The 72,089-nt window shown below is 39.8% G+C and overlaps 3 protein-coding genes and 1 pseudogene across 6 annotated transcripts in view; 1 reads left to right on the top strand and 3 right to left on the bottom strand.

Annotated features, from left to right (window-relative positions):
• The window catches only part of Znf599 (zinc finger protein 599), a 17,501-nt gene extending 11,435 nt beyond the window's left edge, over positions 1-6,066 (top strand). Inside the window, exon 4 of the mRNA XM_047527941.1 lies at positions 3,564-6,066. Within this exon, the coding sequence (XP_047383897.1) occupies positions 3,564-5,089 (1,526 nt within the window). The 3' untranslated portion in view covers positions 5,090-6,066. The remainder of the gene's footprint in view (positions 1-3,563) is intronic.
• A 14,717-nt stretch (positions 6,067-20,783) lies between these two features.
• Znf181 (zinc finger protein 181) lies at positions 20,784-27,300 on the bottom strand. Of its 4 annotated transcripts, none has more exons than XM_047527942.1 (5): positions 27,235-27,300; positions 26,434-26,505; positions 23,945-24,065; positions 23,607-23,693; positions 20,784-22,518 (listed from the first exon to the last, which is right to left on the bottom strand). In XM_047527942.1, the coding sequence occupies exons 2-5, from the start codon at positions 26,440-26,442 to the stop codon at positions 21,032-21,034; spliced, it is 1,704 nt and encodes a 567-aa protein (XP_047383898.1). In that variant the 5' UTR covers positions 26,443-26,505; positions 27,235-27,300; the 3' UTR covers positions 20,784-21,031. The 4 variants fall into 4 exon arrangements, with proteins under 4 accessions (XP_047383898.1, XP_047383900.1, XP_047383899.1 ...); XM_047527944.1 differs by having other exon boundaries at positions 23,607-23,690; XM_047527943.1 differs by lacking the exon at positions 27,235-27,300 and adding an exon at positions 27,163-27,205.
• Positions 27,301-44,166: 16,866 nt separating this feature from the next.
• On the bottom strand, positions 44,167-53,183 carry LOC124966573 (zinc finger protein 501-like). Its single transcript, XM_047527946.1, has 5 exons — positions 53,094-53,183; positions 51,493-51,528; positions 49,342-49,468; positions 48,741-48,863; positions 44,167-46,307 (listed from the first exon to the last, which is right to left on the bottom strand). The coding sequence occupies exons 2-5, from the start codon at positions 51,520-51,522 to the stop codon at positions 45,019-45,021; spliced, it is 1,569 nt and encodes a 522-aa protein (XP_047383902.1). The 5' UTR covers positions 51,523-51,528; positions 53,094-53,183; the 3' UTR covers positions 44,167-45,018.
• A 13,701-nt stretch (positions 53,184-66,884) lies between these two features.
• Positions 66,885-67,006, bottom strand: LOC124967636 (uncharacterized; annotated as a pseudogene).
• Positions 67,007-72,089: the final 5,083 nt, after the last annotated feature.

Raw genomic sequence — 72,089 nt, 5'->3', positions numbered from 1 at the left:
AATATCAGAGAAAGCGTTTAGAAAATACATAGATTGATCTTCAAAATAAAGGATGTTATTGGAAAGAAAATAAAGGAAGTGAAAGATCACTTCAAAAAAGAGGCAGAGATTATAAAAAGGAATCAAGCAGAAATCCTCAAAATGAAGGAAACAATAAACCACATTAAAAATTCAATGGAAAATATCATCTTCAGACTAGACCATTTGGAAGAAAGAACCTCAGATAAGACAAAATATATACTCTTGAAAATAAAGTTGAACACATAGTGAAGATGATAAGAAACCATGAACATAACTTCCAAGAAATATGGGATAACATGAAAAGACCAAATTTAAGATTTATTGGAATAGATGAAGGTGTGGCAATACAAACCAAAGAAATGCACAATCTTTTCAATGACATAATATCAGAAAACTTCCTAAATCTAAAGAATGAAATGGAAGATCAACTACAAGAGACTTACAGGATCCCAAATGTATAAAATTACAGCAGACCCACAACAAGGCATATTATAATGCAAATGACTAACACAGGGAATAAAGATAAAATTTTAAAGGCTGCAAGAGAAAAAAATCAAGTTATATATAGGGGAAAACTAATTTGGATCTCAGCTGATTTCTTAACCCAGAATAACATATATCAAGCTCTGAAAGAAAATGAATGCCAACAGAGAATTTAATATCCAGCAAAATTTAGCTTCAGATTTGAAGATGAAATAAAAACCTTCCATGATGAACAAAAGTTAAAAGAATTTAACTTTGTAGTGTAGAAAGCCTACACTACATAACATTCTCAGCAAAATATTCCATGAGGAAGAAATGAAAAAAAAAAAAAAACTATGAAAACCAGCAAAGGGAGGAACTACACTAAAGGAAAGATCAATCAAAGGAAAACCTAAATCAAGTTAAAAACCAAAAATAAACCAAAATGATCAGGAATACAAATCATATCTCAATAATAATGCTGAATGTTAATGGCCTAAACTCATTAATCAAAAGACATAGACTTGGGGCTGGAGATAGCTCAGTCAGTAGAGTGCTTGCCTTGTAAGCACAAGGCCCTGGGTTCGATCCCCAGCACCCAAAAAAAAAAAAAAAAAAAAGGACATAGACTTGAAGATTGTTTTTTTTTAAAAAAGACCCAAAAATCTGCTGTCTTCAAGAGACTCACCTCTTAGTAAAAGACATCCACAGACTGAAGGTGAAAGGTTAGGAAAAAAAACATGTCACTCACATGGATTACATAAACAAGCAGGAATTTCCATCCTCATATAAGACAAAGTGGACTTCAATCCAAAGTTAGAAAGGATAAAGAAGGACATTTAATACAGCTTAAGGGAATCATACACCGATAAGACATAACAATTATAAATGCATATGACCCAAACAATGGAGCATCTACATACATCAAACAAATCCTTCTCAATTTCAAGAATCAAACAGACCACAATAATACTGGGTGACTTTAACACACCTCTCTCACCACTATATAGATCTTCCAAACAAAAACTAAACAAAAAACTATAGAATTAAATAATACAATCAATGATTTAGACTTAACAGAAATATATAGAGTATTTCATCCATCATTGACTGAATACACTTTCTTCTCAGCAGCACATGGATCCTTCTCTAAAACAGACCATATGTTATGCCACAAAGCAACTCTCATCAAATACAAAAATAGAAATACTACCCTACATTCTGTTAGATCATAATGGAATGAAACTAGAAAACAATAAAATAAAAAATAGAAACTACCTGGATACTAAATAGCATGCTATTGAATGATGAATGGATACAAGAGTAAATCAAGGAGGAAATTAAAAAAATACTTAGAGGTAAATGAGAATACTGATAAAACATATCAGAGATATAGGATGCTATGAAGGCAGTGCTAAGAGAAATGTTCATTGCATTGAGCTCATACATTAAAAGAATTAAAAGTCAACAAATAAATAACCTAACATTACATCAACTCTAAGATTTCATCTCACTCCAGTCAGAATGGCAGTTATCAAGAATACAAGCAATAATAAGTGTTGGCGAGGATGTGGAGAAAAATATACACTCATACATTGTTAGTGGAACCGCAGATTGGTGCAACCCTTTGAAAAGCACTATGGACATTCCTAAGAAAACTTGGAATGGAACCACCATTTGACCCATCTATCCCACTCTTCTGTTTATACCCAAAGGACTTAAAATCAGGATACTACAGTGATACAGCCACATCAATGTTTATAGCAGCTTAGTTCACAATAGCTAAACTATGGAACCAACATAGATGCCCTTCAACAGATGAATGGATAAAGAAAATGTAGTACCTATACACAATGGAATATTACTTAGCCTTAAAGAAGAATGAAATTATTGCAGGTAAATGGATGGAACTAGAGAATGGCATGCTAAGTGAAATAAGCCAGTCCCAAAAATCCAAAGGTCAAATGTTTTCTCTGATAAGCAGATGCTGATCCATAAGGGGAAGTGGGTAGGGGGAATGAAGGAACTTTGGATTATGCAAAGGGGAATGAGGGAAGGGGTGGGGCAGGTGGGGATAGGAAAGACAGTAGAATTTTTTTCATAAAAATAAATTTAAGATGTATACATACTATTTTTATAATACCATTAAAAACTGACCAACATTCTAAAAAAAATCGAGAAGATTGTTTCATACTTTTTGTGTGTGTCTATATATTTTGCTCTTAAGTGTATCATAGTTTGTATTGTCTAATGATATCTTCAGTCTATTCAACAGGATGTCACTAAGATTCATGATGTGTGTAGCAGTTTTCACTTTTTTCTGCTACAGTCGATTGCATGAATATAGCACAATCTATTCATCCATTTTCAGGGGCACTTACTTTAGTTTTTTGTTCTCACAGTGCTGCCATGAAAATTCATATACATGTGTCCTCATTGTACATGTATAGAGTTTCTCTTAGTAATGTTCATCAGACTTGGAGTTTGGGGATTATAAGGTGAGCAAAAGAAGAACTTAACCAGATGATACTCTGTTCGTTTCTAAAATAGTTATAGTGTTATAATAAAACAGAACAATTATAACAATATACTGTAGAAAATCATGTGACTTTATGTGCATTCTCTCCCAGTTCCTCATCTGGTAACTCTTACTCCTCTTCAGAAGTAATCTAACATAGCTCCTTTTCTGGGTAGCCTCCACTAATCCCTTTCTCCCACCTGGGCCAAGCTAGAGGCATGTTTCCTGTTTGTTGTGGTGCCATGAGGCTTCTTCTCTTGGAGCACATTAATCACACACAGTGTCATTACTCTCTGCCCACCCTCCCCACTTCTGAAGAGTGAGGCAGAATCCCCACTCCATGTTCTCTGTCCCCTCCACCTACTTTTCCTTATTTTTTTCCCTTTTGGAAGATGTCAAGAGCCCAAGGTTTGGAAAAGAAAGAAATTGCAAACCTAGTTTTAAGAGGTGTACAAATGCAAAAGGCATCAGGGGCTCTATTTTCATCTTCATTCTTCCACTAAAGTGGTGATTTTGTTTGTGTATATCACTAAGACACCTTATTATCTTGGATTTCCTTCAGGTGAAAAAGCAGAATCCAACACCACAGTGCCTACTGCTTCTCAACGGACCTTCTGTGAGAAATCCTCTTTCCAAGAACAAGTGGCACAGAGGTTCTCAAAGGATTCCAGATTGGGGCAAACCAGAGATGAGGAAAGGCTGTCAGAAATGCAGGAAAGGAACTGGAGACCAGGAGCAGATCCCTATAAGGAAACATGCTCTGGAAAGTTGTGCCATAAACATGATGCTTTGGAAACAGATGATAATCTATGTTTAAGAGTTTTACAGGAGCGAGTCACTCCACAAGATGCTGTCCATGAACATGACTCCAAAAGACCAGGAAAAGACACTGGAGTTGACGAAAGGAACAGCCCATATAAATGCAAAGAATGTGGGAAAGGATTTAGCAAGAATTGGGCGCTTGTTCGACATCAGCAGATTCATACTGGAGTAAAACCTTATGAATGCAATGAATGTGGGAAAGCCTGTCGTTACATGGCCGACTTCATTCGACATATGAGGTTTCATACTGGGGAAAAACCATACAAGTGTATTGAGTGTGGGAAGGCCTTCAAACGCAGGTCTCACCTCACAGAGCACCAGCGTGTTCACACTGGAGATAAGCCCTATGAATGCAAAGAATGTGGTAAAGCTTTCACCCACCGCTCTTCTTTCATGCAGCACAATATGACCCACACTAAAGAAAAGCCCTTTTTGTGCAAAGAATGTGGGAAAGCTTTTTACTACAGCTCTTCATTCGCTCAACACATGAGGATTCACACTGGAAAGAAGCTGTATGAGTGTCATGAATGTAGAAAGGCCTTTACTCACCGCTCCACTTTTATCCAGCATAATATGACCCACACAGGAGAAAAACCCTTTTTGTGCAAAGAATGTGGAAAAACTTTTTGTCTCAACTCATCCTACACTCAACACATGAGGATTCACACTGGCGAGAAGCCCTATGAGTGCCCCGAATGTGGAAAGGCCTTTACCCATCGGTCCACTTTTATCAGGCATAAAAGGACCCATACTGGAGAAAAGCCCTTTGAGTGCAAAGAATGTGGGAAGGCCTTTTGTGACAGCTCTTCCTTAATTCAACACGTGAGGATGCACACTGGTGAGAAGCCCTATGTTTGCAGAGAATGTGGAAAGGCCTTTACACACCACTCTGTTTTTATCCGACATAATAGGACCCACAGTGGAGTAAAACCATTGGAGTGTAAAGAGTGTACAAAAGCCTTTTACTATAGCTCTTCCTTCATTCGACACATGAGGATTCACACTGGAGAAAAGCCCTATGTTTGCAGAGAATGTGGAAAGGCCTTTACCCAACCTGCAAATTTTGTTCGGCATAATAGGATCCATACTGGAGAAAAACCCTTTGAGTGCAAAGAGTGTGAGAAGGCCTTTTGTGACAACTTTGCCTTAACTCAGCACATGAGAACTCACACTGGAGAGAAACCCTTTGAATGCAGTGAGTGTGGAAAGACCTTTAGCCACAGTTCATCCTTCACTCACCATCGGAAGATTCATACCAGAGTTTAACCCATCTTGTCTCATCAACCCAGATGTGGAACACCCCTCGTAACTCAAACTGAGCAACAAGTACTGTGGTCACTCTGAAGTATTGTTTTTAGGGTTTTATTCTTTTGAGAAAAATAATAGGTGAATTATTTGAGCATTTGACAAATATATATGTATACATTCATATATATACATACACATATATCCATATACATACATATATGTATATAATGTATGTGTGTGTGTAATATAAGCTCTAAATTATGGTTTCCAACCCATTTTAATGTACCTGTGTCAATTTCATTAAAATATTCACAGAATTGGAAACTTGGGACTTGATAAAAATAGATAGGAAGGTATTTTGCACGTGCATTCACCTCAGCCAACTTGGGGGAACAAATACTGGTGGAATACATTTCCTTTTGAATGTGATTATTGAGGAAAATCTTTTGGCCATAGAAATTTCTTACTTAATATCTGAGAATTCATACTGAAAAGAAATACCATAACTGTCATACCTGTGATATTAGTCATCATATAAAGAATTATACTAGAAATTGGCCCAGCCTAAGCCACAAGGAGAATCAGTAGTTATGATGCATTTAGGTAAAATGTCAGCAACAACTTTCCTCTTACTTATACCATGAGTCTAATGTGGATATTTTAAAGAAACAAGAAGAAATGAAGGAAAAGAATAGAACAAAAAAAGAAATGCAGATACAATTCTTTTCCAGTTTCCCTCTCAAGCTCTGATAATTTGTCATGAGGAAGGGAGATGAGAGATTAAAAAGGCCTCATCCTCTGTCAGGAGAGTTGGAGCATTAAGGATGACTTTGCCAACACTTACCAAAAGCATTGTTTGTTTATTTCTACCTTCAAGTAGCATACGATTTTGTGAAAAACACAGGCTTGAGTCATGAAATACACACACACTTCTCTGCAGTGAATTCTTGTTATTCTTAGTTGTGTCCTATGAATTTGCAATACACTGAATTAGTGAATATGGAACCATTGTTGTTAGGGATAATATAGGATTAGATTCTCATAAGCCTCTGATCCAAACATTTTCATCAACCAATAAATTCATAATAGTTTTCATTTTAATTTAAAGACAACTTACATATTAATTTAAAAAATACATATATGTGTATATGTATTTGGTACAAGAGATTGAACCCAGGGGCACTTAACCACTGAGCCACATCCCAGCCCTTTTTTTAATTATTTTATTTTAAGACAGGGCTTGCTAAGTTGCTAAGGCTAGCTTTGAATTTAATATATATTTTGTACAAATTTATAATTTCTTTATAATAAATATTTTAATTATGGTATTTTGGTATAATACACTGCAGTATATTAGTGTACTACTTTAACTCTTTCAATTATATACATATGTGTGTGTGTAATATACATGTTCACTCTAGTATGCATAGGAAAAGGTACTTTGAGCATATATGGTCTATACAACCTTGCAAATAAAGACAGTCCTAGGAAGAAATCCATTCAAGATATAAATTGTACTTATAGTGGAGCTGCAGGATGTGTGATGGGACAGCACTTGGTGTGGTTAGACCTCATGACCTTCACTCAACTGGCTTGCCCCAAGAAAAGAAGTTGATGAAAGGCATTCTGCAGAAGAGGAACACATTTATGAAGCTGACATGATAACATCTGGTAATGCTACCTCAAGAGCTTGACTCATCTCTTGTTGACACTATCACCAATTTTCCCTCCCAAACTGGCTTGAAACTGCATCAACCAGGTTTGGCTTTTCACCTCAAATCTTTAAGCATTCCACACAAGTGAAGTCCAGACATACCTTTGAAGCTGCATTCAAGCATAGGGTCATATTCTTATATGTCATTGAACATTTTTCCAAGGCAGAATTTCGTTCTATTATTTCAACTGCTATGAGAAGATTCATGGAATCAGGCCGACTTTTTCACTTTCCTATCATCACTGGCTTCAGTGCCTCAATCTACATCTCATCCATGTCTTCATCTATGGGATCTAGAGCCTTTCCTGTCAATCTGTCTCCATGTCTTCATGCCACTGAGGCCTTTTCTACTTACTTGCCTTGCAATGTGCATTCCATTTGAAACTGTTCTCCCTACTTTTTCATAATTCTTTCAAAGCCTTCAAAATGTTTCATGTGTCCAATTAGTCAAATATTTTTCCAACAACCAGAGATAGTGGCTTGCTTGAGCCAACCTCAGGCTTTGCCAGCACAATAACTACACATAGTGACTACTTCCATTAGTCTGTCAGGGTGGTTTCCAAGGTGATGAGAGCCTTACTATAAAGCTCCTTCATGTTGGAATACGTTGGAAGCTTTTAAGTGTGCTCTGATTAAGGTTAGATAACAAATATAGTATCAGCAGGCATGATAAGAACATCTAGTTTGGGGTGAGAATTTTCAAGTTCTCGATGGCAATGGAACAGGGCATTATCCAAAATTAAAACCTTGAAGGTAAGGTTTTTTCCTTGAAGACAGCATTCAACTTCTTGAGTGAAACTGTTGTAGAAGCAATCACAGAATATTTTTGAGATCACTCATACATTTTTGTTCCACTTAAAATGCACTGGAGTGCAGTTCAAATTTTTTCCTTTAAACTCCTTGGAGTTTGGAGTTCTACACACCATTAGAGATTTGCACTTGAGAGTCACCATTGGTATTGACACAATACCAAGATTGCACTATCTTTGAATAATAAAAATCAAGGACTTCGGAGGCCATTTGGTTGATTTGCCAATGGTATTGATCAACATCGATACCTACTTTTACATGTAAGCGTTTTCCTGTGTAGAACTGATTGTTTAAATATTTCTACAACTTTCTGATCTGCAAGTTTCACCTTTTTTTTTCCCTCAATACTGGGAAATTGAATCCAGGGGCACTTTACATTTTTGCTTTAATGTTTTCTATTTTTACTGTCTTTGTCACTCTGAGTCTATTTTGATTGCTTGCTTTTTCATCTCATTTTGGATTACATTTTCCTGTTTCTGTATACCTCTATTTTTTATTACATGTCAGACATTGTGGTTTGAGAGTTTTTGTATGCTTGCAAATATTCTTGAAATTTGTTATGAACCACAGTTAAGCAATTAGGAGAGTTTCATCCTTCTGGGATTTGAACTTAAGCTCATTTAGGGAAAACCAGAGAAGTGTTTCATCTAGGGCTAATTTTTCGATTGCTGTGATGAAATTCTTCTGGAAACATGATGATGCTATATGAATTATGAGGTTTTTTTATTTTGATAGTAGAACAGACACTAATTGGGGGCATTTGTGCTATCTGGGAATTTTTCTCACTTTTTTTTTGGGGGGGGGGGCATAGAATCTCACAAAGTTGCCCAGGATGATCTCAAACTTGTGACTTCCTACCTGAGCCTCCTGAGTCACTGGGATTACAGACATGTGCCACCACTCCCAGCTCTCACTTATCTGCTCTGTAGTAGTTTCCTCACACTCATTGGTACTCGAAAAGATAGGAAGATACCCTTTGCAGTTCTCTGAGATGCTTACTATGTATAGTTTTCTCCTCTTTGGGGTTCTGACTGTGAGCTTCATGTGCCTCAGCCCTCCCCATATTTGTAAATCCATCTATTCACCTTAGGGGATTTCCAGGTTCCATCTGGACTGCCTGCCCATTGATATTTTCTCCAGCAAAAAGGTGTGACAGTGGTAGGGTTCAGTTACTTTGTTGCCCATTTCTCAGGGATCATTGTCCTTTACTTGGCACACAATATATTGAGAACTATTTTTCATATCTTGTGTGTGCCTTTATAGTTTTTTGAGGCAAGAGAGTAAATCTAGTTCCTATTTCTCCAACTTGACCAGAAACCAAAGTTGTAAATGGAATTTTTTGACTTTGGAAAAATTTTTTTGACATAGGAAATTAATTTTAAAATAAAAACTTGAAGACAGTTGATTTGGCAAAATCTATATACTGGCAGAAGTTACTTCCCTAAGACAATAGTTGTGACCGCCAGATAAGAATAGAACAACTCCTAGGTGGCCTTTCTGGGACGAAAGAAGGAATCTTAGATTCTAAGAGCAATGTGGTGGGGAAGTATACCTATTTGCATCTCCAGGGACAGAATTGCACATAGGTTTCTGATCAGCCATTGGTGCTACAGTTCTAATGAAATTCTCTCTTCCACCCTGAGTTGTATTTGGGCACCTGGTCTCAGGTCCTCTTTTCCTAAGTATGACTCCTGACTTCAAACAACATGGAGGGTCTGCCTGGAATCAGAGAAAAAGTCTACAAGAACCACATAGGTTTCACACACTTAAGCACATAAATATAGATAAACATAGATCATCAGAGCTCAAATCCTTTGTGTGGTTAGCCATAGTTAGTTCCTGTAAAAGAGCCTTCATTCCATTAGTGAAAAGCCCTTTTATTCTTTCCACTACCTTGGCCCCTGGTCATCTCTGGGATTTTTAACTCAGAAGCTAACTTTAGGGCTTGGGGAGATGTTTTCCAAAAAGTCCCCATGTGTGCTGATCATTTGTACTGTGCATGTTATGGACAGACAGGAAGGCTCTATTAACCTGTTTTAGGCTTAATCCTGACTGCCCTTAGATTCTGCTTCTCCTCTCACTGTGGTAGCACACATTTACCGGTTTCCTCAACCAGAATGGGACACCTTCCCCAGACCTACACCTCTCAGTGCCATCCTTTCAACAGTTTATATGAAATGTCCTCTTCTTCATAAACCACTTGAATCCCCTTTATTTAAATTGACATCATTGTCTTCCTACTTCTTTGTTCTTGATGTCTGAACCTCAGGCTGAACTCTGGTCCTCTGCACCTTGAAGTTTTCTAAGTACAGCTGTACCTGTCAGTTCCAAAGTGCAGAGAAGTATTTGTTTTAGGGACCCAGACATAAAGAAAATGGCTCAATGATTTATTGTTTAGGGGTTTTGTCTTTTTAAAGGATACCTGAGGAAGCAAAGCACTCTTCTAACTGTGGTATATGTGTTTAGTCTTCATGGCATCAAGTCAGTCATTATTTTCTCAAAAAATTACAAAATATGAATACCCAGAATTTTCCATATTACCCTGGAGAACGATGTTGACCCTCTTTAGAATATTCCTTAGCTGGATACTTTGATCAGACTCTTTGAAGTAACTCATAATGTAAGGTGTTGTCTTGCTTTGTGGATGTCAGCAAGAGGGTTCATTTTGGTCTCTTTTTTCATTTTCTTGTCTTACTTGAGATTTGCACTAACACATCAGTCTCTGGTGCTTACAATCATTTAGCATCAAAAGTCCTAAGCAGACCTGATAGATATGGAGAAATAGCCAAAGAGGACTTTGTTACTAACAGTGAAGGAAAAATATTTCAATGCAGCAGCTCATTGATTCACACTCTCATTCATCAGGTATTTATTGAATACATGCCTCAAACCTGGCCAATCAGAGCATTCTAACTGCAGCTACAACAACTGGTTTAGGAATTGCTCATGTTCCCTGAGCCAACTCTATGAGCATTATTAAGAATTTTTGCTAGAATTGCAAGGCAATTGGACATAGACTCTCAAATAGCAAGGAAGGAGGGGCTTTTTGCTTAGGTTTGATCAGCCAGGAGACTGGAAGCCATCTTGCTTCTTAATGGAGAGGTCTCTCTATGAACCAATCTTGGTGGAAAACAGAGCTGTACTTTGGTGAGATAATTTCCTTAACATGATTAAAGCATGGGTGTAGCTGTTCCTGAATCCAGTAGTATCAGGCAAAAACACTGAGGACAAATTGTTGTGTGTCAGGTAGAACGCTCTCACTTCTGGGTGACATAAAAATTTCTAAATGGCTTCAATAAAAATGAAATGGTTTATTGGTTCATGAAACTATATTGTCATATTATACAATAGATATCTTAAACTTATCCTAACTGAAATTATGTGTACTTTAGCCAACATCTCCCCAACCCACCCACCCCCATTACCTCATAACCACAATTTTACACTCTACTTCTGTGAGTTCAACTTTTATAAATTCCACATAAGTGCAATCAAACAGCATTTTCCTTTTTGTGGTTTATAATTATTTTATGCAGTTTTCTTTCAAGTCGTTTAGAAAATAAAAACTGGAGTTACAAACCACAATTATAAAATACGGCCTTGTATATTTGCTCACATATTTGCCAGAGATCTTTATTTCATCATGTGACTTCTCTAGCTTCCTTTCATTTCAATCTGAAGGACCTTAATATTTCTCAAGGGGCTATCTATTTATAAGGAATATTCTTTTGTTTAGCTGAGAAAGTCCTAACTTACCCTCATTTCAAAGGACAGTTGTGCTAGATACAGAATTCTTGATTAACAGGGTTTTTTTCCACACAACACATTTATTTATTTATTATTCATCAGTACTGAGGATTGAACCCAGGAGTACTCTGTCACTAAGCTGCATCTTCAACCATTTTTATTTTATTTTTTAATTTTGAGATAAGGTCTCAGTTGCTAAGGCTGGCCTTGAACTTGAGTTCCTCCTGCTTTATCTGGGATTACAGGCATGCACTACCATGCCAGTTATAATATTTTAAACATATCATACTTCTGCCTTCTGACATGCAGGGTTTCTGCTGCAAAAGACCTGATGATCTTACTAAGATCCCTTGTAGGTGACAAGTCACCTTTCTTTTGTTTTTGAGATTATTCCTTTGTAAGCTTGACAAAGTGGTGCATGCTTATAGTTCCAGTTTCTTGGGAACTTCAGGCAGGAGAATCATTTGAGCTGAGGAGTTTGAGGCCTATAACCCCAGAGACTCAGGAGGCTGAGGAAGGCAAATTGAAAATTTGAGGGCCTACCTTGGCAGTGTAGCAAGAACCTGTCTCAAAACAAAAAGGGTTGAGAATATAGCTCAGTAGTAAGTGCTCCTGGGTTTAATCACCAGTACCACAAAAAAAATTTGTTGTTGTTGTTTTCTCTTTGTCTTTGGCATTCAGTATTTGACTATGTCTTCATGTGGATCTCTACAGATTTATCTTACTTTGGGTTTATCAAACAACTTTGATCTGTAGATCCATATATTTCCTCAATTTGTTTTCAACAAATATTTCTTAAAGTAATTTTTCTGTCCCTTCTCTTTCTATTCTCCCAGAACTTCCATATATTGGTCCATGGATGGTTTCCCATAAAACTCTTAGACTTTGTTCACTATCTTCATTCTTTTTTACTTTCTACTCTAATATGGAGTTCCAGTTTTCCCAGCACCTATTAAAAAGTCTATATTTTCTCCAGTGTATGTTTTGGGCACCTTTGTCTAGTATGAGATAGCTGTATTTATGTGAGTTTGTCTCTGTGTTCTATTCTGTACCTTTGGTCTACCTGTCTATTTAGGTGCCAATACCATGCCATTTTTGTTACTGTCACTCTGTAGTATAGTCTAAGGTCTCGTATTGTGGTAATTCCTGCTTCACTCTTCTTGTTAAGGATTGCTTTGGCTATTCTGAGTCTCTTATTTTTCCAAATGAATTTCATGATTACTTTCTCTATTTCTATGAGGAAAAATATTGGGATTTTAATTGGAATTGCACTGAATCTGTATAATGCTTGTGGTAGTATGGCCATTTTGACAATACTAATTCTGCCTATCCAAAAGCATGGGAGATCTTTCCTTCTTCTAAGGTCTTCTTCAAATTTTCTTTAGTGTTCTGTGGTTTTCATTGTAGAGGTCTTTTACCTCTTTTGTTAGATTTGATTCTCAAGTATTTTTTTTTTTGAGGCTATTGTGAATGGAGTAGTTTTCCTAATTTCTCTTTCAGTTGACTCATCACTGATGTACAGAAATGCATTAGTTTTATGGGTGTTGATTTTATATCCTGCTTCTCTGCTGAATTCATTTATTAGTTTTAGAAGTTTTCTGTTGGAATTATTTGGATCCTCTAAGTATAGAATCTTGTCATTGGCAAATAGTGATAGTTTGAGTTCTTCTTTTCCTATTCATATCCCTTTAATTTCTTTTGTCCGTCTAATTGCTCTGGCTAGAGGTTCAAGGACTATGTTGACTAGAAGTGGAGAGAGGGCATCCCTGTCTTCTTTCAGTTTTTAGAGGGAATGTTTTCAATTTTTCTCCATTTGGAATGATGTTGGCCTTGGGCTTAGCATAGATAGCTTTTACAATGTTGAGGTATGTTTCTACTATCCCTAGTGTTTTGAACCATGAAGGGGTGCTATATTTTGTGAAATGCCTTTTCTGCATCTATTGAGATGATCATATGATTCTTGTCTTTAAGTCTATTGATGTGATGAATTGCATTTATTGATTTCTGTAGGTTGAACCAACCTTGCATCCCTGGGATGAACCTCATTTGATCATGGTGTACTATCTTTTTAATATGTTATTGTATGTGATTTGTCAGAATTTTATTAAGAATTTTTGCATCTATGTTCATCAGGGATATTGCTCTGAAGTTTTCTTTCCTTGATGCATCTTTGTCTGGTTTTGGTATCAGGGTGATACTAGCTTTGTATAATGAGTTTGGAAGGTTTGCCTCCTTTTCTATTGAATGGAATACTTTGAGGAATATTGGTGTTAATTCTTCTTTGAAGGTCTTGTAGAACTTGGCTGAGAATCCATCTGGTCCTGGGTTTTTCTTGATTAGTAGGATTTTGATGGCTTCTTCTATTTCATTGCTTGAAATTGATCTGTTTAAATTGTGTATGTCCTCCTGCTTCAGTTTGGGTAGATCATATATCTCTAGAAGCTTGTCGATGTCTTCAAGATTTTGTTTTGTTGGAGTATAAATTTTCAAAATAGTTTCTAACTATCTTCTGTATTTCAATAATGTCTGTCATGATATTTCCTTTATCACCATGAATTTTAGTAATTTGAGTTTTCTCTCTCTTAGTGTGGCTAAGGGGTTATATATTTATTTTTTTCAAAGAACCAACTTTTTGTTTTGTCCGTTTTTTCAATTGTTTCTACTTCATTGATTTCAGCTCTGATTTTAATTATTCCCTATCTTCTCCTACTTTTGGTGTTTGTTTGTTCTTTTTCTAGGGCTTTGAGATGTAATTTAGGTCATTTATTCATTGACTTTTAATTCTTTTAATGAATGAGCTCAATGCAATGAACTTTCCTCTTAGCACTGCCTTCATAGCATCCCAGAGATTTGATATGTTGTATCTGTATTCTCATTTACCTCTAAGAATTTTTTATGTCCTTCCTGATGTCTTCTGCTATCTATGCATCATTCAATTGCACATTATTTAGTCTCCAGGAGTTGGAGTAGCTTCTATTTTTTTATCATTAATTTCTAATTTCATTCCATTATGATCTGAAAAAATGCATGGTAGTATCTCTATTTTGTGTATTTGCTAGGAGTTGCTTTGTGGCATAACATATGTTCTATTTTAGAGAAGGATCCACCATGTGCTGCTGAGAAAAAAGTGTATTCACTCATTGATGGATGGAATACACTATATGTCTGCTGAATCTAAATTATTGATTTTATTATTGAGTTCTATAGTTTGTTTGGTTTTTGTTTGGAAGATCTATCCAGTGGTGAGAGAAGTGTGCTAAAGTCACCCAATATTGTTGTGTTGTGGTCTATTTGATTCCTGAAATTGAGAAAGGTTTGTTTGATGTACATAGATGCTTCATTGTTTGGTTATGATTATTTTGTCTTGTTGATGTATAATTACCTCAAGCAGTATGAAATGTCTTTCTTTATCCCTTCTAACATTAGTTTGAAGTCCACTTTATCTGATATGAGGATAAAAACCCTGGCTTTTTTAGGCAGTCCATGTGAGTGATATGTTTTTTCCCATCCTTTCACTTTCAGTCTGTGGATGTCTTTCTCTATGAGATGGGTCTCTTGAAGGCAGCATTTTGTTGAGTCTTTTTAAAAATCCAATCTGTCAGTCTGTGTCTTTTGATTAATGAGTTTAGGGCATTAACATTCAGCATGATTTTTGAGATATGATTTGCATTCCTGGTCATTTTGGTTCACTTTTGGTTTCTAACTTGACTTGATTACTCCTTTGATTGGCTTTTCCTTAGTGTAGTTCCTCCCTTTGCTGGTTTTCATTTCCTCCTCATGGAATATTTTGCTGAGAATGTTATGTAGTGTAGGCTTTCTAGTTGTAAATTCTTTTAACTTTTGTTTATCATGGAAGGTTTTTATTTCATCTTCAAGTATGAAGCTTGATTTTGCTGGATATAAGATTCTTGGGGCTGGGGATATAGCTCAGTTGGTAGAGTGCTTGCCTTGCAAGCACAAGGCCTAAGGCCCTCGGTTCAATCCCCAGTACTGAAAAAAAAAAAATCTTGGTTGGCATCCATTTTCTTTCAAAATTTGGTATATGTTGTTCCATATATATATGGAATATATGTTGTTCCATATATATATTTGGTATATGTTGTTCCAACATATACCAAAATTTGGTATATGTTGGTATATGCTTTGAGGGTCTGGGTCGAGAAATCTGCTGAGATCCGAATTGGTTTTCCCCTACATGTAATCTGATACTTTTCTCTTGCAGCCCTTAAAAATTCTATCCTTATTTTGTATGCTAGGCATTTTCATTATAATGTGCCTTGGTGTGGGTCTGCTGTAACTATGTACATTTGGTGTCCTGTAAGCCTAATGTTTGATTTTTCCATTTCATTCTTTAGGTTTGGGAAATTTTCCGATATTATTTCATTGAAAAGATTGTAAATTCCTTTGGTTTGTATCTCTGTACCTTTCTCTATCCTGATAATTCTTAAATTTGGTCTTTTCATATTATCCCATAATTCTTGGAAGTTCTGTTCATGGTTTCTTAACATCTTCACTGTGTGTTCAACTTTACTTTCAAGATTATATATTTTGTCTTCATTACCTGAGGTTCTGTCTTCCAAGTGATCTAGTTTGTTGGTGATGCTTTTTATTGAGTTTTTAATTTGGTTTGTTTCCTTCATTTCAAAAAAAATTTTCCCTAGAAACTCTATCTTTATTGAAGTAAGCTTTGCTACCTGTATTTGGTCTTCTCTCTTTATTGAAATGATCTTTTGTTGCTTGCATTTGCTCTCTTATACCATCCTTTACTTCACAGATCATTTTAATTATGTACATTCTGAACTTCTCTGACATTTCTTCTACTGTGCTGTCAATGGATTCTATTATTGTAGCATCTTGGTTTGTTTGGGGCACTTTCTTCCCTTGTTTTTTTCATGTTTTTCATGTGTCTTCCCCTATAGCAGTGTGGATTCAAGGTATTACAGTTTCTACCCTACAGATTTATAGTGTCTTTGCAGGTTTCTAATACCTCGCCTTTAAGGGGAAGATCAATATTAACAGCACCCAATGCAAATATACAGCCTTAAATCAAATAGCCCCTATTAAGATGTTAACAGTTTTTTCACAATAAACAGAAATGATGTGTTCAATTATTATCTACAGTATAAACAGTAGGTCTGCAATAGGGCCTACAGTTTCTAATGGTAGACAGAAAACCAGGTTGGGGGGTGATGTATGATGTGATGTTTATGAGGCAGGAGGTGAGAATATACTGGTATTAGATCATACAAAGAGTGAAACAGGAATCAAATAAGTTGGCTATTAGTAGGAGAAGAGAGAGACTGGAGAAACAGGTGAGAGAAAGTAGAAAAAGAGTAAAAAAAAAAGAAAAATGTAAAAATAAAAGAATATACAAAGCTATAATATACTTTCCAAACATCCCAGTCCTCAGTAGCCTGATGCATGAAAAGTACTTGGTTTCAAAGATGTTGGGGATATGAGAGCAGGAGGAATATTTAATTTCTTGAATGCTGCCCCCAAAGCCTCCATCACACAGTAATTCAGGAGATTCCGTTGTTATTAACAATATTGTATTATTATTGTAATTTTTCCCTATTCACCTTATTTCTGTAACACTTATGTTCTGCACCTCTTAGGTCCTGTGGCCTTGTCAGTTTTCTTCCATCGGTGACTTCTCTACATAACCTTTTTTCTTCAATACAATTGCAGCCTGTTTAAAGAATGTCTGACTCCCCCTTAGAGCCCATCACAGAGATAGGCTCCCAGAAAGTGACAAGATATGTGCCTCTTTCTGAATCTTTACTAATGACTGAGCAACAGGTTGTAATCACAACTGACTAGCCCACATTTAATAACATGACTGTTTGACTTACCAGGCATCCGTGTGCAGAGACACGGTTGTAACCATCATTCAGGAAGAAAGCAGTCGCATGCAGCCCAGGGGACCCTGTACTGGAATGATGCTGAAGATTTGCAGGCTTCAGGCCTCACGAGGTAAAGCTTTACCTATCCTTTCTGCAGGGAACTGAACCCTCTTTATTCTTCTCTTTATCCAAATCTGTAGGATACCCTTTTCTTCCCACATCCCCGCTGCATTCTTGTTTCACCTCCTGCCTGGTCTCTTTGTGTCCTTGGATTATTTGGGGCAAGAAATATGTTCCCCTCAAAATGGTTCAGATACCAAATGAAAATCCATTAGAAGGAAATGAAGCTATTTTATAAGGTTTCCCTGCACAAAAAGTAAAACAGTAAGTAGAAGAGTGAAAAATGATTAGGAAAACACACTAGATGTGACATTCGAGACTAGAATGATGAAGCAGTCATGAAAAATCATTGAATCAATAGCTGATACTGAATGTTTTTGAGGTGCCACTGATGTATTTTATACCAATTAACTTATTTAATCTTCATAATAACTCAATGAATCATCGTACAGATGGAAAAACTAAGGCAGAACACACTGGAATAATTTGTCCAAGATCACACAAAGCCAGTAAACATGCAACCTGGACTAAAACCCAGGTAACAGGACCCTGGAGTTTGTGCTCCTCACACACAACACACAGAGCTTTCAGCTCTTGAAAGGTATGGTGTCTTATTTATCTATCCCACAGCAGATGTTCAAGAAGTGATTGACAGACCTGAGGAAACAATATGATTCTATCATGTTCTGTCCAGCGGAACCCGCGTGGAGAAAGGAGACACCACCAATCTTTAGTTGACGAGATTTATTGCGTCCTCCCTGTTTTTCTGCCTCCTTTGTTCTTCTCCTGTCTCCCTTCTTCGTCCCTCTCCCTCTCTCCTCCCCCAGGCTCCTAGTTTATCAGCCAATTATAGCAAAGCTTTCTCTCACGCAGAGAGAGCATGCAGAGAAATGCCAGCATAACACTATATAAATCATGAGCTGTCCACACGTGGCATATTAGATAGCCAATCCTTGAGCTTGGCGTTAACACGTCATAAGTCTCCAAGGAACTAGTAAGCAAGCAGCCTTTTTGGGTACTTCCTTATTTTGGTAGCCAGCATCCTTTGGCTCACTGCCAGACACCATCTTGTCCAAGACAGCCCTCAACACTATCAATTATGTCATATCAGCATGATCTTAGCCCAATCTTTTATCAAAATAAGGTAACATCATTTCATTGCTTTTCTAAAACCCTATCTTTAATATTTGGCCTCTTGTTCCCCTAGTTTTGAGTCATTGTGAAGGCACTTTAACTCAGGAATTGTAAAACATTATCATGTGTGTATGCACTGGTACTTAAATGATTCCTCTCATAACAAAGTGTCAAAGTGGTATAAAATTATGTGTGGTGAAAGAAAATAAAATCTATGGATTGAATGATCACAGAACTACATCATCTTTGCAAGTTGTCTGAGAGGGTAGAGGAAATAAAATGAGAGAAAGATAGGTACTGCCCTTACTACACACACACACACACACACACACACACACACACGCTTCCTTAGTTATAACTCAAAGATCCTTCAGAATTCCACAGCATTTCAAAATAAATCTTGTGACTAAAAATAAGTCAAAGATACATCCTTGGTGAATATTAAAAATTCACCACCCCATTATGGCTTAGCAGTAGAGTACTTGCCTGGTATGCAAGAAACTGTTTGACCCACAACACACACAAAAAAAGAACACCAACCACTTGAAAAATCTACCATCCCATTGAAACCCATCATCTCTATTAAGCACTGGGCATTGCTTATTGGACTATGTTACCTGCTTTGGCTTTCATTTAAAATTGCATAGTATTAGAGAGCACTTTGCCTAAAATCAGAAACCCTACCACTCATTCCACACCTGAGTCATATCAATAAAATGTTCATTTTTAAAACAACGTATTTTACTTATAACTCCCAAATGTCATAAAGAACAAAATCTGAAACATAAGCTACATAACTGCCCTTTCCTTGCAGGTTCCCATACACTTCTAATCACATTAATCTGTGCTCTTTCTAGTCACAAAATAGGAAACCACAGAGTCACCAAGACTATCTTACCAAGAACTTAAAATATGTCAAGCCATTCACCTTACATACTATAATTATCTCAGTACAGAAAACAAATACTCAAGTATTTCAAGAAAATAGGATGTTAATACTTTCAAAATTTGGCAGGCTGGCAAAAGTAATGGGGACTACTTCTAGGCTACTGATTTCAAGGTAAACCCCCATAACTTGACCTAAGGATGGGAAAATGACTGCTGTTATCAATGCTGTGGGCAGCAGTAACACTTCAAAGTAACAGAAATTGATACTAGACACTTGAACAGAGCCCAGCTGTACAATGTAAGACAGAATTTGCTTGCCTGCTTTACCTAGAATACCACCAGCACATGACACCCCCAAGATGCCTGGTTACAAAATTAGTAACTCATCCTTTAGGATTCAGGTTAAAAACCACACCACAGCAAAGCACACTCTAATTTAATCTCTTGTAACATTGCTTCTTAATTGTTCTCACAGCACTTGAGTTATTTCAAATTAGCTATTCTCTTTTGACAGCTATAATCTCTAAGAAGAGAATATATTTGTTAATTGTCACAGTGGTTATCAAAAGGTACTTTCTTGGCAAGCAGCATTAATGTCACCTGGAATTTGTGAAATGCAAATTCTTAGCTTCACCTTAAACTTATACAGAAACTCTGGAGGTGGAGCTTGGCAATAAGTGTTTGAATGAGCTCTCCTGGTGATTTTGACATATCTCTGAAGTTCACTAAACCTCCTGGCCCATGGCCCTGTAATACATGAGTGATGCTCAAAAGATTATCTCAAAACATGTGAATTAAATAAAGCCCACAAGAAGTGGACTATAAATTTTCTTCACCAAAATAATGATATTCTTAGCACAGAGACCAGGCCTTTTTTCCCTAGGTTTGCCAGTCTCCCATTAAGGTATGGCTAAAATCAACTTTAAGAAGTAACAACAAAAAAACCTACAGGAAATAGAGCCAACAGTGAAAGTTTCTTATGTATAAAATGATTTTATTATAGACCAAAAACTTTAACACCATTCTTTTGCACCTTTGATTTTCAACATTTATTGGCTTCACTGGATGACTGTCTTCACATGCCCATTAGCTAAAAATAATTTCTATGTAGGTCTCAAATTGCAAGCTACTGCTATGAAATGTATACTCATTTATAATATGCTTGTCTGCTCTTCTGCAGGATTGTTTACAAATAGTATTACTGCAAAGATTTATACATAATTCCTACATTCTTCAAGTTGTTCTGATTAATGTCCTGATGTAAGCAAGTTAACCCTTAGCAAATACTGCCTTTCTTACATCAGATTTCTCTCCAATGTGAATTCTTTGATGTAAGAGGGATGCACTGAATGAAGGACTGCCCACAATTTCTAAATTTTCTATAATCCTTTAGCTTTTCCCCTGTTGGGTTTGTAAGAGATTCATATGGCCAAGGCTTTGCCATATCTGCTACATGTATAGGGTTTTTTTTTTTTTTTTTTTTTCTCCTTATTTTTGACTTATGTCAGTTAAGGGATTAATGCTGACAAAGGCTTTCCCACATCTGATATCTTCTTACAGTTTTCTACAGCATGACCGTATCAGACAATAAAGGTTGCATTACTAAAGCTCTTCCCATAAACATTACACTTATTTAAGACTACTCTCAAAATTTTTTCTGATATTGAATTAGTTTGTGGCTGAAATTTATTGACAAATACTGCTTCATATAGTTTCTCTCTTGTAACATTTCTCATATACATACTGATTCATATGGTCTAAGGACTTTTCCATATTTACTGAATTACTGGATTTCTCTCCATTATGTGTTCTCTGGTGGGCAGTAAGATTTGAACCTTTGCTAAAAGCTTTTCCACATTCATCACATTTATATGGCTTTTCTCCAGTATGAATTCTCTGATGTACAGTAAGGTTTGAACTACAGCTGAAAGTCTTCCCACATTTAATACATTCATAAGGTTTTTCTCCAGTGTGAATTCTGTGATGTTGAAGCAGGGATGACCTGTGACTGAAGGCTTTCCCACATATACTGCATTCATAAGGTTTCAATCTAATGTGATTTCTCAAATGCATATTCAGTGATTCAAGCTGGTTGAAAGATTTCCTACATTTCTGACATTCAAAGGGTTTTTCTTCAGTATGAATACTCTGATGTTGAATAAGAAATGAGAGGCTACTAAAGACTTTCAGACATTTGTTACATTCATATTGTTTCTCGATAGTGTGAATTCTTTGATGTCGGGTAAGGTGTGAGCTACAGCAAAAAGCTTTCCCACATCCACTACATTCATAAGGCTTCTCTCCAGTATGAATTTTCTGATGGTGGATAAGAGATGACCTATGAATGAAGGCCTTCTCACATATTTGGCACTCATAAAGTTTTTCTTGAGTATGAATCCTTAGATGTTCAATGAGATGTGAAACACGACTAAAAGACTTTCCACAGTTCATACATTCATATGGTTTCTCTCCAGTGTGAGTGCTTTGATGGTTAGTAAGAGAAGAGACATGACTAAAGGACTTCCCACATTCAATACACTTGTAAGGCTTCTCTCCACTATGGCTTATTTGATGTCGAGTAAGGGATGAACCATGGCTAAAAGTCTTCCCACATTCACGACAATGATAAGGTTTCTCTCCTGTATGAATTCTCCAGTGACGATTAAGGATTGATTGTTTGCCAAAAGCTTTCCCACATTCACTGCATGTATAGATCTTCTCTCTACTATAAGTCTGGTGAAGGGTATGAGATTTGCTCTGGTTAAAAGCTGCCACACTTTCATTAGAACTCAAAACTTTCTTTCTGCCACTTATCTTTTCATTTTTTATAACTGACCTTTTTGGTAAATTCTTCTTCAACACATCATGCTTATGTGCTATCCCTTCAGCAGAAATTCTCTGTGGTCCAGAAACAGTAGGCTTTACGTGGAAGATGCTTCTAAATGACGTACTGTATTTGTCAACACTTTCCCCAGAGGGGCTTTCACTGAAGGGGAGGGTCACTGGTCTGCAATGTTCTACCTGATGTCCATGCTTCCCTTCCAACTTCTCTTTATATTTCCCATTCTTGTTAAAACCTGAAAATTCACAATGCTGCTTTATGTTTTTTTCTATTATTTCTGTTTGGGATGAATCTTCATCATAAATATCCTTTGTTGATAATTCCTTATTTTTCCATCTTGATTCCCGATCTGAAATATACCAAAAAAGCACAGCAATGCTTTTTCTACTTTTTTTTAAAGATGGACACAATTCCTTTATTTTACTTATTTATTTTTATGTGGTGCTGAGGATTGAAGGCAGTGCCTCAAATGTGCTAGGCGAGTGCTCCACCACTGAGCCACAACCCCAGCCCACTTTTCCTATACTTTTGAGAAGACACTTCTAGGGTGGAAATAGAAGAATTAGATAAGAAGCCTCTAGAAAACAGATGGCTCTAACAATTCATATATTTCAATGATTTCTGAACAATGCTCAAGTGAGGCACAGAGAATACAGACAGCTCACAGAAGCAGGAACAGAGTATAACAGGGAAGGAGGCAAAATGTAGGCAACCACTATTTGAAAAAATATGAAGCTATTAGGAAGAAAATGTAGAAGGCATTCTGTATTCAGTCATCATTTTGTGCCTAGATTCATATGAAAGATCACATTCTATTTTACAGTTTTCTTCAGTAACGTTCAGTTAATCTCAGTTTGCTGCCAGATTAACATGCTTAAAATATAGAATTTATGCTACTACATTAAACAGTTACAATGACAACAAAATATATCTATGTGCTCCTTATTGGTGATAAAGATTTAGACTTTCTGAGTTTATGTAGTATGTGTGTGAAATCATATAACTTACTGGACATTAGAAAATATTATTCTTAGAAATATAGTCTAATACATTTCTTATTTCCACTAACATTTATGTTCATATATGTCCTGGGGCACTCAGTGTTAAAGACAAAGTGATTTTTCATCTAACTGACAAGTTTTCTTAGCTTAAAGCAATCCATAAGTCCATTTCCTTAAATGGACTTAAGAAAAAATAATTTGTCTTATTGTGTTATGAATAGAATAGGAATTTAATTATTATAATGGCAAAATCCTTTACCTCTGATTAGATGGAATGAGTAATAGAGTAATCTAGGAGTGGAGTGATTGTTTTGAATCTAAGCTAAGGATACCTCCATTTTTTTGCCTCTGGGATTTCATTTTAGTGTCCCTAAAACACCTCCACACTCACACAACAAGCATCATTAACAAAGACCTCCTCTGCCTAGAAACATACCTTTTGACAGTTTTTTCTCCACCATCCAGGGTTCTTTTCCATCCTCCAATAAAGTGATCACATATGGCTTAGCTATGGAAAGACCTGCTTACAGGAAGAATACAGAACTTTTAAAAGCTGTGCTCCTCAAGGATGAGAGGCCATCACAAGAGGAACCAAAGGAAGGGTTGAAGGATGTTCACTGAAATGAGAAGATGGCTTCAGGTAGGCACAAAAGAGCTGCACATTCCCTTAGGAACATGGAACAGAAATTTAGCCATTTACTTAGGAGGAGCTTCAGCAATTGGAGTGGCAAAAGAAAGATTTCCACTACTGCAGTGAAGGGGGAGATATCTTACCTAGAGAAACCAGATTCTCATAATTCTGCACCATCACATCCTTGTATAAATCCTTCTGCGCAGAATCTAACCATGCCCACTCTTCATGAGAGAAGTCTATAGCCACATCACTAAATGTCACCTAAAACGGCAAGATATTTAGGTTCAATGACAGCCCAGGCCTCTTCTGGCACTGTACAAAGGGTAAAATTATCCTGGTTGTGGAATACAGCAAACAAGATTCAGGACTTGTGACAATGATCAGGAATCCAATCTCAGTTACATGATAACTAGATAATTACATGCTCAGCATTGTCATATAGTAAGAATGAGAGGCACAAATGAGAACTTTGCTTCAGAAGAGTTAATTTCATCAAAGAGAATAAAATTATACAAAATTTTAATAATCAGCATTCAACGTTTGACAGTATGTATTAAAGTACTTAGTTAAATCTTATATATTTTAAGTGCTATATAAGTAATGAAAAACAAGGCCACTTTAGAAAATTTGTGTAGCTCCTTGAAAGACCTGCCGAGGCCTCTCTACCCATACTCAGGTGTTTTCAATATAACTTCACTTCTACAGCTTCCTCCCTGATGCTATGAGCCACCACAACCAACGTACCCTTATTTCCCCAGGGGTGGCTCAACCCTTCCTTCCCCTTCAATGGCCTGGGCAGCCTGGGTATTCACTATCTTTGTCCCTGAAAGAATTCAGGAGATTTGTTCCAGCACTTTAATCTTAATATCTTATGCTTTCTTATTTTTCTTCCAGTTCTGCACTGCTCTGTACTGTAGCCACTAACCACTTTGGCTATATAAATTAAAATTTAGATTAAAAATTATACTGAGTAGTCACAGGAGGTTGGTGGCTATTGTACTAGACAGCACATATACAGAACACTTCCACCAATGTAAAAAGTTTAGACAGTACTATACCACATCAGGAAGTACTGTCAGTGTACACCCAAACTGAGGTACAATTTTTCCTAACAAGTACTTCATAATTGTTTAGAAGATAAATCAATAAATGACTTTGGCATTCATTTCCTTGTATTAAAAAAAATAATAAGAGGACTAGGGATGTAGCTCAAGTGGTAGAGTGTTTGCCTATCATGCAGGAGACCCTGGGTTTGATCCCCAGTACTGCAATAAGTTTTCCTAATAATCTAATTTTCTCAAGGTTTCACCTTCCACCCCATAATTCTTCCCCACCTTCTTTTTTTTTTTTTTTTTTTTGTCACTCATTTTATTCACTCTACAAATATTTACTAAGCCTCCGCTCTGTGCCAGGTAGTACTCTGGATACTGAAAAATGTAATAGTCAATAAAAAAGACAAGGTATTCCTGCCAGGAAGAGACAAACAATGAGCAGATTCCTATAGCGAACATATATAACACAAGACAGTGATGAAGGCAGAAGTAAAAGGTTAGGGAAGGTGGCTACGATTTAAAATTTTTCTGAGAATATAACCATTAGGAAAAGACACAAAAAAGGCCATGCAAGCTCCTACATATCTGGGAGAAGAATATTCCAAGAAGATGGTACAGTAAGTTCTAAGGCCTGGAGGCAACAACTGGCATCCATAGGGACAAGGCAGAGAAGAAGATGGGATCAGACTAATTGTATAAACTTCATACATCATTGCAAAACTGACTTTCGTTATGAGTTGGGGTCACTGGAAATTTTTTTTTTTAATATAATGTATTTTATAACATGTTTATTTTTTTAGAAAGGTCATTAGTTATGCAAATGAGAAGTGTTCAGATTACCTAAGCATTTTTCAAATTTCTCAAGATCCTTTGGTTCTTTTATCTCTTTTTTGGGTGCTGGGGATCGAACCCAGGGCCTTGTGCTTGCAAGGCAAGCACTCTACCGACTGAGCTATCTCCCCAGCCCCTGGAAATTTTTAAGTCAAGGAATGACAGGATTTCACAGGATTTCACAGCTCTATTGAGAAAAGACTGAAGAGGGTAAAGACAGAAGCAAGGAATCAAGCTAGAAGGCTACTGCAATAACCCAGGCAGCTTGGCCGGGCGTGACAGTGGCGGGATAACCAAGTCAGACTTTATGTATATTGTTTATATTTTAGTTCCAACAAAAGCATCTGAATGTGAGCAATAAGTGAAAAGAATCAAGGACAACTCCAGGCATCTCCTGAATTAAGCAATGGGCAGGACTGACACCACTGAGACTACACAACACAGCTTTGACAACCATAAAGCAAACAACCTAAAACTCCAAACCTGAGTTTTGAATTGTAATTTTAAATTTTTGGCCAACAACTCTAGAGAGTCTTCTAGCATGAAATGGTTGAACAGAGAAGGGCTGAAAGAGAACAGTACTTTGGAACTCTCCTGTGGGCTCTACCCTTTCCTATAATGGAAGGAACCATAAACCCAATCCCTAAATGGGCTTTGTTAAGTGGGAACTGGCAGAAGCAGCAAAGGGAACACTACAGGACTGGTAAAAAAGCGTTTTAGAAAGATTTGGGGATCTGCTGACTTACCTGAGACATTACAATTTCCAATAGTCCACACAGTTCCTTTTCTAGCCTCGTGGCTTATGGATGGGTAGTGTCCTGAGAAGCAGAGCAAGGGCAGGGAAGAAGAAAAAAAAAAAAAAAAAAATCAGGCTTTTCTTGGAGTTCTGTGGCACACCAAAATGGAAAAGCACCCTGGTACCACTCTCTTGAACTCATCTGTCCCTGAGAACTAACGGGGTGCTTCCTGACAGGAAGTAAACCTTTACCAGGTGCCACCGGTGAGGAAAATAAACTATTTTGCACATAAGAGACAGAGGCATAAAGCAATAATAATAAAGTGGAATATCGCCACGTTCAATCTTCACAGTCACGCACGGTAGGCATTCACGTTATTCTAGATTTACTTTTTAAACAATGTCAAAACAGAAACTCAGAGATATTTAAAACATTTGATCAGGGTGACAAAACTGGAAGGCGTCAGGGCCATGGCTGAATAATTTAAACCACTGTAGATGGCATTTGTTTTGAGCCCGGACTGCACACAACTCGCCCATTCCGTTTCCCCAGCAGCTCCGGGAAGTCAGCGCCATCCTCACTCCCTCTCTACAGAGCGGGGCGTGGAGGCCGGGTAAGGACGCGAAGGCCGCCCTGGGGACCCGCGCCGGGAAGGCCCTGCAGTCGGCCAGTTCCGGAGGTCGTGCGCGGCACCGGGTTCCGCGGGCCCGAGCCGCCGCCGCCCTCCCGGACCCACACCTGCCGGAGTCCTCAGCAGCATCTCAAGCGCGCCGAAGCCGCCAGGGGTCCGCAGCCAGCATCTCCTCCTACCTGACGCTCCGGACGCCGGCGAGTCGGCAACGGCCGCCACAGGCCGCCACCTCCCTGGAACAGCCCGCCCAGTCTCCCAGCCGACTCCGAAGACCGGAGCCAGGCCGGACAGTGCCGCGAGACTAGCCGAGAGCTGGTGCCGCAGTCCGGCGACCTGTCCAGACTCCTCCGCGTCCGGAACAGGCGCTCTGGACACCGAGAACCACCAACCTCCGTGCCACACTTCCCGGGAGCCTCTGCGGCCTTGGCGCGCCTCGAGGAAAACGGTCTCGGCTTTCTAGGAAATTGTACCGCCCAGAGATGTTGCCCCAAAGCGGACCAACCGGGACACACGCGCAGCGGGACCAGAACACAGCGTCGTCTGGCGTACCGTCCTTCCCAGAAACAAAGGCGACGCTGTCCTTGCGTCGGCGTTCAGACCGCGAAACTACACTTCCCAGAAAGCCACGCGGCAGCGACCCCGGCTTCCCGGTCATCGGTGAGCTAGCGAATGCACTCTTCTCTCGGGGAAAGGGCATGCCTAGCTGGCACCCGCGAAGGGAGTCCTCTTATCCAGACTATTGCCGTCACGCTGTCCACCCTGTGTGGGATACTTGGCGTCCGCTTGCACTGGACTGTATACCTCCAGGAAGCCCAGTGGCCGGACCTTCTCAACAGCCCGCGTAGTCCACCCACCTGAGACATTTCCGGAAGTCATGAGGACAAGGCATCTGTGACTCTAATGACCGCCATTCAGGTGTGCTTTACAGGCCCCCCAAAACCTGGAAATAATGAACAGCAGCGAGCGTCTTGGCGACAGTAACCGTTATCCTGGGAAGATTCACTTCTCCGCCCAACCCTCAGCCTGTCTCGTGTCTGTCCCCTGACGTGCTGCTTTGGTTTGTCAGACTTTGTCCAATCTGCCTAAAGGGGCGATGGACGAGCCAGAGCAATCTAGTATTGGTGTGTATTTGAGTTCTTTGCTTTCTTTTTCAATTTTAAATTTTGACTTATAGTGTGGCCATGAATTTTCTTGTACTTATGCGTATGATATTAATCAAACAACGTTTTGTTGGTATATCTTGTTGATGTGATATTTAATTACTGTAAGGGCTGGAGTTAAAAAAAAAAAAAAAAAAAAAAAAACACTGAAACACTGGCTTCAGCTGGCTTCCTCTCAAGGCTTAGAGTATGTAGAAGGAGCAACATTGGCCAGTGCAAAGCATGTTCCCATCTGTAACTTTTACAATGACAAATTGCTTCTCAAAATTGTACTGATTTACTCTCCTACCAGAGTTTGTGTTTTGGTTGCCAACCATTAGTGTCAATGCTCAATTTTGTGAAACTTCCAAAATATGACACTCTACTAGTTGTGAAATTGTAACTCATTGTGATTTAAATTTGCATTTGTTGTTAGATTGAGAATCTTTTCATTTGTTTATTGATCTAGTGTTTATTTCTCTCTGAGAATTGCATGTGTTCTGGTCATGTTCTTTTTAAAATGATGATCTTTTTAATGTTAAAATGCAAGTTATATAGAAAAGTTCAAGATTTTAAGGAAGGAGTGCAGAGATAATATCATGATTCCCGCCCCGCACACACAGGTTAGGATACTGAACTTGGAAGTGCATTCAGTAGTTTATGCAATTTTGCATGTTTCTGGTTATGAAATTCTTTAATTTTTTTCCTGTTTGGGATTTGTTAAGCCACCTAAATCTGTGAAGTGCCATCCTCCCAGGCTGAGCAAACTTTTACTCTCTTAAATTACTTTTGCCCCATTCTGTATCTCCCTTGTGAACTCCAATTAGTTGTAAAACAGGTCTTTTTACTCTCTGTCCTCTGTAATTTCCATCTTTCAAGTCTCTGTTGCAGTCTGTGTAATTTATTCTGCTCTATCTGCCATTCATAATTCCCTCTCCAGGGGATATTTTTATTTGAATTTTTCAAAGATATTTTTAACATGGTTGATATGGTTGCTTCAAATATGACCAAAAAATAAAAATAATTGAAGATTTTGTGGATTCCTTTGTAGGTTTATTTTTCCCTCTTATTACTTATTTTGTTGTAGGGTTTTTTTTAATTATTCACAGTTTTCATTTTTTAAAAATCTCTTCTTGAAATATGTGCCTTCCCCATATCCTTGGATAAAAGTGCCTTTCTCTGCTAGAGATTAGATAATTTTATTTTCAGACAAAATCTGTATTACTAATACTCTGGAACCACTTTAAGACATAAGGTCCCTTACCCAGTCCATCCAGAAAACCTTACATAGGGATTCTTCATGTTGCTGCTTTTCCCTTTCAAGCTTCCTGGCAGAAATATATAGACTTCCCTTATGATTCCTCAAATATTTGAAACATGAATTAAACTCATGACAGAAGAAAGGGTTAACATTAAAGGACTAGATGTGACTGGAGATAGAGGTGAGAAGAAATTTAACTAGAGGACTAGTCCTTTTATTTCAGTAGCAGGCCAGCTCTTAAAGTTACTGTAAAACTAAACCAGTGGCATGTGAATGCTCTATGACTTGCATTATTAACAGAAAGGATAGAACATTCTGATTAAGAGACTGAGGAAGAGAAATTCAGGAGCAGGTAGAATGGAAACTCGTAGACCTAAATAAACAAATATGACAGGCCTTTGAGAAAGAAAATAGGGACAAGAGACTGAAGGGTGAACTCCATAGGATGCATCAGTTCACATGTAATTAACTGTGTGCAGCCATTGTTTGGTCAGTTGACTGGGTTCCCCGAAGGAAACTTTGAGGGTTGGCACTAGAGGCTCTGTCTGTGCCATGTTTGTGCCATCTCATTCTTTTTCTTCCCTGTTTCCTCCCTTTGGGATCAGGAAGGAATTGGCATGAGCCTTGCTTTACTTCTATTAGAAGAAATTTCATTTAGACTTTAAACCCAAGAATATTTCATGGGACTTACTAGGTAGGAAGCTTAATTTTTTCCTATTAATTTTTCATTTCTATTTTTTAACAAATGGCTCAGGAAAGGTGAACCCCAATATGTATGTTCATTTGGGAAAATAAGTCAATGGATGAAAAAAAAAATTTTTTTAAAGCAAAGCTTAATGAGCACTTGCAAAGTTCTAAGAAAAAGAATATAATATAGTTCATGCTGTCCACACACAGAAAGAGGCTTAACATGCTAACCTAGTCAAAGAAAGGTATCATTTTTTTAACAAGTACGTGAAAACGTCTATGGTATTCTGCATTACGAATCATAACATCAACAGATTTAAGTTGATCTCCCTATGATGAATATTTGCTTTTTTCTCTAATTTTTACTTAAAATGTAAATAATATCCTTATATATATATATATATATTGTTGCATATGTGTTTATTTTTTTAATAATAAATCCCTAGATCCTATGTTACTAATGTGAACTGAAAATAACATAAGGTTAAAAGGAAAGTAAAAATAATTTTACTTGGATGCAGAATAGATTTGCAAATTGAAATGTATACATTCATGTTAGAATTGAGTGTCCCAATATAATGAGGCAGGGCTGCAGCATTGATGGCAAACAGGAATATGCATTCTTTGGAGATAAGCAAATATTGAAAAAGCCAGGTGGTGGGAAACTGATGGAAATGCAGGTGGTCACAAATTTTTAAGACCAGGGACTGGTTGTTCTGGGATCTTTCAAGGCCTGCCAGGTATTGATACAGAACTGAAAAACTGTTTCATTTTCAGTTCTTAACACAGGGTCTATGCTGGAACTTATCCCTGCCCTCCATTCCTAAGGCTTAAAAGGTTCTTTTGCTTTCTGTTTGACCATTCTGCAACTATTTTGACTTTTATTTTATAGCTGGTCAAAGAATTGGCCCATCTCAGCACTTCTTTGCTACACAACAACAGATTGAGCCTAAGAAGAGCCATATAGTATTCCATGTTTGACCCTTAGGAGAAAATAGAGCTTTCCAGAATCTAGTTTTAAGGTTTTAGGAACTGGAGAGGGGGTCTCCCTGCGCCCTGAACTGCTTCTCCTTGTGTTTTCTTCCACGTGGACTGTAGAAGGACAATGGTATGTGGGACTCTGCACTACCTTCACCCAGTGGTGACTGAGGGCCACAACCACTGAGCAGGGAATAGGGCACTCTCTTGGTGGCTCTCTGCTATTCTGGAACTGCTCCTGCAAGAATGACCAGCATGAGAGGTTCCTCTGGTGTATCTTTTGAGGCTGTGTTGTCTGTCAGATTTTGGAGCAACACTAGTTTAGTCTCATTCTCAGAAGCTTCTGCCACTTTAAACTCAGTCATATTTCCAAAGCCCTCTGCGACAGCACTTGTATTTATTTAACATTCATTTGTCTGATTTTTGTCCTCTGTGACATACAGCTTGTGTTTTATGTCATATGTATGCTGTTCTCATGGTAAATTTTATGTATCAACTTGTGTTTTGTATTTTTATGAGATGATTAGTCAGGTGTGGCCATAAAAGAAATGGGAGAGACTCAGGAAAAAACAAAGTTGATTATACTCATGGCTTCTAGAGACAGAAGACATGTCACATCATGCAGGGACACGTGGGAAAGACACATGGGAATTGAGATTCAGAAAATAGGAGCTAGGATGAGGTTTAAACCACTGACTCTACTGTGTTTCCAGGGAAAGGTGAAGCAGTCAGGATCAACACTTTAGGACTGGCTTGGGAGAATGATTTTGATGGGTTTTGAGATCCAGGCGAGGTCCCAACTGGCTGGTACTGGATCCTCTAATGAAGGCAGAGGAATATTGCCTTAGAAGTTGCAGTCTTGGGCATTTGTAGGGCAGAGGTTTTAGTTTCTGAAGTTACTTCCAGCAGAGGATGAACTTACTCCAAAGGTATTGTTCTGAGTAGGTGCGATTGTCATCTGAGACAACAGTCCTCTCTCCTGCAGTGAGCTTCTGGGCCTGGGTGACGTCATCTGGGTTGTGAGGCTGCGGTATCTTTTCCAGGTGGATGCCCACTCCGATTGATGTGGGCCTCAGCACTTGCCATGAGTTTTTGCCATGGCTTAGCTGGAGATTTTGGAGCTAAGGATCATAAACCCAAAAAAGCACCTAGACCAGTGGGAATAAGATCAACTGTCAACAGAGTGGTGTGCAGCCGAACCTGATGAGATTTTTGGGTTTTGGTGTATGTTTAGGTTCAAATGAGTCCCATATCAGATGAGCAGATGCCTAGCCTGTGGGAATTTATAGTATAGGTGTCATAGGAAAGCAAAAGCCCTTAATTTAAACTCCACTCTATAAAATGAGAGCAAAAGCAAAAACTTATAAGTATAGATTAAAGTCTAAGGCAAGAAAGAGAACTTTAGGGGTTTGTTTGTTGGAGAGTAATTTGGAAAGGAATTGTTTGAATTATGTTTACCAAAAATGATTAAGTGGGACCTATCAGAGACATGAAAGATGTAGTGAATGTCTTCTCAAGAGTCCAGTAGTGTATATTCTAAGGAGTGAAATGTGTGTCTTGGTTTCTACCAGTGATGTCTACAACTCCAAGGGAAATAAGGAGTATAATGGCAAGGACTTCTGTGTGTGTTAGCAATCCATTACTGTGACAAGATGCCTAAGATAATCAGCTTTAAAGAAGGAAGGTTTATTTTGGCTCACAGTTTGAGAGGGTTCAATCTAGGGTCACTTGGCCCTGTTGCTTTGGGCCTGTGGAAGCATGATATTTTGTGGCAGGAGTGTATGGTAGAGGAAGCCTGTTCACATCATGGTAGCCAGTAAGCAAAGAGAGCAATAGAAAGGAAGCAGGGTCCCAAATTTCCTTCAAGAACTTGCTCACCATGGCCTAACTTCTACTAGGTCCCACCTCCTATAGATTACGCCACCTTCTAATAGAACCAAACTGAAGACCAAGCCTGCATAGCACATGAGTCTTCGGGGGACATCCAGATCCAAACTACAGCATCTACCTCAGCCCCAGAGGTTCATGTACATATCACAGTGCAAAATATATTTAGTCCATCTCCAAGAGTGCCCAAAGTTGGGGCTGGTGCTGTAACTCAGTGGGAATGCACTTGCCTCACATATGAAAGGCACTGGGTTCGATCCTCAGCGCCACATAAAAATAAATATTGTGTCCATCTACAACTAAAGAAAAATGTTAAAAGAAGAGTGCCCAAAGTCTTAACTTTATAGCTTTGCTGAAAATTCCAGAGTTTCCTCCTGAAGCTGTGCCCTGAGTCCGCTTAAGGGTATATAAAGTCTTTTTCTCCTGTGTTTCCTCTTTTAAGTTTACAGGTGTGGCTTTATTTTCTCCTGCACCCTACTCCATATTTTAAGGGCTAACTGTACAATTGGTTAAAAGTACTAGCCCTTTGCCTATGCATTCCCCATTCCCAGGTTATGAGAAAAGTCCCACTTATATAAGGTAGTCATTAAAGTGTAGAGACTGACAATGACAAAAATCAGACGTACAGACCGTCAAACAGCAAACCTCCAAATAATTATGTTTTCTTAGATTTAATAGGTCTGCGATGACTACTTAGTGGGTTAGTCAACTTTTCGTCACTGTGACCAAAATACCTGACAAGAATAACTTAAAGAGTTTATTTTGGGCTCACAGTTTCAGAGGTTCAGCTAGTTCAGGAGGTTCAGAGGTTCAGGAGCCAGCTAACTCCACTGCTCTGTGCCTGAGGCGAGGCAGAACGTCACGCTGGGAGGGCATGGTGAAGGAAAGCTGTCAGCTCATGACAGCTGGGAAGCAGAGAGAGAGAGTTACCAGAAACAAAATATACTACCCAAGGACAGGCCCCCAGTGACCTATGTCCTCCAGTCACTCTCCACCTGCCTATAGTCACCACCTTTAATCCATTCAAATAGTTAATCCATCAAATGGATCATTCCACTGATTAGATTACAGCTCTCATCGTCTAATCATTTCATCTCTGAACATTCCTGAATTGCCACATAAGCCTTTTGGATCATATCCAAGCCATAACAGTGACATATGGACCAAGATATGGTGCTGGTAGCTCACATTCCAGAAATGCCCACTTCTCAGAACTGATGAACCACCCTTGTGCCCACCTCCCTAAGACTGAGCTAACTAACATTCCCACAAAACATGCTATATAAACTTCTCTGGATAATGCTGAACAAAATGAACATAATGAGAGCCATTCAGCCATTCATCTGCCAACATGCCACCTTGGCAGTTAAATAAAAATCCTTCCTTCTCTCACTACTCTGCCTCTTGGAGTTATTGGGTCTCTCAGGTAGCAGCAGAATTGAATATTTTCATGGTTCCACTCTCAGACTCAAGGCAAACTCAGCTGTGAGTCTCTGTAAAAATAAAAAGAGGATGTTACGTATTTCCAACATACAATGGAGAATACACACTCTTATCCCAAAAGGGAGGAATAGGGCATAGAAAAAAAAAATCAGACCAAAGGAAAACTGAAAGCCAGCAGGGCAAACATTAACTCCCCCAGCTCCATGTCTAGCATCTGGGGAATATGGTGGTGTGCTATGATCTCCAGAGGCCAGGGCAGCACCATCCCTATGACCTTGATGTCGTTAGCCCACACAGCCTCTAGGGGTTGGCTCTGCTGCCTGCCTGCTGCTTCCCTAGGCAGGTTTCCCACCTTCCTGGGTCTCCATGGCAGGTCTGACTTCCCTCTTACAGCTTCACCCACCCTGGCTGCTTGCAGGGACTCTTACCGCTGCCACACACGCCTGGCCTCCCAGGCTCCTCTGAAGCCTTCATGATGCCACAGCGCTTACATTCTGCATGCCTGCAAAAACAACATACATGGATGCTGCCAAGACCTGTCACTGGCACCAGCTGTACCAGGACCTACTTGAACCATGGATGTAGCAGCCTCTGAGTGCCTTCCTAGTGAAACCCCGAAAGAGAGTCCAGAAAAACAATACCCTAGGTAGCCCTGTGGGAGAAGGATGCCTCTGGGCTCTTTTTTCAAGGAAACACTCTTTTCAAGGAGTATACACTTTTCACACTAGAGCCTGTGATGGGTGGGGTCTTACTGATTCCTGAGATGTCCTCAAGGCATCTTTCCTATTGTCCCAGTACTAAATGTTTGGTTTCTTTTCAATGGAACTAATCTCTGGCTCCTTCCTTGACCACAACTTCAAGCTCCCTCCTTTTCTGGCCACACTGGATTTTTCAAATCTTTCCATTCTGTTCCTTTTTGCTCCTGAGTCTCACAATAAATCTGGCTAACAGCAGCCAGTAATAGGCATATCAATACCTAATGCTGTGCTGCCTTAAAATTTCCTCTGTCAGATAAGAAATCCATCACCTTTAAATTTGCCTCAGGGCATGATAAAATGTATAATACAAGTGGCCTCTAATCCAGTCCCTGAAAAAGTCCTTATTTCCATCTGAAACCTCATCTGCATCAACTTTACTGTCTGTAGTTCTATCAGCATTTTAACCCTCTGAGCTCTCACCAGAATCATCCATTAAGCCTACCTACACTATTCTGGAGCTTTCTCTAGCCCACTTTTCCAAAATCTTTTTGCAAACCAATTCCAGAGACTTCTCCATATCATCTAAGATATACTCACAGTAATAACCCCCCTTCTCAGTATTAATTTTCTGTATTAGTCAACTTTCCTTTACTGTAACAAAATATCTGACATAATCAAGAGGAGAGGTTTGTTTTGGTTCATAGGTTTGGAGCATTCAGTTCATGGTGGGGTAGACCCATTCCTTTTGGGTCTGTGGCAAGGTGGCATATCACAGCAGGGAACACATGGTGGAGCAAGCTGCTCACCTCTTGGTGATCAAGAAGCAAGGAGAAAGAAAAGGAAGATCCAGAATTGCAATATTCTCTTTTAGAGTACACCTCCTTATGACTTCAAGACTTCCAACTCTGCCCCTTTCTGAAAGATTGTGCCAGGAGCTGGGGATATAGCTCAGTTGGCACAGTACTTGCCTCACATGCACAAGGCCCTGGGTTCGATCCCCAGCACTGCCAAAAAAATAAAAAAGTAAAAAAAAAAAAAAAAAAGATTGTACCACCTCCCAATACCACCACAGGCTGTGGACCAAGTCTTTAACATATGCACCTCTGGGGAGCACTTATCTAAACCACAGCAACTGTTTCTTTCTCAGATATGTATTTTCTCCTTCTCAGTGTTTTTCAGAAAGCCTTAATATTAATGAAGTCCAACTTAGCAATTTTTCTTTCATGGACCATGCCTGTGCTGGTGTTCTAAAAATTCATCACCAAAACCAAGGTCACTAAATTTTCTCCTACACTGTTGTCTATGAGATTTATGTTTCACTTTACATGCAAATTATTCATTTTGGGTTTATTATGTGCAGTGTCTGTATTTATTTCTTTGTGTATTTCCATGGCTCCAGCACCATTTGCTAAAGAGACTCTACATTCTCAATTGGATCAGTTGACTAAATATGGGTGCCTCTAGATCTGGGATCTCTATTCTGTTCCATTGACTTGTCTATTCTTTCACCAATACACACTGCCTGGAGAACTGTAACTTTACAGTCAGTATTCAAATTAGATAATGTCAGTTCTCTAATATCAAGAATGGTGAGGGTGATGATCTTACCAAGGAAACATCTACTTTCTCTCTATCAACTGTAATGTTAGTTAAATGGTTTTTTATATGGTCTGTATCAAGTTGAGGAGACTCTACTCTATTACTAGTATGCCAAGGGATTTTATCACAAGCGTTAGGTTTTGTCAATGTCTTCTGTATATACTGATACAGTCATAGGAGTTTTCTTCTCAAGACCAATCATGTGATAACAATGATTTTTTAATTTCATTGACATAGACTAAAGGTGTTCCTCCAAATCATAGGTTAAAACCACAGTGCCCAATGTGATGGCATTTGGAAATGGGACCTTGGGGCCTTTGGGAGGAAATCAGAAGATAAGGGTGAAGCCCTGGTGATGGAATTAGTGCCCTCATGAGAAGAGATAAAACCCCTCCTACCTCTGCGTCCTCTCTCTGCTCTCTGCCTACCTGAGGATACCACCAGTAAACAGTCATCTGCCATAAAGTGAGCCCTCACAGACACTGGATCAGCCAGTGTCTAGCCTCTGGACCTATGACAAATAAATGTTCGTTTTTCAAGCCACTCAAGTCTATGGTAATTTGCTAGAGCAGACTGAACAAAGAAATTGACACAAGTAGTATACGATTATTTTCATTATATTCTATTTGCTAGCTATTATTTTGTTGAAGATGCTTTTAATTTTTTTTTTTTTTTTTTTAGTTGTAGATGAATGCATACCTTTATTTTTTTACGTGGTGCTGACGATCGAACCCAGTGCCTCACACGTGCTGGGCAAGCACTCTACCACTGAGCCGCAACCCTAGTCCCCTTATTGACAATTTTTTACATCTATGATCACAACAGACATGGGTCTATCATTTTCCTGTTTTTGTTTTTGTTTTGTTTTGTTTTGGTAATGTCTTTGGCTGTGGTATGGGTGTAATGCTTGTCTCAGTCAGAGTTATTTATTTCTCTATGTATGAGTTAGTTGGTTATATCTTTTAAGGAATTCATCTAATTCATCAAGTTTATCAAATTTGTGGGTTTAGAGTATAGATACAGAGCAACCTTTAAGTCTGTGTTTGATGAGCTCCTCTATTAGGTGAAACCCTTTTTTCTTTTTTTTTTAATATATATTTATTTAGTTGTAGGTGGACATAATACATTTATTCATTTATTTTTATGTGGAGCTGAGGATCAAACACAGGGCCTCACACGTGCCAGGCACAAGCTTATCACTGAGCTACATCTCCATTCCTTTTTTACATTTTATTTTATTTTTTTTAAGATAGTCTCATTAAGTTACCCAGGTTGGTCTCAGACTTGTGATCCTCCTGCCTCAGCCTCCCAAGTAGCTGGGATTACAGGCATGCACCATAGATGATAACTTTTCTATCAGGTGTTTTATAAACTAACAAGCGTTTAACTGTAGCTGGTGGAAACATAATTCCCAGTCCTGTGTGAGCATAAATAACTGTATGGAACACTGCTTTCTAATGCTTCCTTCCTTAGGTAGTTTCTGGTTACCCTGTGCAGATCAGGACTGAGACAGGCTTGTGTGAATATTTCTGCAAATTTTTGCCTCTCTACTCTCCCTACTGTCCTATCTGAATTTTACTCATTGTGGCTCCCACAATGAGCACCTTATTCTCCTACAATCTAAGTCAGAGCAATTGTATGGTTCACATTTTTTGTAGCATTTCACTGGCTATCCCAGTCCTGCAATGCCTGTCTCCAATGACTATAAACAGTTGTATTATTCACATATAATTTCTTTTATCTTATTAAAGAATTTGTGTTATTCTTATTGAAGGCAAAAGAAAATTCTGGTCATTTTATTATATCATGGCTTGAGATAGAAATCAGGTACATTCTTCATTTAGTAAATGACTTAAAATTAATACTATCAGTATTTTATTTAGAATCTCAAATTGATTGACCAGGAAGAAACTTCTCAAGATCCTTATTTGCATATGAACATTCTTTGGTTCTAGATTAAGTCAACAAAATGTATTCAATGAATAGTGACTTTGGAAGAGCCTACAGCAAGTTCCTCACAGGAGAGAGGAAAAAGAAGAAAGGTGTGTATGTGGGGTGCGGGGGCAGGTTCTCAGGAAGAACAGTGACGTGGAGGAAAGAGGGGAGGGAAAGGGGAAATACTGGGGAATGATAGTGGTCAAATTATATTATATTGTGTGCATGTACCAAATATAACAAACCCATCATTATGTACCACTATAATGCACCAATAAAAGAAATGTGGTGGTGGAGGGGCTCCTAGCAAGACTTTTACATCTGTCTTTACTATAAAAAAAAAACAAACCTGACATAAATTATGAAAAGGTTTATTTTGGATCACAGTTTTAGAGATTTCAGTCCATGACTGGTTGGTCCCATTGCTTTGGACCTATGATGAGGCAGAACATCATGGTGGAGGTGCATAGCAGAACAACCCCTCAACCCCATCTTCTCCTCCCCTCCCCCTCAGTTACAAAAGACAGGAGGAGGAGGGGCTGAGGTCACACTATCCCCTTTCAAGGGCACGCCCACAATGACCTGAAGACCTCCCAGGATTCACCACCTCCACATAATGCTGTGCTGAGGACCAAGTATTTACCACATAGGCCTCTGGGAGATAGTCCAGAGCCAAACTAAAGCAGACCAGAACCAGGTACAAGGTTAGACCATGCATGCTGCTACATCAGAATAACAACCTGGGGTACTAAGATAAATTGACTTCTTGTAGTTCTGGAAACTGGGAGTTCTAAGATCAAGACACCAGAAAATTCAGTGTCTGGCAGTGTCTGGCAAGGGCTGTCTCCTAGTTCACAAAGGGACTTTCTGGCTGAGTCTTCACATGTTGCGTTGGGAGAGAGCGATAGGACCTTAACTATGAGGGTGTCAATTCCATTCAGGAGGGCTCTCCCCTTAAGACCTAATCACCTCCCAAAGGCTCTACCTCCCCAAACCAGCTCACTGATAATTAACAACATGTTCATTTTGGGTGCACACAACATTCAGGCCTAAAGCTATTAGTAAACACTTCAGCCCTAGGGACCACCAGGAGAGTATCAGATTTTTAAAAGCTCATTATAAATCCACTTGACATATCACAGACAGCAATTAAAGTCAGAAATTAAGGAATCTCCATAGATAAGACTAGAGCTATTCTAGGCCATTAGAAAGTTAATTCTATTTTGTACAGTGATAGCACAACGTACAAAAAAATGTGAATAGGGCTAAATTTGTAGATAACATGCCTATGTTGGAAGAGAAATGTCTCTAATCAATGACAGATCCATTCTTACAATTAAAAGAATGAAATAGAAAAATGACAACTGAAGTAATCGCTAAGAAGTCACAGACTTTCCCTATAGTTTTTCTCTTCTGAGCCCTCAACAGAATCACCCGTGATGTTCTCCTCAGTTATCTCAGCTATTCTAGGCTTCTTCTAGCCTCTAAACTCTTGCACCCTCTACCAGTTACCCAGTTCCAAAGCTGCTTCTACATTTTCAGGCATGAAGTAAAAGCACAAGTTGTTAATCCCAGTTTTCTGTCTTAGTCCCTCTTGTGCTGTTACAGAAGAACACCTAAGACTTGGTAATTTAGACAAAAATTCATTTTGTTGTACCCAACGAGCGAAAACTGCAAGAAAATAAATCTCCGAGCCAATCATGTAAAAACCAAAAGAAGCCTTTATTACAGCTGGCCAGCAACGATCACCCAAGCACCTAAAAGCGGTGTAAAAAAGGGGGGGATCACACCAGGGGTCGATAACCTATAGCATATATAGGAAAAATGATGTATAAGTGGCGTGACATCGCCCGCTGGGGTTAGTAGCCAATGCAAGCAAGCCAAGTTTTATAGAAGCAGAAGAAAGCAGTTAGCAGTTAAAGCATCCGGTCAGGGGTCTCTGGGCAATTTTTACTCCCTTAATCTAAAGGGCCATGACAGGGATCCCCAGGAACTGCCTTTCCGGCTGGGGTCGGGGCAGTAGAGCATCTAATTTTCCAACTCTGAGCAGTGTAACAATTTAGCTCATGGTTCTGAGGCTGAGAAATAAAAGACTGAGGGGCTGTTCCTGCTTATGACCTTTTTGTTGCATCATCCCATAAGAGAAAGAGCAAGAAAGTAGGAGAGAGAGTGTGTGCACATGCCCAGCAGGAGGCCAAACTCACTCTCAGAATAAACCCACGCTTGCAATATCACTGATCCTCTGCCGAGGGCACAGCCCTCCTGACTGATCCCTGCTGAAAGGGCAGACCTCTCAACACTATTGCATTGGAGATCAAATCTCACAGACATGAACTTCAGGAGACATGTTCAAACCACAGAGATTAGGTACATGTGAGGTGACATCGCTAGGGTCTACAGATTTTATATAACAAGGGATTTTATGAACAATTTTTTGTCAACAAATTCTAAAATTACTAGTTTGAAAACAAAAAAAAGTGAATTTATTTCCAGACAACATGAGTGTAAATAAATGAAATCTAAAAACTAAACAAATGCATACTTGAATTAACAATAAATTAATTTACAGGGGCTGGGGCTGTAGCTCAGTGGCAGAGCACTTGCCATGCACATGTGAGACACTGGGTTCAATCCTCAGCACCACAATAAAAATAAACAAAGATATTTTGTCCATCTACAACTATAAAAAATTTTAATTAATTTACAAACTTTAATGAGATAGAAAATGAATAACTTTAAGTAGAATTGATTCTATTTTCTAGCAATAAACAACTGATAATTTAGACTTAGAATACTTTTAACAAGAGCATACAACATAAAACATACTTGGCGACAATAAAATGTGTAATATAAATACACTGAAAAATGAAGAAAACTAAAGACCTAAATAGAGGAAGAGATATGGTTTGAACACTCAATAGTATTAAAAGTGTTCTCTTCAAATTGATAAATACATTCAATGCAATCCCAACTCCCACAATGCTTTCATTAGAAATTCACAGGTGGGGGCTGGGGAGATAGCTCAGCTGGTAGAGTGCTTGCCTCGCAAGCACAAGGCCCTGAGTTCGATCCCCAGTACCACAAAAAAAAAAAAAAAAAAAAGAAATTCACAGGTGGATTCTAAAATTCATATAGAAATGTGAAGGATATAGACTAGTTACAGATGATTTTTTAAAAGTACAAAATTAAAGGACATTACCTGATTTTTGAGATATACTATAAGAACATGTTAAGATTTTAAGATATCAGCAAAAATATAAATGAAGTCTAAAAACAGACCAACACATACAAGATCACATGATTTTTAAGAGAGGTGAAAAAGCATTTGAATAGAGAAGATAGTGTTTCCAACATGTTGCTGGAGCAATTGGTTATCCAAATTAAAACAAAATACGAACAAAACCCTGACCCCAAATCTCACACAATATACAGAATTAATGCAAAATGGATTATAAAACAAAAAGTGTGAAGCCTCCATTGAGTAACATAGGAGGGAATTTTTCTATCTTGGAAAACACTTCTTAAAATACACATCAAAAACATGTTCAATAAAAAGAAATACATTGAACTTTATCAACAGCAAAAATTTCTGGTGTGTGAGAGGTCATGAAGAGAATGACAATACAAGCCACATGCTAGAAGACTGTAGTGGCAAGTCACACATCAAATGAATGAAGCACTTGTGTCCAAATTTATCAAGTGTTCTCAAAACTCAATAATAAAGAAAAAGTTTAATAAACAATGAGTTGAACAGTTGCTTAATCAAAGGAGAGAGAGGAATGGCAGTAGCACCAGCAACAAATTCTAAACACTAGTCATTAAGGAGATACAAAATAAAATCATAGAGAAATACCAGTGCATAGCTAACAAGAATGGCAGAACCAAAAGACCCACCACAGCAAGCATTGGTAACTAATTCTCACACACGGCCGGTGGGAAGGTAAAATTGTATAAGCATTTAGGTGCAGAATTTTTGTCCATTTGTAAAAAGATAAACATCCACTTTCCCTTTGGCTCAGAGTACTTCTATTTTCTGATGCTTTGACATGTTGAAAAGCTTGCTGGCTCAGGGGAGCCTACCCTTCCATGGCTAGCCCTTTCCTAGAGATCTCTCACATACAAGCCAACCAAACCTGAGTCTACAGGCTCAACTCCCTCTCTGCTAACCCACCAAGTCAGTATTTCCCCTGCCCTACGACATCCCATGTAAGGCTATAATCCAAAACCTGCCTGAATTATTCAACCAGTTAACCTAAAACTATGTACTCTGCCATTTTGACTTTCCTGTGGAATCCCCAAGAAAGGCCTTCCCCTTGTTCCTTTCTGCCTCTTGACCAACGCTGGTGCCCACCATGTGGCCCTGAGTTGCATGGTATTCGCCCTTCTCTTAGGAAACAAGTAATACATTCTTCTTCAAATGATGTGGCTTCCTGTTTCGTTACTTCCTAACTTCCATAAAGTAAAATCTCCTGGGCAGAAACGAGACACTCAGGCCTTTAATTCCTCAGTATTAACCCAAGAAAGTCTAGGAAGTGAACATTTGCAGCAGCTTCATTTTTAATAGCCCCAAACTGGAAGTAATTTAAATGTCTCTTAACACATGAATAAAAAAACAAACTGTGGAATATCCATACAAGACAATTCTAGCTAATCATAAAACAACAAAGTACTCATACGATATGAGCAATGAGGAAGAATACAAATAATTATGCTACATGGCGAAAAAAAAAAAAACAAAATAAAGATTCCTTACTTCATCTATATTAAATTCCAAAAATAAAAACAAGTCTACAACTGTTCCTTTTTATCTTCAGGGAATATTAAGGACCCCCCAGTGGGTGCCTTAAACCATGAATGGGTGCCTTAAACCATGAATGGAACCCAGCCCTACATACGCTTGGTTTTTTCCTGTACATGCATACCTACTATAATGCCTACTAAATACAAAGAGATTAGCAAAAATAAATACAGCAATTAAAACAATATACTATAATAAACATTATTTAAAATGCATGAATTATTTCTAGGCTTTCTATTTAATATTTTCAAGTCACTCTTGAGAACTAAAATCACAGAAAGAGTAACAAATTATGTGAGACTACTGTAAAATGAAAGCGTAAATCAAAGGTTGGTCTTGGGAATGAGACTATAGAGTCAGGCAGGGCAAGAGTAATTATGAACAGGGATGAGAAAATGTTGGGGTAATGAGTATGTTTGTTATCAGGACTGTGGTGATGATTTCATTGTATACATCTAAATCTAATGTATTAACATTAGATAAAACTTACCACTGTAAATATGCCCAGCATATGGCAAATAAATTATATTGCAATAGAGTTTTTTAAGAAATGGTTCAGGGCTGGGATTGTGGCTCAGTGGTAGAGCGCTTGATTAGCACATGTGAGATACTGGGTTCTACTCTCAACACCACATATAAATGAATAAAATTTAAAAGATCCATTGACAACTTAAAAAAAAAACAAATAGTTTAACACAAAAATATGGACCTCCTGCTTCTCTTGAAAAATCAGACTTGGCAAACCCAGACTGATTTCACCATAACTATCTTCACCCTTTCAAAATGATAACACTGCCTCAATGGGAGCAGACTGCTGAGTAAAAAAGGCTGTGAGTGAGTCAGAAGTCATATGACTGGATCATAATCTCTCTCCTCTGTCTCTCCTTCTTGCCTGTGTAACAAAGAGCTTCAGGTGATCCGCCCAAACAGCCTCAATGGTCCTAACAACGTTTAGATCACCTGCTCGCCCAGTGACCAGGTCTACAGGAGAAACTAAATCTGAAGACCCGAGACTCTCAGTCTACCCTTTTCCCCCACAGAGAGTGACCCAAGCATTTCTGCACATTCAGATGGTGATGTTGAGTTTATTGACCACAACTCTACTAATCACATCCAAGAAGTCCTTGTAATTATGTAGAATTCAATGACCTCACACTACTCATGATCTCCTCCAGGGAAGGGGAGAGCAGAAGTCTGCCTCCCCTGTGCACACTGTATAACCTGAAATACACTAGCAAGCTGCCAGACATGTAATGGCTTCGGTCACAGGTACTGGCAGCGACATGCTCAGGAAAGGACTTTGGGCAGGTTAGAAAGCGCAGCTCCTGAAAGCTTCCCACACATCTCTTAGAGAATCTCTCCAGTGTGAATGTCCAAATGAGATCTGACTTGTGACCAATGCCTTCTTCACAAGGGTTGCTCTCAAGAGCTTCTCTGGGGTCATCATGGTTGACCAAAGAGGATGCTACTTGCACTCCAGGGCCTTTCTCTAGGGTAAACTCTCTGGTACCACAGGAGAAAAAGCCATTGGCTTAAGGTTATTCTCCAACATGGTTTCTTTGATGTTTTACAAGACCGGACTTGTGGGTAAACAATTTCCTACATTCACTACATTCGTAAGGCCTCTCTTCATTATGAATTTGCTGGTGTCTAACAAGTGTAAATTTAAGACTGAAGGCTTTCCCACATTCTCTGCATTCATAAGGCCTTTCACCAGTATGAACCCTCTGATGTAAATTGAGGCTGGATCTATGGCTAAAACATTTCCCACACTCAGAGCACTCATATGGCTTTTCACCAGTGTGAACTCTCTGGTGTGAAATAAGGCCAGAGCTTTGGATGAAGAACTTCCCACACTCAGTGCACCTATAGGGTCTTTCTCCAGTGTGGATTCTCTGATGCCGAACAAGTGTGATTTTGCGACTAAAGAATTTTCCACATTCATTACACTGGTAAGGTTTTGCCCCAGTGTGAACTCTCTGGTGTCCAATGAGGCCAGATCTTTGTCTGAAGGATTTCCCACATTCACTACATTCATAAGGCCTTTCTCCAGTGTGAATTCTCTGGTGCCGAACTACTGTGGTTTTACAGCTAAAAAAGTTCCCACATTCACTACACTTGTAAGGTTTTACCCCTGTGTGAACTCTCTGATGTTGAATAAGACCATAGCTTTGTCGAAAAGACTTCCCACATTCACTGCATTCATAAGTTCTTTCTCTATTGTGGATTTTCTGATGCTGAACAAGTCTGCATTTCCGTCTAAAGGATTTACCACATTCACTACACTCATGAGACTTGTCTCCAGTGTGAATTTTCTGGTGTTGATGAAAACTGTGTGCAAAGCCGAAAGATTTCCCAAATCCACTACACCTGTAATGTTTTTCTCCAGTGTGACAAGCCTTCATGCACTCAGGGCTTATGGGTAAATTCTCCATGGTGTGAGTGATCTGATGCTGCAGAAGGCATGACCTGGGTAGGAAGTCCTTCCCACCATCCTCACATGTAAAAGGAATCTCTGGCATGTGGACTCGACCATTTTTAACATCCAAAGCCCTGTCATTATCCCCTCTTAGTTGTTTCTTCCCACTTTGCTGCTTCTGGGGGATACTTATACTAAGCCAAAATTGTCTCCCACATGCCCCGCAGGTATGCATTTTGTGCTTGGGATTTATTCCCTGCTGCTCAGTCAGCAGCAAAATGTCTTTCATGACTGGGCCACACATTCCACAAGGGTAGGCTCTCAGGATGGTTGAAGTGGCCCTGGGAGCCCAAGCCTGTGACCCTCCTTGAGAAGGTGCCTCCTCATCTTCCACTCGAAACCAAGAACCTGAAAGCAGAAAATGTTGTTGAAGTATATGGAGACCTTGGTGGGAGGAAGTTGCCCTATCAGAATGTCTGTCTTATAGAAGAGAGAATATACAGAATGGGAGAAAATTTGCAAACTATACTTCTAATATGGGGTTAATATCCAGAATATATAGTGAACTCAAAAGATTCAATAGGAAAATACACATAACCTGTTTCCCGAGTAGGCAATAGAAATAAAGAGACATTTCTCAAAGGAAGACAACACAAATAGTCAACACATATGAAAAAAATGTTCAATACCCCCAAATATCAGAGAAATGCAAATCAGAACCATAATGAGATATTACATCATTCAGTTGGCCATTATCAAAAGGACAAAAGATAATAAGTGGTGGCAAAGACATGGAGAAAAGGGCGTCCAGGGAATCTTTAACTCACTGTTGGTGAGAATGTAAATTAAAGTTAAAATAGTCACTATAGAAACTAGTATAGAGGATCCTCAAAAATTTATAAAGAGGGGCTGGGAATGCAGATGAGTGGTAGAATGCTTGCCTAGCATGACAAGGCCCTGGGGTTGATCCCCAAAACAGAAAAAAAAAATTTTTTTTAAATAGAATTATTATATGATCCAGCAACCCCACTTGGACATATATACAAAGGAAATGAAATCAATATGTTGAAGAGACTTCTGCATTCCCATGTTGACTAAATGAAACAATCCAAATGTCAATCAATTGATGAATGGATAAAGAAAACATGGCAGATATACACAATAGATTATGAATAAACCATAAAAAAGAATGAAATTCTGTCATATTCAATAGGGATAGGACTGGAGTTCATTACATTAAGTGAAATAAGCTAAGCACAGAAAGACAAATGCCACATGACTTGCTCAGGTATGAAAGCTAAACAATTTGATACCATGGAAGTTCAGAATAGAATGGCGGCTACCAGAGGCTAAGGAGAGTCAAGGGTAAAGAGTCAGAGGAGAGGGGCTGGGGTTGTAGCTCAGTAGTAGAGCACTTGCCCAGCATGTGTGAGGCACTGGGTTCAATTCTCAGCACCACACATAAATAAGTAGCTAAAATAAAAAAATCTATCAACAACTGAAAAAAAAATTTTTTAAAGAGTCAGGGGAGAGGTTGATCAATGGATATGAAATAATAATTAGCAAATTCTGGTGTGCTATTACACAGTAGAGATAAAAATAATGTAGAATACATTTCAAAAAGATAGAAGAAAGGATGTTGAATGTTTTCATCACAAAGTGATAAATGTTTTAGGAGATATGTTTAAACTGACTTATATATATAACTCAATATATAGTTATATTGAAGTGTCATGATACTTCAAAATATATATAATCATTATCATACATTTTCAATTAAAAAAGCAAAGGTTAAAAAAGACACACCAGGTTTGCGTTCCATTCCCAGCACTACAAAAATATATCATTTAATTAAATAAAAATAGATATAAAATGGAAAAAAGGTTGAAAATGAAGTCCTGTTCTATACACCAAAGCACGAGTCAAATGCTCATGCGTTGAGGTGCGAACAGTTAAACTGTAACGACTGACCAATGAACAAATGTCTCGAGCTCACGGAAGATCAGGGTAGAATGGCGGTTCCAGGAACAAGTACACAGGACTCTTGGGAGCACAAGGCTATTGTGGAGTGAGGCGAAGGGTCCATGGTATGGAGACTGGCGACACCATGCGAGGGGGAGGACCTCTGTGAGTCACGGAGACTGTGCACTGAGAGGTCCCTGGTCCCAACAGAACCCAGCTGACATGGAGCCATCACTCACCTCGTTTTTTTCTTTTTTATTCATTTTTACTTTTATTTGCTTTTATTTTATGCTGAACTTATCCCCATGCCATACATGTTTGTTTCTTCAGCTTCTTCTGGGGCATCTCAGTCTTTTGAGCAACCTCCTCTTCGGGTCTAGGAACACTTTATTCCTTCTCAGTGAGAACATCTCAGTGCTGCAGGGGGAGCTCATGCACAGACTCAACTGACCACGAGCTCCGTTCCGGAACTGCAGCGGTGCATATTGGGTGCTTTGCTCACCAGCACGTGTTCACGGTCTAAACCCTTAAGTTCAGCATAACTCTGCATTTTTAAGCATGTGCTGCAAAATTTCTGCACTCTTAGTGAGCCACCAACCCCGCGTCCAGCCCCAGTGTTTGGCACAGGCACACCTACCAACACTATCCCTGGAATACTGGAACAGCACACCCTGTTTCTTTAAAGTGACATCTTTCAGATACTTACTGGCTTTTCAGATATGCATACCCTTGATGGCCTGAGTAGTTTCATGAGTGTTCTTAAAGTGAACATGAAGATTTGAACCCCTCGATTTGCATGATTTGTGGGGTTTTCTGAGTCAAGAAAGTAGTGAACCATTTCTGCAGATCAGGGCACTTACAGGAGCACTTCTCACTTACCAGAGCCAGTTCCCCACCAGGGCCCTCCTGCTGTGGCGGGCATCAAGGCTGCCCCATCAGGCACCCAGGTCTGTTCCCCCAGCTCCAGCTGGACAAGTACACGAATCTGGGAAGATGCAAGTCCTGAGAGGAAGACAAGGCAGGTGAACAGACAGCAGCAGCGTAGGTAACACCAATCCCACGGACCATAGGCAGCTAACCAGTAGTACGAAAAACCTTAGAATGCCTTTCAGAAAACAGTAGTGGTCCTTGCAAGTAGTTGACCATGTTGGTATGTGCAGTTCCTGACACTATCAGGCACAAGGAAATGTCAGTGGAAAAGAAGGAAGCAGAACTGGAGGCAAAGAGGTATGATTCTAGATGGTGGCTCTACCAGGGAAAGGCCACACTGCACGATTCCAGGTCCCTATGTGCCTCCCTGTGAGGATTGTTGGCCCCAAGTGGCAGGGCTGCCTAGGGAAAAAATGAACAGAGCACCTACCCAAGAAAATCTAGAAGGTAGCAGTGGCCCTAGGAGGCTTTGGGAAGAAAAAGCAGCCCCTGGAGAAGAGCAGAGAGAAAGAGCCCAGCCCAGGATGCAGGGGAGGTATGAGGGACTTACCCAGTGAGGCCACGAGGGCAAAGTTCTCCAGCATCACATCTCGGTACAGGAGTCTCTGAGTCTCATCGAGAAGCTTCCACTCCTCCCAGGAAAAGTCCACAGCCACATCCCCAAAAGTCATACTGTCCTACCACGACAGGAAGAGTCATGTCCCTGAACAGTTTCTTTACCAGGACTTTTATGCTACTTCTTGCCCCTCAAGTCATGAACTCCCTGCTTACTATCCCACCAGCTCCCACCACAAAAGACAGGAGACCAGGTGCTGCTGTCCCCTGTTCTCATGTTTCTGCTGGTCACTATCCATATCACTGTAATGCATATCCACTAAGTCCTATGGGCAGAAAATACCATAGAGCTCTAGGCCTGGCATGAGGGGCCCACCCATCTCATACCAACAAATTCCCCTGGACAGGGCTACCTAATCCTGCCTCTCTGTAAATGCAAACCCAGGTCCAGTTTTCCCCCTTCGGAAGCTAGAACCAAGTCCCTGGACCATCAGTTCATGCTGTCTCCCAGAGCACGTCACCATGTGGACATCCCTCCCTCACGGGTCTCACACCCCAGAGCTGCAAGCAAGCCCCTGCCCCACACCATAGACATCTACGTGACCTCTCTCCACACTCTCTGCACGTGGCATCCAGAGAGTACTTGGGTCATTCAATCATGATTCCATCCTGTTTCAGACCTCTGATGGCCCACAGTGTTGGGGAAGCTCCAAGCCCTGCTTCTGAGACTGTTCCACCTTGCCCTGTTTCTTGTTTTGACTTCAGTCACCCAAAACCACCTGCAGGTAGCACATACCATAACTCCTCTTACACGAACTGTCCCCTCACCCAACTTCGCCATCTTCTTTCCAGGAAAACCCCACTCAGTGCTGAGATCCACTGGTTCCCCAGCCTTCACGAACTCCTCTTTGGGCCACAAGCTTATATATCAGGCTGACCGAAGTTCTCCAGGCCCCACCAAAACAGGCTGGGGAGACTTTCAAGGGTTGAGCAAGTACAGACCCTGATCTATTATGTCACCTCCAACAGTGCCATGTTTCCACATTAATCTCATGGTCACTCTGCCTTGGAAGTCTTGGTCCCCTGCCAGACAGCTCCAAATGCACAGTCACCACTTTCCCTTATCAGTCTTTGTGACACTCACTAATCCCTTTCAGGGACCCAAAACAGACCCTGTCCTTCAGTCTGACCCTCCTCTTCCTTGCCCTCAACTCTCTCACCATGACATGAATTCTACCCCTCCTAAATGTGACTTATGGTTCTTCCTCCCCAGTCCACATACAGGCCACCAACTTGCGATGTCTCCAACCAGAACACCTCTCCTGAACTCCAGACCTGTGTGTCCAGCTGTCCATTCAAGACCACCTCACAGTGGTCCCTGGAATATTCTGATTCAACAAGGCCAAAACCTAACTCCTCACATTCCTTCAAAGAAGTATCCTACAAGTGACTTCCCCATTTCAGCTGATGGCACCTCCTTTCTTTCTGCTACAAAGACAAAACATCTTGGTATCAGGCCTGACTCCTCTCCTTCTCTCTCAACCTCCATATCAGAATGTCTGAGTGAACCTACTTGAAAAACAAATCCAAAAGTCATACTTTTCTCCCACATCCAAAGCCACCACCCTGATTCAGCCACAACCTAAAACAAGCATCACTAATACTCTTCTTAACTGCCACAGCAGTAGCCTCTGCCCTCACTCTGTCCTCACTCTGCAGCCAGAGGAAGTATGTTAAAACCTGATTCACATGACCCCTCTACTCCACTCCAAACTTCCATGACTCTCAAAACCCTCAGAATAAAGGCACAGTTCCACATCCTGCCATTCCAGACCTGAATTCTGCATCCCAGCTCTCTGGCCCCACAAGACCTAACAGAGACCTGGAACAGCTGGCTGCCAGTTCAGTCTCTAAGTATTTGCACAACTAATCTGTGTTCGTAATACCTTCTACAGAGTATTCTATAGGTACCCAGACACTGGGCACTCTCCATATAACCAATGATCTGGATTCAGGAGCCTATGTCCAAACAGACCCCAGAAGCACCAAACCCAATCGTGTGTATAATGGCCAGCATAGAGTCCTAGGACATAACCATGTGAGCTTAACTTGGTGAAGGGGAGAGCCTGCGACACACTCTACTCACTTGTGCATGACTCTTTGTTTCTGAAGCCATGGAAACCTGTGGAAATGGAGATTGTGAGTGGAGGGCATCCATGGTGTAGAACCAAGAGCTCATCTGACCCCCATCCCAGCCCTGCAGCAAGGTGACCTCCACATGACCATCTAACTTCTAGGTTTCAGTCCTTGATTCTCTCTCTTATTGGCTTGTGACCTTGGACAAGGACTCAACTTGCTGTGCTTCAGTGTCTAAATCCGTAAAAAAAAAAAAAAAAAAAAAAAAAAAAAAAAGCATAAGAGCCAGGTGCCATGGCATATGCCTGTAATCCCAGAGGCTCGGGAGGCTGAGGCAGGAGGATTGCAGGTTCAAAGCCAGCCTCAGCAATTTATATGCAACCTAGTGAGAAACTGTCTCAAAAAATAAAAAGGGCTGAGATGGCTCAGAGGTTAAACATCCCTGGGTTCAGTCCCTGGTACCATTTAAAAAAAAAAGGTCTAAGAATGGCACCAATCTCAACAGAAGTATATGTTAGCTTCCAGGCATAAGCTATCATAGTTCACAGAATTAAGATTTCTATTAATGTTATCAGTGCAAATGATAAGATACTTTGAAATTTTAGATGTTTATTATACTTAAAGTATTCATGAGATTATAATATTCATAATTTTTAGCATATTGATGAACTTTTGTGCTATATTAAGGTTGTGAGACAAATATGTGCTCAATTCACTTGTTAAATTCACACGTTTCCGTATTTAATTGCCCATAATTATGTGCACTTTGAGAGAAAAGTTGATCCATTAATGTTCAAAGAGGCATTTCATAAATTCAAATAAAGAACAGCGTGGGGTGGGGGCATGCAGGCTGGCAGATGCGTTTTGTATCCTTAAAAACCGACTTGCAATTGTACATCTTCGCTAGTGCTCTCTGGTCAATCAGTTTAGTCTCCTGGTTCTGCTGGAGTAGCCTCCTCAAGGTCTCTGGTCTCCACTCAACAACCTTCCCTCTCTCTCACGCCCCAGTCTGTTTCCCTTTGCACAACCTCCGGGAATCTTTTTAAATCCTAACTCAGGTCTAGTCTCTTAATTCCCTCCATGGCTACCAGCGCCCTCAGAATGAAAGCTCAGAGGCTCAGGCGACTGTCATTGCACAGCTGGATCATCTGCTCACAATGTCTCCCGACGGCTCCTCAACCGCACCTCCAAGCCTCTGCAGATGCTGGTCGCTCTGTAAAAGAACTCTTCCACTCCTCATCACGCCGGGTGTCAGAAATGGGAACCTAACCCAACAATGGCACCCTGTCCTGAACAACGGAGCCTGGCTGATGTGACCTGGGCAGGCGCCCCGCACTGGGGCTTCAGGATTTGGAGGTGGGGGTCCAAACAGAAGACAGCCAGAGGACAGGGAAGCAGGACGCAGCATCGGCCTCAGCCTCAGCCTCAGCCTCAGCTGAGTCCCCCTCTGTGCAGGTGGCGAGGCGAGGCGAGGCGGAGAGAGGTGGGCGCCCAAGCCAAAGCCCCGCGCCAGCCAGTCCCGCGCGGAGTCGCCCCTGTGGCGCCCTCCCGGGCCACGACCCCGCCTGAGCATCGCGGACAACGTCTCCTCGCGCCCTCCCGCTCCGTTACCTTGGGCGGCAGAGACAACGTAGAATCCCATCAGGTGGGACACCTGAGGGTCACCAAGATGACCGCCACAAGAACAATGCCGGAAGTCCCTATGCTCCCAAGAGCAAAACCGCCCTCTCCTCCGCCCCGCGCCGCCGACGCCCGCGCAGAGGCTTCTGGGTAATGTAGTCCCCAGGCCACGCCCACGCCCGCACTCTCAACCACGCCCGCGACCTGTAAGGAGAGTTCGGTGTAATGCACAGCGATCAATCACAGAAAACTCAGGGACACCTTATTTTAGCTCTTCCCCGAAGCTACAAAATCCAGCGACACACGAAGCCCTCTCAGCCCGACACAAAATATGTGACTGCACTTTTATCAGGAAGCACATGAGAGTTACCTTTTCAGACACAGACAGACTGAACCTTTAGAGTCCATACCGTGGGATCAAGAACGTTTGGACAGTTTAGTCGTGGGGGGGGATCATGATGGGGAAGCTGCAGGGTGGCTAGAGCAGCTGGACAAGTGTGGATGGAGCTCTGTCTCAGCTTCCCACCAGAAACATGCTGTGTAGCCAGTCAGGGGTTGTGCCCACTCAGCCAGCAAAACCATTTTATCCAGATTATTTGTCTTTCTCGGTATCTTGAGATATAGTCAGTCATTTTGGTAAGGAATTTAACATATGTCTGAATAGAGGAGCCATTTACCAAGTAACACTTGGTGTGGAGACAGCATCTTCATGGAGTCACTGGTGCAGGATGTGTGGGAAGAGGCAGCTCATTCTTGAGAGAAAGGGCTGGGTTCCAGCAACCAGTCCTGCTGGGATGTGACTATCCTTTCACCTTCAATTGCAGTGAAAATATCAAGACTTAAGATTATCCTAGGGGCTGGGGTTGTAACTCAGCGATAGAGTGCTTGCCTAGCATAGGTGAGGCACTGGGTTCCATCCGCAGCACCACATAAAAATAAATAAATAAAGGTATTGTGTCCATCTACAACTAAAAATATTCTTAAAAAATTATCGGGGGCTCCGGGCGGCTGCCTGAGGAGGAACTGCGTGGCGAGCTGTTTGAACTCAGAACGACTGCTCCAGAACCCTGGTGGCCTGCCTGGAGGAGGAGCACAGTTGGTCGCTTGGTCTAGGAGTGACTGCATCAGAGCTACAGGCAGTTGCCAGAGGAGGAGCTGCGTGGCGAGCTGTTTGAACTCAGAACGACCGCTTCTGAACACCGGGGGGTTGCCAGGAGGAAGAGGAGAAGTGTGGCGGGTCACTTGGTCTAGGAGTGACTGCATCAGAGCCACAGGTGGTTGCCAGAGGAGGAGGCAAGTGGTGAGTTGATTGGACTAAAAGCAACCGCTCCTGAACACCGGTGGCCTGCCTGGAGGAGGAGCGCAGTGGGTCACTTGGCCTTGGAGCCACCGCTCTTGAACACCCGGGGGGCTACCCCAAGGAGGAGGAGGAGGAACAGGGTGGGTCACTTGGACTTGGAGTGACTGCCTAGGGCTACGGGCGGTTGGCGGGAGGAGGAGATGCGAAGTGAGTTGCTTGGACTCCTAGTGACTGCGTCGGAAACTGGGCGGCTGTCCGGAGGAGGAGGTGTGTGGCAGATCTCTGGGTCTCGGAGCTATTGTACGGGGCTCCAGGTGGCGGCTCAGAGGAGGGGCTGCATAGCCAGGCGATTAGGTGCAGAGCAGGGTCCCAGGAACTAGGTGGCTTCTTGCTGGAAGAGCCACACAGAGACACGCCTAGGGGCGGAGCGAAGTTTCCAGGACTGCGGGCAGATTCTCTGGGAGAGGCAGCCTAAGGAGACTCGCCTGCGAAGGGTGAGGCTCCCAGGCCCAGGAGGTAGGTCTGGGCCCCTGGGAACGTTGCAGAGGAAGACAGCCCAGCCCAGGCGGTAGTTGTAGATTGAGGGGAACCTCTAGGAGTGGAACTGACCAGCGAGACGTCCCCACTGAGTGAGTCTTCCCTGCCGGGTGAGGTTTTCCCACAGGGATGGTAAAACCAGAGACACAGGCACAAACAGGCCTTGCCTCAGCCCACAGCCTAGTTCCCCGTTGGATGACCATTGGTCAACAAGTGGAGGCACCTCTGCCCACTAGCAGGGAATATACCCCACCTGAGGGTCACCACCCCTAGAGAGGCAGCTTCTTCGTGGAGCTCAGCATTATCAACTTCCTCCAAGACTTCAGGCTACTGAAGGATAAGAGGGGATATACTAGCAATCTTCAGGGACATTATAAGTCGATAGAGGAAATCTGCAATATCTTAATGACCCACTGATTCCTGAACAATATGAGAAAACAAGGGAAGAAAATGCCCCAAACAAATCTAGATGTTACATCAATAGAATCCAACGACAGCATGGCAGAAGAAATGACAGAAAGGAAGTTCAGAATGTACATAATTAAAATGATTAGGGAAGCAAACGATGAGATGAAAGAGCAAATGCAGGCATTGAATGATCGCACCAATCGACAGTTAACAGAGCAAATTCAGGAAGCAAAAGATCATTTCAATAAAGAGTTAGAGATATTGAAAAAAAACCAAACAGAAATCCTTGAAATGAAGGAAACAATAAACCAAATTAAGAACTCCATAGAAAGCATAACCAATAGGATAGAACACCTGGAAGACATAACTTCAGATATTGAAGACAAAATATTTAACCTCAAAAACAAAGTTGAACAAACAGAGAAGATGGTAAGAAATCATGAACAGAATCTGCAAGAACTATGGGATATCATGAAAAGGCCAAATTTGAGAATTATTGGGACTGAGGAAGGCTTAGAGAAACAAACCAAAGGAATGAACAATCTATTCAATGAAATAATATCAGAAAATTTCCCAAATCTGAAGAATGAAATGGAAAATCAAGTCCAAGAGGCTTATAGGACTCCAAATACACAAAATTACAACAGACCCACACCAAGGCACATTATAATGAAAATACCTAACATACAAAACAAAGACAGAATTTTAAAGGCTGTGAGAGAAAAGAACCAAATTACATTCAGGGGGAAACCAATACGGATATCAGCAGATTTTTCAATCCAGACCCTAAAAGCTAGAAGGGCCTGGAACAACATTTTTCAAGCTCTGAAAGAAAATGGATGCCAACCAAGAATCTTATACCCAGCAAAACTTACCTTCAAATTTGACGATAAATAAAATCATTCCATGATAAACAAAAGCAAAAAGAATTTACAAAAAGAAAGCCAGCATTACAGAACATTCTCAGCAAAATATTTCATGAGGAAGAGATAAAAAACAAAGAAGCAAATCAGCAAAGGGAGGAATTATCCTAAAGGAACTGTCAAATAAAGGAGGAACCAAAATGTGTCAATAAATAAATAAATAAATAAATAAAATTTTAAATATGAACCAAATGACCGGGAATACAAATCATATCTCAATAATAACCCTGAATGTTAATGGCCTGAATTCATCAATCAAAAGACATAGACTGGCAGATTGGATTAAAAAGAAAGATCCAACAATATGTTGCCTACAAGAGACTCACCTCATAGAAAGAGATACCCATAGACTAAAGGTGAAAGGATGGGGAAAAACATACCATGCACATGGACTCAGCAAAAAAGCTGGAGTATCCATCCTCATTTCAGATAATGTGGACTTCAAGTCAATGTTAGTCAGAAGGGATAAAGAAGGACATTTCATACTGCTTAATGGAAGCATAAATCAGCAAGATATAACAATCATAAACATCTATGCCCCAAACAGTGGCTCATCCATGTATGTTAAACAAATCCTTCTCAATTTTAGAAACCAAATAGACCATAACACAATAATACTAGGTGATTTTAACACGCCTCTCTCACCACTGGACAGATCTTCCAAACAAAAATTGAACAAAGAAACCATAGATCTCAATAACACAATCAATAATTTAGACTTAACAGATATTTATAGAATATACCATCCAACCAAGAGCGAATACACTTTCTTCTCAGCAGCACATGGATCCTTCTCTAAAATAGACCATATATTATGCCACAAAGCTAATGTCAGCAAATACAAGAAGATAGAGACACTACCTTGTATTCTATCAGATCATAATGGATTGAAGTTAGAAATAAATGAAAGAGTAAAAAACAGAAACTACTCCAACACCTGGAGATTAAACAATATGCTATTATATGATGAATGGATAACAGAAGATATTAGGAAGGAAATTAAAAAATTCTTAGAGGTAAACGAGAACAAAGAAACATCATATCAAAATCTCTGGGACACTATGAAAGCAGTACTCAGAGGAAGATTTATTTCATGGAGCGCATTTAATAAAGAAGTAAAACTCAACAAATAAATGACCTAACACTACAGCTCAAAGTCCTAGAAAAAGAAGAACAGACCAACACCAAAAGTAGTAGAAGACAGGAAATAGTTAAACTCAGAGCTGAAATCAATGAAATTGAAACAAAAGAAACAATACAAAAAATTGACGAAATAAATAGTTGGTTCTTCGAAAAAATAAACAAAATTGATAAACCTTTAGCCACACTAACAAAGAGAAGACGAGAGAAAACCCAAATCACTAAAATTCGGAATGAACAAGGAAATATCACAACAGACACGACTGACATACAAAACATAATTAGAAGCTATTTTGAAACTCTATGCTCCAACAAATAGAAAATTTCGAAGACATCAACAGGTTTCTAGAGACATATGAATTGCCTAAACTGAATGAGGAGGACATACACAATTTAAATAGACCAATTTCAAGTAATGAAATAGAAGAAGTCATCAAAAGCCTACCAACAAAGAAAAGTCCAGGACCAGATGGGTTCTCAGTCGAGTTCTACAAAACCTTTAAAGAAGAGCTCATTCCAATACTTCTCAAAGTATTCCATAAAATAGAAGAGGAGGGAACCCTCCCAAACTCATTCTATGAAGCCAATATTACCCTGATACCTAAACCAGATAGAGACACATCGAGGAAAGAAAATTTCAGACCAATATCCTTAATGAACATCGACGCAAAAATTCTCAACAAAATTTTAGCAAATCACATACAAAAACATATTAAAAAGATAGTGCTCCATGATCAAGTGGGTTTCATCCCAGGGATGCAAGGTTGGTTCAACATCAGGAAATCAATAAATGTAATTCACCATATCAATAGACTTAAAGTCAAGAATCACATGATTATTTCAATAGATGCAGAGAAAGCATTTGATAAAATACAGCACCCCTTCATGCTCAAAACACTAGAAAAAATAGGGATAGTGGGAACATTCCTTAACATTGTAAAGGCCATCTATGCTAAGCCCATGGCTAATATCATTCTAAATGGTGAAAAACTGAAAGCATTCCCCCTAAAAACTGGAACAAGGCAGGGATGCCCTCTTTCACCACTTCTTTTCAATATCGTCCTTGAAACTCTAGCCAGAGCAATTAGACAGACTAAAGAAATTAAAGGGATACAAATAGGAAAAGAAGAACTCAAACTATCCCTGTTTGCTGATGATATGATTGTATACTTAGAGGAACCAGGAAATTCCACCAGAAAACTTTTAGATCTCATTAGTGAATTCAGTAAAGTAGCGGGATATAAGATCAATGCACATAAATCTAAGGCATTTTTATACATAAGCGATGAATCTTCAGAAAGAGAAATTAGGAAAACTACCCCATTCACAATAGCATCGAAAAAAATAAAATACTTGGGAATCAATCTCACAAAAGAGGTGAAAGACCTCTACAATGAGAACTACAGAACACTAAAGAAAGAAATTAAAGAAAACCTTAGAAGATGGAAAGATCTCCCATGTTCTTGGATAGGAAGAATTAATATTGTCAAAATGGCCATACTACCAAAAGTTCTATACAGATTCAATGCAATTCCAATTAAAATCCCAATGATGTGCCTTACAGAAATAGAGCAAGCAATTATGAAATTCATCTGGAAGAATAAAAAACCCAGAATAGCTAAAGCAATCCTTGGCAGAAAGAGTGAAGCAGGGGGTATCGCAATACCAGATCTTCAACTCTACTACAAAGCAATAGTAACAAAAACGGCATGGTATTGGTACCAAAATAGAAAGGTGGATCAATGGTACAGAATAGAGGACACGGATACAAACCCAAATAAATACAATTTTCTCATACTAGACAAAGGGGTCAAAAATATGCAATGGAGAAAAGATAGCCTCTTCAGCAAAAGGTGCTGGGAGAATTGGAAATCCATATGCAACAGAATGAAACTAAACCTATATCTCTCACCATGCATGAAACTAAACCCAAAATGGATTAAGGATCTCGGAATCAGACCAGAGACCTTGCATCTTATAGAAGAAAAAGTAGGTCCAGAGCTTCAACATGTCGGCTTAGGACCAGACTTCCTCAACAGGACTCCCATAGCACAAGAAATAAAAGCAAGAATTAATAACTGGGATAGATTCAAACTAAATAGCTTTCTCTCAGCAAAGGAAACTATCAGCAATGCGAAGAAAGAGCCTACAGAGTGGGAGAAAATCTTTGCCAATCATACTTCAGATAGAGCACTAATCTCCAGAATCTATAAAGAACTCAAAAACTCTACACCAAGAATGCAAATAATCCAATCGGCAAATGGGCTAAGGAAATGAATAGACACTTCACAGAAGAAGATCTACAAGCAATCAACAAACATATGGAAAAATGTGCAACATCTCTAATAATAAGAGAAATGCAAATCAAAACCACCCTAAGATTCCATCTCACCCCAATTAGAATGGCGGTTATCAAGAATACAAGCAACAACAGGTGTTGGCGAGGATGTGGGGAGAAAGGTACACTCATACATTGCTGGTGGGGCTGCAAATTAGTGCAGCCACTCTGAAAAGCAGTGTGGAGACTCCTTAGAAAACTTGGAATGGAACCACCATTTGACCCAGCTATCCCACTCCTTGGCCTATACCCAAAGGATTTAAAATCAGCATGTTACAGAGATACAGCCACATCAATGTTCATAGCTGCTCAGTTCACAATAGCCAGATTGTGGAACCAACCTAGATGTCCTTCAATTGATGAATGGATAAAGAAACTGTGGTATATATATACAATGGAATATTACTCAGCCATAAAGAATGATAAATTATGGCATTTGCAGGCAAATGGATGAAACTGGAGAATATCATGCTAAGTGAGATAAGCCAATCTCAAAAAACCAAAGGATGAATGATATCGCTAATAAGTGGATGATGACACATAATGGGGGGTGGGAGGGGTTAGTGTTAGGGTTAGAGTTAGGGTTAGGGAGGGGGGCAAGAATGGAGGAAGGAAGGACTGTATAGAGGGAAAAGAGGGGTGGGAGGGGTGGGAGGGGTGGGGGGAAGGGAAAAATAACAGAATGAATCAAACAACATTACCCTATGTAAATTTATGATTACACAAATGGTATACCTTTACGCCATGTACAAACAGAAACAACATGTATCCCATTTGTTTACAATAATAAAAAAATTATCCTAGAAAATCAGTTGTGAGATGTGTAATAACTAAAACATTAAATATGGTCAATAAATAACATTCTCTGGAAGCATGTCTGTGAAATGTGGAAGTAGTTAGACTCAGTAGTGTTTGATCAAAGGACACTAATGTCTGAAAGTGAGAGAATGAGGCTGATGACAATGGAAGCTTGGCCTTCTCCCCCACCTCCCCATCCCCCCACCACCGGTGCCAGGGATTGAACCCAGAGCTTTGTGCTTGCTAGGGGAGCACTCTACCAACTGAGCTATCTCACCACCTGGCTTTCACTTTTAAAGTGTGATTTAAGAAGAAATCATAACTTAGAGACTGAGAAATATAAGCTTAAAGGAGAGTAAGGAAAGCATCTGGATACAGTTTCCAGAATCCTAAACAATGGGTAGAGAATCAGTGGTGTCCTATTGGTCTTCAGCTTCAAGAATATTCAATTAATTTCTACTGTATTCCAGGCACTATATTGTAGGTGCGAGGGACACATCAGAATGCAATGAGACAACAACCTCTACCCTCCGTAGACCTCCAGTATGGGCCTATATAGTAAGATATATTCATCTTATATGTTATGATATGTGTGATGGGAAAAAGAACAAGTTTAGGGGCTTGAGAATTGGGGGATTGGAGCCCAGTGCGGTGTCCTTATATACCCTAAAGACTGCATCAAAAATTCTTTATGTGTCCTCTTGAAAAGTTGATCTCATAGAAGTAGAGAGTAGAACAGTGATTACCAGGGGCTCAGAAGGGAGAAAGATCAGTCAACGAGTATACAGTTATAATTAGGCAGGAGGAATAAGTCTTGCTGTTCTGTTGCAATAATTTGGGTGATTATAGTCAACAATATTGTTTTGTACAATCCAAAATAATTAGAAGAGAGGATTTTGAATTTTCCCACCACAAAGAAATGACAAATGTTTGAAATGACAGATATGCTAATATCCTAATTTAATCATTACATAATGTATATATCTATCAAAACCTTACACTGTGTCCAGGAAACATGTACAGCTGTGTGTGTCAATTTAAAATGAAACAAAAATGCCCAGAGTAACAAATAGTCATTCATCAGCAAGTAAACCAAACAGCATGTACAGAGTCCTTGAATTAACTTTTTTGGGGAACATAAAAGTCATATTTTCTAGAACAAAATTGGTGATTATGTTATTTCAAAGCATTTTATTTATCATATTTTATTAAAATTAAAGTTTACTGTTTCTCAGTCGTAAGAAGCACAACATATTTCCTCTGAAAAATGAAAAAAATACATTCCATTTTGATCTTGCCATCTTCTCTGACTCAAATTCTTACTACAGATCAGTTTCACTAATATAACGTATTCAATTCAGAAATGCACTGAGCCCCTTTATATGCCATTTCTGCTTATTTGTAAAGTTAACTGTGGCAAAAATCTTCTAATCTCATTGTAGCATAAAATAATTAAGGTATGTGTGTTGCTATACAGCAAAAATCTAATGGCAAGTTATTTTAAAAATTACTCCATGATTGAATATATGAAGGGCATTCTATAATCCATACTACCTCTATATGTACGGAATGACTGTTACCCAATGCTGCCACTGCCTAATTCACACCTGCTTGGCCTCACCACATACTCACCTGTGGGCAGGTGGACAGTTCTGTGTAGACTGCAGCTCCTTTCACGTTGACATGATCTCACCTCCACCATTCTTGTTGGAATCTCATGCAAGACATGTTCATGTTCAACTGGGAAGTATGAAGGAGTTAGAGTAACATCCCTATCTAATCCATGTGCAATGAGAGCGGACAGATGGAGGATTCTCGGAGGTGTACTGTACTCTTCTCTAGAGAACTTGGCACGACAAACCTGGGATGCCCACAGCGGTCCTCTTGACACTGTACTGAAGTAGTGGCTTTTTCTTCCTGCCTGCCTTACTTTCCTAGGTCCTTCACTGTTGCCGCCAGCATCACCTTCCAAATGAAATGCATGCGCAGCAATGCTCATCTCAGGCCTGCTTTGGGGTAGGGAGCCCAGACTGACACCTAGTAGCTGGAAAGACCCCTGGACTAAACCTTAGGGGTTGTTATTGCAAGTGCCATTAGAGAGCTGCAAAGGAGTCCACCGCCTGAGTTGAATTTTCTTTCTTTTTTCTTCTTCTTCTTCTTTTTTTTTTTTTATTATAACCATCCTGTGACAGTTCATATCTGTGGCCTTGCTCTGCACAGTCAGAAAGAAATTTCCTTGAATGAAATGACTGCTTCTCAACTGTAACTACACCTTACCATTTTAATGGTGTATTTGTGGTGTCTTGTTTCCCAAGGGAACTTCAGTTCATAAAACTCCAACATTTGACTGACACTCTCTCATGACCTCCCATTTTCTGCTCCCCACAAGCTTCCTAGGGTGAACTAAACACTTCGATATCCAAGTGTTTTTATGTGGGGTTTTCTCACACCTACACACACACACACACACACACACACACACACACACACATATCCTCAAGGTGTCTGGCACTGTTAGCTTCCATAAAGAGAGTTCCATAAAATTTGACATTTTGCCTACTTTTGAATTTAACATCACAAAAAACGTCAGCTCGACATCTGAAGTTCTGTCCTGAAAGGTTAGACGAATTAAATGCCTGCAGTTTGTTGTATCCTAAAATTTTCAGCCACAACCTGGGGTTTCTGTACCTGCTCCTTGTGGAGAAGGAGAACTTATTACCTGGATTTTGTGCTGTGTGTGAGGTTTTTTGTTTTTTTTTTTTTTTAATTAGAGCATTGTAGTTACACACAGTAGCTGGATTCATCCCAGAAGAATCATGTATGCATGGATCTGACCCACTCCAGTCCCTGTTCCTCCCCGACTCCCCCACCTTCCTCCCCTCCCCCTCCCTCCCCTCCCTCCCCTTCCCTCTCTTCTCCACTGATCATCTCCTTGCTCATCCACTATTCTTCCTTGATTGGTGCTTTCCACACACACACGAAGGTGGAATTCCCTGTGGTATATTTAGATATGCATGTAATGTGATTTTGTTAAATTCATTCCACCTTTCCTCGCCTTTCCAGTTTCCCTTTCCTCCCTCTTGGTCTTCTTCTATTCCGCTGATCTTCCCTACTTCTTTATGATGTCCAATCCCCACCACCACCACCACCTTCTTTTCATTATTTTGCTAGTTTCCACATAAGAGAGAAAAAATTTGACCCTTGATTTTGAGTCTGGCTTATTTCACTTAGCATGATAGTCTCCAGTTCCATTCATTTACTAGCAAATGCCATTATTTCATTCTTCATTATGGTAAAACATTATGTATATATACCCCATTTTCTTAATCCATTCATCTATTGATGGGTACCTGGGCTGGTTCCATAATTTGTCTATTGTGAATTGTGCTGCTATAAACATTGACATGACTGTATCACTGCAATATGTTGATTTTAGTTCTTTAGGATGAATACTGAGGAGTGGGATAGGGAGGTCCTATGATGGTTCCATTACTAGTTCTTTTAGATATCTTCATACTGCTCTCCAGAGTGGTTGCACTAATTTGCAGTCTTCCAACAACGTACCTTTTCCCCCACATCCTCGCCAGTATCTATTTTTATTTGTATTCTTGATAGCTGCCATTCTGACTGGAATGAGATGAAATCTTAGTGTAGTTTTGATTTGCATTTCCCTAATTACTAGAGATGTTAAAAATTGTATGTATTTGCTAGCCATCTGGGTTTCTTCTTTTGAGAAATGTCTGTTTAGTTATTTTGCCCATTTATTTATAGGGTTATTTGACTTTTTGGTGTTAAGTTTTTTGAGTTCTTTATATATTCTGTATGTTAATTACCCTGTCAAATAGCAGCTGGCAAAGATCTCTCTGTAGGCTCTCTCTTCACGCTCTTAACCATTTCCTTTGCCATGCAGAAGCTTTTTAATTTGATGGCATGGCCCTTTATTGATGCTTGATTTTACTTTTTGAGCTTTTGGGGTCTTATTAAGGAAGTCGGTGCCAGGACCAATATGATGGGGTGTTGACCCCGTTTTCTTCTAGCAGTTGCAAATTTTTGGTCTTTGGTAATTCCTAGGTCTTGGAGCCATTTGATTTGACTTTTGCATGGGGTGAGAGACTGGCATCTACTTTTATTCTTCTACATATGGATATTCAGTTTTCCTAACACCATTTGTTAAAAAAAAAAGTGGTCTTTTCTCCAACACACATTTTTTGAAAATATTTTTAGATGTTGACAGACCTTTATTTTATTCATATATTTATATGTGGTGCTAAGAATTGAACCCAGTGCCTCACAACATGCTAGGCAAGCCCTCTACCACTGAGCCACACCCCAGCCCCTCCAACATATATTTTTGACACCTTTGTCAAGTATCAGATGGTAGTAAGTATGTGAGTTTATTGCTATGTCTTCTATTCCATTCCATTGGTCTTCATATTAATCATGCTGTTTTTGTTACTATAGCTCTGTGGTATAATTTGAGATCAGGTATTGTGATGCTTCCTGCATCCCTCTTCTTGCTCAGGATTTCTTTGACTATTCTGGGTCTCTTATTCTTCCAAGTCAATTTTAAGACTGTTTTTTTTTTTCCTAGTTATATGAAGAATGTCATTGGCATCTTGATAAGGATTACATTGAATCTGTATAACACCTTTGGTAGTATGACCATTTTGACAATATTAATTCTGCCTATCCAAGAGCCTGGAAGGTCTTTCCATCTTCTAAGGTCTTCTTCAACCTCCTTTTTCAGTGTTCTATAATTTTCATTGTAGGGCTCTTTCATCTCCTTGGTTAATTTAATTCCCAAGGTAGTTTTTTTCCCCCTGAGATTATTGTAAAAGGGATAATTTTCCTGATTTCTTTCTCAGAAGGTTGCTTTTGGAGTATAGGAAAGCTGTTGAGTTATGAATGTTGATCTTTAATCTTCCTGCTACTTTGCTGAATTCATTTATCAGCTCTAGAAGTCTTCTGGTAGAATTCTTTGAATCTTGTAGATGTAGGATCATGTCATCAGTAAACAAAAATAATTCGTCTTCTATTCCTATTTTTATTCCTCTAGTTTCCTTCTCTTGCCTAATTTCCCTGGCCTCAGTTTTGAGAACCATATTGAATAGGGGTAGTAAGAGTAGACATCCTTGTCTTGTTCCTGATTTCAGAGTGGATTTTATTTCTTGATAAAGTCAGAAACATGACAGAAAAGGAATGTGAACCCTGAGACCTAGGATGGGGACATTTAATCAATCAGTCCTAAAAATTTCAAATACCATCTAACCCTAAAAACTCCAGACTAGCAGCAGCAGATCCCTCCCACCTGGCAATTTGAAAGCCATAAAACTGGACCTTCCTAGAGTTCATAGTGAAGCAAATCGATTGCCGTGAGTGACTCCATTTGTACTATGGCTCCATCTTGTCCTTGTGGATGTTTTTCTACAGATAGCTCTTGTGAGGAAATCAGGTGTAGCAAAGTTCAATATAACACCTGCTGCACACAACCCACTAGCTCTCAGTTCTGCAAACAGAATTTTTCCAAGAAACTTATGACACTATTCAGGAAGGAAAGTTACACATTAACAGGAGAAAAATATCTTGTATTTTTATAGTGAAAAGTTCCTGCTTGCTGGCACGTAGGGCCGCTTGCAGATCACAATAAAATAAGAAGTCCAGCAGCTCCTTAGCTCTGTTCACTCATGGTTTAACCTACTCCATGACTTAGTTTTCCTTTATTTCATTACACCAGCAGGCCATATACCAAAGGACCTTACATTCTATAAGCCCTTTTCAGAAGGAAGTCATATAAACTCCTGGTCCCAAACTGGCTTGCAATGTTTCCAATGTGTCAAAGACCAACATAGTGCACATTTCCCCAGTTCCCAGGTACGTGTGAGGATAAGTGTACTTATGACTGGAAGGGTACTCACAGGGGTTCCTTGAGTGATTATAACTTGAAAGACCAAGTGGTGACCCCTGACATTGGTTCTACCACCTGGGGCAGGACTGTGAGTCAGAAGCAATAAGGCAGCCTGGGTGGAAATGTGGATATGAGCAGCTGTGTTAGTCAGCTTTGCATCCTGACAAGAACAACTGAGAGAAGGAAAGGTCTAGTTTAGCTCCTGGTTTCAGAGGATGCAGTCCATGGTCAGCTGGCTCCAAGACAGAAACAGTGTAGCGGAAGGGCATGGTGGGGGAAAGTGCTCAGCTCATAGCAGCTGGGAAACGGGGAGAGCGCGGGGAGAGAAGGGGCTGCGAAGAAGATAAACCCTCTCAAGGATGCCCCCAGTGACCTACTTTCTCCAACTCTCCCACCTTCCAGTAATACATGCAATTCAACTATCATTTTTTTAGAATGTGTCCCCATTCACAATACAGATCAGGCCTGGACTGAGGTGTGCAGGGAGTAAAGTAACCTGCCTCCTCTTTCTGTACAGTCACTGTAAACATATAGTGTGGCAAACACCAGGAGGCCATCCACTCTGCTTAATTCAGGAAATAGATTAACCCAGTGATGAGATCAGAACTCTCATGTTCTAATCACTGCCTAAAAGTCCCACCTCTGAACCTTGGTGCACCGGGAACCGTGCTTTCAACACATGAGCTTTGGAGGGACGTTCCACATCCAAACCCTAACAGCAGCACCACTGGAGACTTAAACAAGTCAGTACTGGTGTTATTCATCAATGCCTTTTTTAATTCACCCTTGTGTCCCCTGAAAAATCAAGATAGAGGAGGTATTTTAGTTCATTTTGTATTGCTATAACAAAATACCTGAGGCTGGGTACTTTAAAAAGAAAAGAGATTTGTTTGGCTCATGATTATGGTGCCTGGAAAGTCTAAACAGCCTGGCACCAGCATCTGACTGTGCCACAACTGACAGAAAAGTGGAAAGGGAACCAGCCACCTGCAGCAGGATCACATGTATGAGCAAGGAAGTGTGAGAGCAGGGAGGGGCCAGACTCTTCATAATCCACTTTCTTGGGAACTAAACCTCGTCCTTCAAGGTCTATATTAATCTTCTCAGAGGATAATATGCCCATACTCTAATCATCTCTTAATGGTCTTCCATATTGAAATCATTACAGTAAGGACAAAGCTTCCAACTAGAGAGGAGAAAGGGTATGTGGGGGGTGTCTCCCAGTAGAAGGGAGACCAGTAGAATAGAGGACAGGGACCTGTGGGAGGGATTGTGGGAGGTAAAGGGGAGATACAGGTGAATGATATTGAGCAATTTATATTTTCATGTTGTGTACCTGTAGGAATATGTAACAAACTCATCATTGTGTATAGTTATAATGCACCAATTAAAAATATATTATATTTTTTATAATTCAATAAAATTTTTTTAAAAAGAAGAAGACAAAGATTCCAGAACACGAATCTTTGGGGTGTACAATAAAACCGTATCCAAGTCAAGTAGGAGAAGTAGATAATAGACAAAGCCAAAGATCCACAGCCAAGACTCTGGGATCACTGGCACATGTGTCTCTTAGCAGGCTCTCAGGTAGACAAGTCTGCTCTCAGACCACAGTCGAGAGGGGCTGGAGCTGGTTTATAGGGCTATTTCAAGATTTGTAGTGGGGACCAAATTTAGGGACCCTCAGGGGTTTGCGTCCTTCCAGGTCTCCGGACAAGAAGAACCGCTTTCAGACCACAGTGGAGAGGGGTTGGAGCAGAGTTCAGAGCCATGCAGAATCCCCTGTGGGACCAAGGTGGGCAGTCTTGGCGTGGTGGCATGTATGGGCTTATCTTCCGGAGGGTCTCTGACCATGCAGATCTGCTCCCAGACCGCAGCTGTGGGGTCAAGATTCGGGGCTGTTTCAGAATCAAGTGAGAACAAGGTGGGCAAGCCCATTGGATGGCACCAACAGGCAAGTTTCCCAGCAGTTCCCTGTCCAGGCGGGATCGCTTTGGCCAAGAGGGGCTTGAGCCAGGATTCAGGGCCCCCTCAGGAGCAAGTCTGTTTCCTACCTGAAACCTGCTGTCATTCTTACCCTAGTTTCTCTGTTTCTCTGGATGCTGTTAAGATTTGTTTTAATTCTTGCTTTTAAAGAATCTGCTTATGATTGTGCCTAAGGATAGCTTTTCTTCCTGGTTCTTAATCTTAACATCAATTGAGTTTTGTAGATTGGTACGTAGATTGTTTTTGATCAAATTTGGAAAATGTGGGACCCTTGTTCTCTAAGAGATTCCAGTGAACTATGGACTCGCCTCCCAGGTTGTCCTGTAGCTTACTGGTCTTTTTGTCATATTTTAACCTTCTTTTCTTCTTTTGGATAATGTCCGCTACTCTCTCTTTCAAACACATTAACATTTTCTTTTGCAGTGTTTAATCTGTTATTAGTTCCATCCAGTGGAATTTATTTTGTATCCATATAAGTTTGATTTGAGTCTTTTTTTGTATCTGTTTCAGATTCCATGTGCAAATGCTCTTCCCCTTCTTGAACATATAATACAATTTGAGTAACTTTGAAAATGTTTTGTTCTCTATCATGTCATTTCTGAGTCTGTTTATGTTGATTGACTTTCTGATAATAAGGCATACTTTCCTTTGCATGTCTGGTAATTATTTTTTGGATGCAAAGATTATGAAATTTAACTTTTTAGGTGCTGAATTGTTATGTGCTTCTGTAAACATTCTTGAATAATGTTCTGTTATTTAATCAAGTTATTTGGAAATAATTTGAGCCATTTTAAGCCTTTTAAAAGTCTTTTAAGGTGGGCACAAATGCAGCCATATGCTAAGGTGAATATATCAGTACTGATATAAAGCCTTTTTGGATGAACAACTTAATGATCCATGAATAAGTTAGGATATTCTTCTCTGGCCAGTAGGAACACAAACTACTTCCAGCCCTGTGTAAATTCCAGAGGTTGTTTCCCTTGCTACTTTTAGGTATTTTAGGTGGTTATTCTCTGTTAGTATGGTTCAGATGTGTCCTCCAAAGTTCATGGGTTGGAAACTTAATCTCCAATGCAATAGTGTTAGCAGATGGGGCCTTTTATGCTTTATTAGTATGTTATAGTTATACATAACAGGTAGCTTCATTTGACATCATCATACATGCATGGAATTATTTACTCCATAAGAAATGGGACATTTAGGAGGTGATTCGGTCATGAGAACACTTCCCTCATAAAAAAATTGCTGTCATATCACAGGAGTGGGCTCTGGGCTCATTATTGTGAGAGTGGATTTGGTATAAAAGTGACTTCAGGGCTGGGATATAGCTCAGTGGTAAAGCATACACTTAGCATGTACAAGGTGCTGGGTTTCCCCAATATCACCCCAACCCTCTTCTCTCTCTCTCTCTCTCTCTCTCTCTCTCTCCTCTCTCTCTCTCTCTCTCTCTCTCTCTTTCTCTCTCTATCTTTATCTCTTTCTCCACGTGAGGTACGTCTTTCACCATGTTATGAGGCAAAGAGAAGACCCTCAGCAGACGCAGCCCCTCCATCTTGGCCCCCCCAGGCTCCAGGACGGTAAGCCTACTAGATATCCATTCTGTTATTTATAAATCATTCTATCTGCTATATTCTGTTAAAGCAACAGAAAATGAATTAAGATCCCTCGTCTTGGACTGTTTTCTCACATGCATACACTGAGCAGTATTCACTGAAGACCCTATTGGGACTTTCTGCAAAATCCTGGAGTTTCCTTTCTCTGTGAAACTCTCTTGTCCTGCAAATACAGCTACCTTTGCCACCTTGGACACAGACTCTGTCTGGTGAACTCAGAAACTGTGAATTTCTCCTAGAAATACTAGGGCTGGAGATTTTAATTTAGAAGGTGTAGAAAAAGTAACAAAGTCAGATAATATCACTAAGAAAATGAGTAGAAATAGAAAAAAGAGTGATCCTTGTTATAGGACACAAGTAACCGGGAAAAATAAGTGGAGAAAGATTTTCCAATAAAATAGAAAAACCAAAACACTGTCATATCATGAAGGCCAAAGAGGGGGAGAAAGACAGAGAGAGAGAGAGATACATCTCAAAAGAACAATCACCCACTTGGATCTATGCCAATTAAATCATTACTCTACAATGAGAGACTGGGCAGGTCCAATTTGACTTTATAAATAGTTGATCATTTTTCTCAATGCCATTTAAAAAAATAATATGTTTTTCCATGAATCAATATACTGCCGCTTTTATATCTTTAACTGATGTTGTGTCTATTTGTATACTTTCTCTTCTGTCACAATGGCCATTTATCTATTCCCCTATTAAAACTATTTATAAACTGTAGTCTACTACCCAGGTTATAATACCTGGTTTTTAAAAAAAAAGATTCTGCTTGAAGTTCTTCTTGTTTTAAATTTCTTTAGTTGATTTAGAGCACTTACTCTTTTAAACTGTAGCTCAATCTATATTAGAACACAGATTTTTTTAGGTGGTTTGAGAATCGTGTTTTGCTTTATTTTTGCTTTATTTTTTTGTTGGTGCTAGGGATTGAACCCAGGGGCACTTTACCATTGAGTCCCCAGTTCTTTTAACTTTTTATTTGTTTATTTACCTTTGGTATCATGGATTTAACCCAGAGGCCCTTAACCATTGAGCCACATCCCCAGGCCTTTTTGTAGTTTTTATTTTGAAACAAGTTGTAAAGGCTGAGCTTGAACTTGAGATCCTCCTGCTTTAGCCTCTTGAGTCTCTGGGATTACAGGTATACACCAAAGCACCCAGCAGGAGTCTTTGACATTTCTTTTTCTTTCTTTTTTCTAGTTGTAAGTGAGCACTGTACCTTTATTTATTTTTATGTGGAGCCAAACCCAGTGCTTCACATGTGCTAGGCAAGTGCTCTACCACTGAACCCACGACCTTCAGCCCAGTCTTTGACATTTCTACCATATAAATTCACCCCACACAAGGGCATCATTTAACCTTTCATCTATTCAAATTTTATTTTATACTTCTCAGTAATATGTTAATCCTTTTAATATGACCTGTGCATTTAATGCTTAGTCTGGAAGAGGGCCCAGCATTTGGCAGATATAAAATCAAGGTGTTGAATGAATAAACAGGTGAATTAAAATACTTATGTTAAGGACTGATGGGTGGCTTAGTAGTAGAGTGCTTGCCTAGCATGTGTGAGGCCCTGGGCATCACAGAAATAAAAAACAGTTTCAAAAATAAAATGCTCATGTTCAGAGAATAACCAGGACTCAAGACTTCAGCCTGTTAGCCCCAAGTCCCAAGTTCAGCTGTCTGAATGTGGTTCAAGAAGATAGAGAGATACTACTGATTATGTCACTTTTCTTGAGGCCCCTAGTCACAAGAGCCTAGCACTGCTCTAGGGTCTAGAAAATAGAAATAAAATCTAGTCCCTTCCTTGTAGCTTCCTGGTAAATGAAATTACCCATTTGACATTTTCAGAAGTAAGCTCAGAGGGTCATGACACTTGTCCCAGGTAGCACACCCTATGGGGAAGACCTCAGGGCCTGAGCTCCTTCCATGACACCAGCCTTCAGAGTGAACTTCTGCCATCCACTCTCTTTCTTCCATCCTCCAGGCCAAGGCCATATGGGTCTCCAGTGCCAAGGGAAGAACCCAAGAGC

The sequence above is a fragment of the Sciurus carolinensis genome, chromosome 16, assembly GCF_902686445.1.
Source record: "Sciurus carolinensis chromosome 16, mSciCar1.2, whole genome shotgun sequence".
Classification (NCBI taxonomy): Eukaryota; Metazoa; Chordata; class Mammalia; order Rodentia; family Sciuridae; genus Sciurus; species Sciurus carolinensis.
Note: the sequence above shows the minus strand (reverse complement) of the source record. Positions and strands in the feature narration are given on the sequence as shown.

Excerpts from the sequence above, each read along its gene's own strand:
- Znf181 (XM_047527942.1), bottom strand. Across the intron at positions 23,694-23,944 it reads TGAGAATCTGGTTTCTCTAG|CAGGTCTTTCCATAGCTAAG; the intron begins GTAAGATATCTC and ends TCTTCCTGTAAG. Across the intron at positions 22,519-23,606 it reads GGAGAAAAAACTGTCAAAAG|ATCGGGAATCAAGATGGAAA; the intron begins GTATGTTTCTAG and ends GGTATATTTCAG.
- LOC124966573 (XM_047527946.1), bottom strand. The coding sequence starts at position 51,522 with ATGGCTTCAGAAACAAAGAGTCATGCACAA. Across the intron at positions 48,864-49,341 it reads TGCCCTCGTGGCCTCACTGG|GACTTGCATCTTCCCAGATT; the intron begins GTAAGTCCCTCA and ends TCTTCCTCTCAG. Across the intron at positions 46,308-48,740 it reads CTGGTGGGGAACTGGCTCTG|GTTCTTGGTTTCGAGTGGAA; the intron begins GTAAGTGAGAAG and ends TTCTGCTTTCAG.